The sequence below is a fragment of the Mytilus galloprovincialis genome, chromosome 13 (assembly GCF_965363235.1).
Source record: "Mytilus galloprovincialis chromosome 13, xbMytGall1.hap1.1, whole genome shotgun sequence".
Lineage (NCBI taxonomy): Eukaryota > Metazoa > Mollusca > Bivalvia > Mytilida > Mytilidae > Mytilus > Mytilus galloprovincialis.
Window position 1 is genome coordinate 16319810 of NC_134850.1, and position 61607 is coordinate 16381416.

General features: G+C 31.9%; 3 protein-coding genes across 5 annotated transcripts; 1 reads left to right on the forward strand and 2 right to left on the reverse strand.

Moving 5' to 3' along the window:
• The first annotated feature begins 7177 nt into the window (after window positions 1–7177).
• On the forward strand, window positions 7178–14790 carry LOC143056407 (sialin-like). Its single transcript, XM_076229497.1, has 10 exons — window positions 7178–7373; window positions 7843–8076; window positions 8682–8769; window positions 9443–9538; window positions 9746–9876; window positions 10924–11073; window positions 11435–11567; window positions 12157–12307; window positions 13961–14051; window positions 14602–14790. The coding sequence occupies exons 1-10, from the start codon at window positions 7284–7286 to the stop codon at window positions 14782–14784; spliced, it is 1347 nt and encodes a 448-aa protein (XP_076085612.1). The 5' UTR covers window positions 7178–7283; the 3' UTR covers window positions 14785–14790.
• A 17202-nt stretch (window positions 14791–31992) lies between these two features.
• LOC143057414 (profilin-like) lies at window positions 31993–32415 on the reverse strand. Its single transcript, XM_076230719.1, has one exon. The coding sequence runs from the start codon at window positions 32413–32415 to the stop codon at window positions 31993–31995; it is 423 nt and encodes a 140-aa protein (XP_076086834.1).
• An 11928-nt stretch (window positions 32416–44343) lies between these two features.
• LOC143057941 (uncharacterized) lies at window positions 44344–54661 on the reverse strand. 3 transcript variants are annotated; one of them, XM_076231403.1, is made up of 7 exons: window positions 54561–54661; window positions 52106–52209; window positions 51388–51607; window positions 50688–50840; window positions 48514–48718; window positions 47301–47330; window positions 44344–45371 (listed from the first exon to the last, which is right to left on the reverse strand). In XM_076231403.1, exons 2-7 carry the CDS (start codon window positions 52199–52201, stop codon window positions 45332–45334), a joined length of 744 nt encoding a protein of 247 aa, XP_076087518.1. In that variant the 5' UTR covers window positions 52202–52209; window positions 54561–54661; the 3' UTR covers window positions 44344–45331. The 3 variants fall into 3 exon arrangements, with proteins under 3 accessions (XP_076087518.1, XP_076087519.1, XP_076087520.1); XM_076231404.1 differs by lacking the exon at window positions 54561–54661 and adding an exon at window positions 54430–54451; XM_076231405.1 differs by lacking the exon at window positions 47301–47330.
• Window positions 54662–61607: the final 6946 nt, after the last annotated feature.

A 61607-nucleotide genomic window follows, 5' to 3' on the forward strand; every position in this document is an offset into this window, starting at 1 on the left:
GTGAATCTAAATATGTTGTGATGTAACACTATAGTTTCAAGTAAGAGTGGGGGTTGGTACATATTCAAACGTTAAAACTCGCTGAATTTGTTTGCATCTGTCCTAAGTCAGGAACCTGATGTTCAGTGGTTGTCGTTTGTTGATGTGGTTCATATTGTTTTCCTGTTTGAATGGTTTTACACTAGTCATTGTTGGGGTCGTGTATGACTTTAAATTCGTTTTCAGTCAAGGTGGTAAGCGGATGGTCGTAACTTAGTTACGACCATCCGAAAATGGGAGACAACTCTGGAGGTCAGTTTTCTTTTCCGATTTTCGTGCAGTAAAAGGTTCATTTGAGCTAAACCGCTTGACTCTTACATACTAATCGTGAGTGCGTTGATATTGAAACCAAATTTGTTACATAAAAACATTCCATTTTTCGTCAAATCGTCATTCAAAAATTCGAGCATGATGGTCGTAACTAAATCAACAAAAATGTTGAGGATGATTGTAACGTGAAATAGTGATGGTCGTAACTTTTTATTAAATAGGACTGAATAAAGCAAAGCAAGAGTTTTAGACGTGTTTTTTTTTATTATATGAATATATTATATGATATATCTATGACGGTTTTTGTACATACAACGTGCAATGAAGAATTTAGGTCCGTGTAACACTTATATTTTTATGAATTCAAAATTTTAAAAAGTTCAAATATTAGGTTTTTTTTAATTTTGATTAAGTTTTAAAATATAAAAATTTCATTTTTTTTCATGTATTGGACAGAATAATTAAGGCTTGTCAATAGTTTTAAACGTGTCCTTTATTATATGAATATATTATATGATATACAGTATATGTGAAGTTGTTTTCACCAAATTATAAAACCTAAAAAGGGTGAAGAGAGGGGGTACATGTACATGTTGTGCGAAACGGAAGATAATTTTATAATCTTATTTTATTAGCTGGTATTTATCCCACCAGCTGGAGGAAAGCTTTTATTGTTTTAATCCATAAGTCAGGAGATAAAGAAAACATATGCAATTGTACAGGTATTTCTATTTTAAACTGTCTATCAAAATTTTATAGCTCTATTTAAATAAAAGACTAATTAATAAAGCATTATGAATATATGTTCTCCAGTGATAAATTTGGATTTCATTCAAATCATAGAACGTCTGATAGCATATTCATTTTAAAAACTCTTGTCACCAAATACTTGGGAAAAAATAAGACAAAGCCTGTTTTGTAGATTTGCGTGATGCTTTTGACTCTGTTTGGCATAATGGCCTGTTGTATAAATTGATAAATGATGGTGTTAGTGTGAAGTTTCATACTATTTTGAAAAATATGTATAGTTTATCACAGTCCGCACTGAAGATTATTTCTGAACACTTTTTTTCCCCAATTATTTGAGGTGTAAGACAAGGGGACATTTTAAGTCCTACTTTTAAGCTGACCTGATAAAAAAAAACAAGTGAGCTATTCTCATCACTTGTCGTCCGTCGTCCATCGTCCGTCGTCGTCGTTAACTTTTTACATTAATAACTTCTTCTGGACAACCACTGAATGAAATGGAACCAAATATGGCACGAATGTTACTTATGAGGTGCTGACCAAGTGTTGTTACTTTGTAGCCGATCTATCTTTCAAGATGACCACCAGCGGTGGAGTTAGTTTAACATAGGACCCTATGGGAAATACATACAAATGGCTTCTGTTAGAGAACCATTGAATGGAATGAAAGCAAAGATAGCAATACTAAACCAAATTTGGTTTCAAACATTATCATAACTATCTGTTATGATTTTTATCTTTTTTTTTATATGATTTCCAAAAACAAAGAAGTGTCAGGTGAGCGACACAGGCTCTTGAGAGCCTCAATTTTTTGTTTAAATTGTTATATTACTGATTTGCATTCATTTTTTTTTGGTGAAACTGGCAACCCTCCAATTCTTGATACTCCAAGTATCAAAACTCTCAGTTACGAAGATGACTTAGTGTTACTGTCTGAGACACCAGGTGCTTCAAAACGCGTTAGACAAACTTAATAAATATTGCATTAAATGGCAGTTGAGTGTAAACTGTAAATACAAACAAGACCATATGACTATACAGAATATTAATAAAGCACCATTAATCTCCACCCCTCTTGTTCAATGATAAATTTTTGACTGAAGTTTAAGAAATTTCATGGGAATATTTTTAACTATAGAGGAATTTTACAAAAACTACTGAAGAGCTGTGTTAAAAAGGCATTAAAGTTTTATTTTTATTGAGAAAACAAACGTCCAATCTAAATTTTGTTCTCATTAATTTGTCATGTAAATTATTTGGATAATTTTCAGTCAGCTTTTAGGGTATCCAATAGAGCTCCTGAAATACTTTTTGTAATACTTTTGCATTAGCAGAAAAAGTATCACTTCAAGAAGGTTCATTCTAAATTTTGTAAAGCAGTATTAGCATTGAAAAAGACCGCCACTAACTGTGGAAGATCGGAATTAGGAGATTTACTTTGAACTCTTATATAAAAACTCAAACGCTCATGTTTTTTTATAGAATAAACTGTAATGATATATTAATCACCAGGTTAAAGAATCTCTACAAACAAACATAAATTTACATTCCACAGGAATTTATTCTTGGTACTTATTTGCAGATACAATTTTTAAAGATATGAAAATAAACCCAGGAAATTACTCTAATTTTAATGTACCTTTTAAACAATTAAAAAAACGTGTTAAAATGTAATATTAAAAAGGGTGTTTCAGAGTTATATGAACGTCTTATTGGCGCTCATACCAAATCTTCTTATATCTATTCAGAGTCAAAGCAACTCTTTAATAATTTAGGTAGTGTCCTTCAAAAGAGGCTGATAAAAATCTGTATATATAGACTTTTACATCAGGACCATAGCGTGTTGAAATTGTTTGCAGGTTCAGCTAAAAGCGATTTGAAAGTTTCTTTTTATAATTATGCCCTGTGATCCAAGGTTTTGGGGCATACTCTGTGATTATTACCCTGGCAATAGTTATATAACGAATACTAAAAAGTAGTTCGAATATCAAAAAGAAATATGCATACAAGATTTTCCAACATTTTAATTAAACACCCTAAAATTAAGATACTCTCAGTCTTTGCACTTGAAACAAACATAAAAAATTTAAAAAATGAATAAATAAGAAGTTTATCCAAACATTAGGCGCACTATTTTCTTCCTATCTCCTTTATCGACGGTCTTTGATAGAGAACACAAATACTGTTAAAACTGTCATTCTTATACGTTTACCATTCAGCAACAACATACACGCTAAAGAGGGCTTCGGTAGATAGCATTCAGACACATGCACCCATGCATGCACCTATGAATTCTAAGTTCCTCGTGTAGACGATATTCAATTCAACAGTGTTCTTTGTAAAGTTGCTAAATTGGCCTCCCACTGAGTCCCACATTATATTTACTTCCGATAACTACAAATTCAGTGATCATTATTCAATAAATGTATTATTGATCGATATGCTAAATACTAGAGATTAACATATTTAATAAGCGTGAGTTTTTTAAATAGTTAAAATATAAAGTGTTTATTTCAATTACCATTGAACTTTTATATATTCATTTAAGAGTTAAGTTATGTTGATCTGTTATATGCTTTGCTTCTAATAAACTTGGTCAACTTTTTAATATTAGTTGGACCGTACGCGTACGGTCCAAATACTCATACGGTCTGGAACATATACATTATATCAGGAGAGATTATTGTGTGGTTACCTTCTAATTTAGACACGTAGTCAAAGAGAGATAACTGACTATTTCTGAATGTAGATTGTTTTTGTCCATTTAAAATATAAGTTCTATAACCATAAAATGTTCTGTAACATAGTCAGATAACCGTTTGGTTTATATATATTTTAAATAGCAAAAACATGATGGATGTAATAAAAAATGCATAATTTTATGACGAAAAAATAGAATACCTTTTTTATTTTTCTCAAAAAACTAAAACACAAATTCCATTAAAGAAAAGATTTAATGTACAATGCGGAGTTGTTAAATATATGTAAAACGTAAATAATAACTGAATTACGTTAAAGCAACACTACAAGGTAGGGATAAAGCTGTGTTTCTTCCTGCCAATTTTTTTGGCATGTTTTTTATGTAAGAAATATAAACCTCCGGATATTTCTTGTATTTTTAAAAATATTACTACATGGAGATATAATAGTGGTTTTGCGTTTATAATGTTCCGAATATTTCAACATAGAAGTCACTGCATTTTGAAGCTTAACACTTGCATTGAATGTGGGTTGGGTATTTCATGCATTTTCAGGACGAGATCAAATTATCAATTAATGCAATAGGTAAGTCCTTTGGATTGAATGTTGGCTAAATTTGGACGTTCACTGGAAAATGGGGGCATATATTTGAAAGAGACATACATTATGCTTGCAATAGGCCATCTAAGAACCACACAAACAATAATTAAAGGTTGGTTTTTTTACGTTTACTTATCCACGAATGACGTTGTGTGCGAATTTGTCGATTTAATTTTCTTTTCTTTTTAATTTTGTTATTTAAAACTGATAATTGAATATTGATTACACAATTTAAAAAAATCATAAACAATGATATATTGTACAATTTGATTAGTCTTAATCTCGACAACGCTTAATTTCAATTTTTTTTTAACTACATCAATATGGCTTAAAAATTCAGCTAAGATTCAGCATTTTTATTTTAGCAAAATAACACGTGTTTTGAACGAAAATTTACCTCATCATGTATCATTTCGCCCTTTTTCGTCTTGCTTGATATTTTCAAACACTGACTCTTGCTTTGTCGATGTTCTATTGTTTAAACTAACCTTTATAATGCTTTAAGCTGGTTAAGTGGGGTACTTTCTTTGCTTTCTAAAGTCTTTTAAATTCCATTTACTGCCTATTTTTTTTAAAACATTACACTGATTTAAGTTTTGTCTTGAATAAAAATACATTAAATGTGATGACTTTCTATTTGGCATCCTGTCCCTTGTATTTTCTTTTTAAAAAGTATTAACTGCATTCGAAAGAGAGTCAAAAACAGGAAATAAAAGTAGATTTAGAAATAAAAGATGTGGTATGACGCCAATAAGACTACTGACAAGAGACCAAATGACACAGAAATTAACAGCTATATGTTTATTGTATGAAATAAAGCCTTTAACGATTAACCTTAGCGAATGCATATAGCTGTGTACGGCATCGCTAATTGTTCGTGTGATATTGTGGTAGCATGCAGGTATCGGTTCGGGATATCCTGAATTATCGATCCTCGGTCAGGTTTTACCAAAGACTTTAAAGTCCACCGCATCACGTAGAAAGTTTTGTTCTTTTTCATTATGGTTCAAAGTATGGTTCATTGTCATATTTCATGTTTTCCCCTCTCGTAGGCACAAAAAAAGTTGCATGTAGGTTGCCTTCCTGTGGATCAATCGCATTACGTAGAAAGTTTTGTTCTTTGTCATTATGGTTCAAAGTATGGTTCATTATCATATCTAATGTTTTCGATACTTGTAATACTTGCCGCTGAATGTTAATCATACATCAAGCTATCGTCGCAATTAAACATTATGCTACTATAAATTTAGATAATTGTTAGAACATTTTTATGAGATTTTATCAATTGATAATTTAGTGTTTGATTAATTATTACGACGGCATTGAATTTTGAATATAAATAATACTATCAGTATCAAACTTTACAAATTCGAATGTTTCACCAAGCATTTATATCCGTTGAATATTTCCAAATAGATAAAAACATCGCAATAATTTATGAATTTACAGTAAGTTATAAAACAGTCATGTTATATCATTGATTGTGTCATTTCGGGATGGAACAATTAATATATAGTTGTTTTTCTTAATTAGCAATAGACTAACAAAAAGATATTTATTCATAATATACGAATACAAGTGATAAAATTATTACTTAGAGGGAAATTAAAGCACTCTACCTACATCGTCTTGTCATGATACAAACAAACAAACTAAAGAGTATAAATAGATTTGTCAGAATCTAAGAGTCTCGGCCTTGGCATATATTTGAATAAATGAGGAACCCTACTTATACGATAAACTAACTTTTAAATTTATCACTATAATAATAACTTCTTGATAAAGAATGTCTTAACCTGTCGTGATTTTCAAATTGTGGGTATTATTGATAAAAATGTGGATTTCTTCAACAACGAAACAATGCATATGACCTTTTGACCCGCACTGTGTACGACATGCACTTAACATTTAGAAATGGAGAAAGAAGAGAAAACGTCTTCGCCGTTTATTGAAAGTAGTGAAATAAAAGAAAGAGGTAAGCATTATGTAATTATTTTCTTTGAGATTAACATCACTCGCTAATTATAGCTACATGTACATTTACGATGCAACTAATACATTATTTTTAGTAATTGATTCACATGCAACTAAAAATAATAAAATGAGAACGACATTTCAACGATTCTATGACAAAGTCAGAAAAATATCGGGCTTTGTATTCAAATGCAAGTCATTCATTGGAAAACTGTATGACCGATTAATCATGTTAATTATTTGACATTGTCCTAACCGTCCGCGGCCAAACGTTTACTAAATTAGTGGCAACTTTTGTATGAGTTGACAAGGATAAAGTCAGCCCGAATGCTTGACTGATGCTTTCTTTGGATAAGAAAAATAAAAGAATGCAAATAAGGACATGACATATGCCGCGTTTCAGGTCTTCCTCATAGAGTTGTTACACAGTTTCGTTCACGGTAAGATAAATTGGCTTTCTCCAAACGCACGACATCGAGTTTAACGTCCAAATTCTGATCGGAAGTAACTACGTATTTATAAGGGTTTTCAAATTGAACAGATTTGACTAACCGGTTATTCTGGAAATATTCCGAGCGATTAATCGGTTAACCTGTTCTTACGTTCGTATTTTAAACGTCTTCGGTACTTTACAAATGCATTTAAAATGTTCCTTTAATTCTCATTTACCGTACAACACCTTTTGTAAATATAAAAAAAAACGTAACAAATGATTTTAAGGAACTCAACATGTAATTCCCTGTTAAAAATCTGTACTTTGCTACGGTTTTTTTATAAACAATTTCAATGCTGCTACTGTAAATGTTATAAAATATACCATGATGATACTATTGTTATTTGTAGAAAACGTCCCATGTTGTTGTTCTCAAAGATGGATATTAGCTTACACTGCGTTTTTCGGTTTTTTACTTGTGTATGCTTTACGTGTCAACATAAGTGTGGGAATAGTGTGTATGGTCAGAATAAATGACACATCTGTGTCAAGTAGTCAGAATAATACAGATCTTACATGCGTACTTGAAACAACTAAAAGGGAATATGATGTAAGTGCAGTTAGTACTATTACTTTTACTATATTACATCACTGTATGCTCTTATTTGCGATACACAAAAAAACTGCCGTCGTTTTGTCTTTTGTCTATCGTATAGGATTTTGTATTTGATTTTTTTATCATTTAAATCATGTGGACAGATCAAACAACATAGGGTGTCTCGTTCCAAAACGTTGTTAAACGACTACTTACAAAATTGGCTGTAAACAGAAATGGAACATTGGGAAAAACATTAAGTCGAGTTCACTAGAGATTCAAAAAGAGTCGGAACAGAACAAAATATAAATTTGATTCTTTGTTTCCTTGTTTTATAATTGAGAAGGAATAACTTTCAGGTGCTGTAATGAAGCAAACGATTGGAATAGATCGTTAATAGAAGCTTACATCTATTACTTTTATTGATTAAAGTTGAAATATATATAAAATATTAACAGTTTATACACATTTATCTTTTTTTCAGCGAGCAGAGTTTGACTGGGATAAAAACTTAAGATCTACAATTCTAGCATCTTTTTTCTATGGCTATATTGTAACTCAAATTCCAGCAGGATGGTTTTCAGACAAATTTGGCGGGAAACGTGTATTCGGAGTTTCTATGGCAATATCAGGGTTAGCGACGGTTCTACTTCCTGTCTGCGCAAGAACGTCTGTAATACTTGTATATGTCATGAGAGTTATAGTGGGGCTCGGTACGGTATGTTATATCTTGTAAAATTTGTAAAACTTGAAACTTCGCAGTATATATGAAAAATGTTTTCACAAAAGTACAACTGATTTACAGGCAAATACTTATTTCGCACCATATATCAATGTTGATGCTTTACCAGCAAATAAGTTTAGATGTACTATTGAATAAAATTACCATACAAAGTTTTAGAAAACATAACAAAATTGATATATTGATGTTTATTTTGAAACAAGCATCTATCATGTCTTTTATTCGTTTGAATAATTTTGTTTTTATTCAAATCACAGATAATAAAAAAAAACTGACACACAAAAATCATAAGTCATAGAAAGTCAAACTACAGCTTTTGAATCAAAACTGTAGACTCGCCAGACTTTCTTGAAGTTTTGAGTTGTTTACGAGTTTCATTTGAACATTTATCTAACATGTCTATAAAATCTAACAGAACATTTTTATATAATTATGGCATTTACTTTAATTTCTACTTTTTTCTTCTTTTTTGGAAGGTAAGATAATCAGTGCATAGAATGATTTTTTTTAAATGACATTTTCGTAATTATAAAAAAAAAAGTTTTGAAAGCCATCAATCAATGTTATTTTTTATGATATAGGGTACTGTATTTCCCGCTCTTCAGTCAATGTGGGGACGATGGGCTCCACCTTTAGAGAGCAGTAAGCTGGTTTCAGTAGGATATATGGGTATGTTTGGCAATTTGTTAAAAGTATAATTAGCAGTGTTGTCTTAAGTCATCCTAACCATGATAGACACTAAACCCATGATGGAAAGAAATTTATGGAGTACAGCAACCAATATGAAAAGTAGGACGAAATTATTTTTTATTAGCAGACTACGTATTTGAGCTAGATTTTAGTAACTGCGAGCAATCTTTTACATACGGTAAAATTTGTTAAACTATTATTTTTTTCTGATACCAAAAATATCATTATTGACATTATATTCTTTTTATTACAGTGTATTTTTTTTCTGTTTTTGTTTTTGAACTGGTTTTTATTGTATGTTTTTTTTTACATATCTTTCTGTTACTTATGAAATAACTGTATTGTACTTTAAGCTTCGACATCATCAATTGGTGATTTGGTGGTCTCAAATTACGTTTACTAGCTATATATATATAGTATTGGCGACGCCTTAATTAAAGCGTTAGAAATATCTTATTTTTTACACATGCAGCTGTATATAAAATTATATTCGTTGGGACATTGGCCAGACTCTGTGGTCAACACATATACGTGATGTGAATATGTGAAAGTTAGGAATATGACAATAGATCTAAAATAAAAACGTAATCAGACGTGTTTTCTGTGCACTTACATAATGAATTTTTGTCAGAATTTTCTTATATTATTTCAGGAACTATGTTTGGTACAACTATTACTTTTGCTACTTCCGGTGTCCTATGCCAGTATGGATTCGACAATGGATGGGGTTCGATATTTTATCTTACAGGTGAAAATATTGTATGTTCATACATGTAGACGTTAAACGTGATGTGAACACACTTACTTTGAAGTTTCTATTTTTCAATCTGTTTTCCATCTGTTTTTTCATTGATATATTTAGTCGAGAGTTTTAAAGGGTCCAATGTTATGGCCTCCCCCTCCTAATTAACTTTGGAGTGCATATTTTTATTCAATACTTTTTCTTACATTGCAGGAGGATTAACATTTATTTGGGTGATAGCTTGGTTCCTTCTGACCGCTGATACTCCTGCAGAACATCCACGTATAACTGAAGCTGAGAAAAACTATATCGAGTCATCCATTGAATATGACACACACATACGGGTAACAGCAAATAGTAATATTCCATATCCTACTATTTCGAGTCATACCTTTAATTGCTTGTTTTATCGCTTTTATAAAAATGCCTTTTGGACTCATTTTTGTATACATACGAACGATGTAAGTTTCTGTCACGTTAATTTTGAAATAGCTGGTGATCCCTTTCCAAAAAATACGATTATCTAATTCCATATGCAGCCATATATTTTGCAGACTTTTACAAAAGTCTGAAAAATATATGGTTGCATATATTGCTGCATATACTGTCAGTTACCATTTTGAACATTTTTTATTATATTCTAGTACTGAGATCTCACACATACTAATTTTATCGTTATCTTTAATTAGTAAAGATAACCATAACACTTAAATATTTTATACATTTGATGGTCCTAAAACGCATTTCTGCATGGATTTATTTCATTAGGTACGCTCAAACTCCAAAAATAAAAATAAATCATATTTTAAACCTGAATACTTGTTATATAATCAAAACAGAAATAAAAAGTTCCAAATCTAAAGTGGACTGAATATTCATTTATTATAACAATAATTGTAGACATCTTGGCTTAATCATTTCAAATATGAGAAGACAATATCAAAGGGACAACCATAAACTATAAATAATCGAAGGAAAACAGACAAGACAACGGTCGGTAAAAAAGCGGATAAAACTACCAATTCCTCAAAACCAACGAATATCATCCATTACATAATTCACATCTTTAGACTTGTTTATAAGACAAAGATACCAACTTTCATATATAATTAGACTTGCTTGAGACAAAAATAATAGCATTTAACCTTATTAGACTTGCTTGAGACAAAAATAATAGCATTTAACCTTTTTAGACTTGCTTGAGACAAAAATAATAGCATTTAACCTTTTTAGACTTGCTGAAAATAATATTATGCTATATACTTTTTTGCTGTCTTTTTGCATTTAACGATTTTATAATTGAAATCTATACGTGTATTTTGAGTTGGCGCCTGTGAAAAAAAAATATGTTTCCTTTTGATTTTAATGTATTGTTTACATTTCTTTTCCAGTCTGGGAAGACTCCATGGAAGGAAATAATTAAGTCACGTGCATTGTTTGCCTGTGTAGTTGCCCACATGTGTAATAATTGGCAGCTATATACACTCCTGACAAGCTTACCTACCTTCATGAAAGCAGTGCTCAAATTTGATATAAAAAGCGTAGGTTATGTTTTGAATTCTTATTTCTTGCTTCCATCTCTCATTTCCTTTAATTAGTGTCTGAATGGATTTAACAGAATAGAGAATAAAAGGCGAAAAATGCAGAATAAATTTTGAACCCAATTAAATGGGTGTTTTAACATTTAAAAGAATTATATCTCCTTCATTATTTATAAAGTTTTATTCCCGGACAATTTTTCTATGAAACTCATAGTCATCACTTCCCGCAAAAGAAAACCCAAAGCAGTCGTTATCGTTGCAAGCCATGTGGTGTTAAAAAAAATTTGATAGCCGTCACACTTAATTTATTTCATTTAGTTAATAATGGAAATATAAAAATTTAATGTCTGTGTATTTGTAGAACGGTGCATTGTCTGCAGTGCCTTATATTTGCCAGGCATTTGGTGCATTTGCTGGTGGACAACTTGCTGATATGTTAAGATCCAGAGGAATATTGTCTACAACTGCAGCTAGACGTTTGTTTGAACTTATAGGTAAGAAAGTCTTATAACATTGATCTTATTGTGCAAGTTTCTTGAATCATAGAAATACAGTATGCTGAAAACAAATGACATTTGAAGCCAAACATACAACAAAATGACGAAAACCAAACCCATGAGGTCAATTTGTCTAATGGAGTTGTAAGCAAATTGCAAGTGCACATTATACACTGAAAATAAGATTCCAGCAATATTATAAGTTATCTGTATCACATAACATGTGCAGTATTGTACATGATTAAGTGCACAGTACATGGCAAATTTTGTAAATCATGCAGTTCAACTCAAAATCTATATCAGCCCTCGGATTTCGATTTCTCAATTTGATAAAGTATATCAAAAGAATATATAAAGGGTTAAAAAAAAAGATTAAATTCCAGCAGCGTTCAGTATGATTCAATGTCCGACATTCTTGTATTGTATCTAAAAGTTAAAAGTTGTGCATATAGTGTGAAGTTTAAATAATATTAGATTGGTTCCCTATCGCTTATCTGTTTAACTCTCACAGAGACGGTCAAGGTGACCCAGATACCCGTATTTTTTCAACGGAGAGAATCAGTTTAAAAAAACCTTCTTTTTTCAGCATTTTTTGGTACTGGTGGATGTCTCGTTATAACAGGATTTATAGCATGTGACGACCGACAGTATGCAGTTGTGTGTTTAGCATTAGCGGTGGGATTTTCCGGTCTTGTAAGAGCAGGACACATAGTGAATCATGTAGATTTTGCACCAAAGTAAGTTTATATAATTGAATTAATTTGTTAAAAAAAGTAAACGATACTCTTTATGCACTGTTGATTGTTGTCTTTGCAATTTATTTATTTCTCGAAGGACTCGGTTATTCATTGGCGATGTGGCACTACTGTCCTGTTTTTTTTTTTTTTTTCTTTTTGGAAATTCATGCTTTTCTTATTATAGTACTATCGTCTTCAAGTGACAACATTCTACATTTTTAAATGGCTTTTGGAATTCGCCTTCAAAACTCAAATAAGACGCAATCATGGTAAAGTAACGCTTTTAACTAAGTGATATTGGAAAACTGAGCTCATGTGTCCTTTTGTCAGATACAACCAAATTAATTTAAGATTGAAATAATTCAAGAAATAATGTGTGGATAAAACCGGCCGCATTTGGTAAATGTTTTGCTCATTGTTGAAGGTTGTATGGTTACCTTTAGATGATAATACCAACGTTGTTTGTACAATTGAGTTGTCTCGTAGGCGATCATTCCGCAAATCCTTAAAACTAAATAACTCAAGAAATCTTAAGTGGAATAAAATCGGCCGCAGGAAAAAACAGTAAACGAGGTCTAGCAAGACGATACAAACCGCCGTCATTTTTTAATATTGGCAAGTAGGTGTTCTTCTGGTAACAGAAGTAACAAAAGTTCCTCTAAGGAAAATTAGAGTGAACGAGGAGCACGACCCCACACTGACGCTAGGTCATAACTTGAATACCGCTTCCTCGGTACTCGGAGGATCAAATTCAAAACTGGTAACAGTGATGAACCGGCAGCTCTGGTAAACAAGAGAAATCCGTTTATAAAATACACAACTGGTTCCACAGGAGAATATTTCAACATATGGTCTAACGTAGAATTATAGGGTCATGACCCCCTGTCATCTTGCCAGATCCCGCCTCTGCACTAATACTGCGATAACTGTTTTATTAAAGATAATACTAACAAAAAATGAAAAATATCAAAATGCATTAAAAAGAAATCCTTTTTGGGAAACGTATACATCTTTATGTATACAGCTGAATTCTAGAAATTAAAGTTTTCTCCTTTCTTAGTAAACGTCCTCCATCAAGACATCAGCAGATTATAAGATACGTAAAAACTAGCACTGTCTGTTTGAAATCAGTATCAAGTATTTATATAAAAATGTTCCATCCTCAATTCAAACGCATTCTGAATAACGTGAAACTGCAATAACAGTTCACGATATAACTGGACACAACCACTGCAATATTATCTTATTCTAGACCAGTCGAAAAGTTTATCCTCTACAATAATTGCCATACTCCATTTAGTCCGAAAATCCATTGTTTCCAGCTGGATCCGTTTCCGGTCTTCCTAAACTCACTAGGCATATACCTGAAAAACAGCAGAAAAAATAATCCAAAATAGAAGATTGTCGGGGTAGGTGGATGGTATTGAACAAGCTTCCCGTTCAAACGTTAGAAAATTTGGAAGTGACGTCACAATACGCTAAAGTCAAGTGACAGACACGGTCAAAGTTCAGAATGCAAAAATAAAAGGGGGGACTCTAGAATAAATACGGAATTATAACTTTTATTAAACCTGTATTATCAGTAAACCGATAAACATTATTATATGCATTGCATATGAAAACTTTAGTTTAACGAGTCTTCATATTTTACAGGTATGCTGGGATTATGTTTGGTATAACAAATACTTTTGCCACAATTCCTGGTATGATAGCGCCTATTGTTGCGGGAGCTCTTACACCGAATGTATGTAGTATATAAACTTAAGTTTACAGAGTCATAGCGGCTGTAAAATGTTTATCCTGCAACTATCCGGCACATAACATGTTAGATTTTTTTTTGTACTGCTGTTGCATTGATGTTTACCCCATATTCCTTTTTATTATATACATGCACACATATATTAAGTTTATAATTATGTTGATTAATTCAACTATTGTTGTCTACTGGAATCCTGATTTTAGTTTTCTAGCACGCTTATAATAACAATAAACTGCTTTTCCGTACATTTTTTTTTATGCATCCTGATTATAATAACCAAAAACAGCTGTATTTGTAGAGTTAAGTATAAAACTTTTTTTTTTAATTGCAGAATAAAAAAGACGTACTTTATAACAAATCTTAAAAAGCCATGCCCAAGTCAACAATAAGGTCTTCTTCTTGAAGAAAAAATGTCCGACTGTAAGGTTTATTGAATTGTTGTATGTTGTTATGCATATGAATTAAAGAAGTAATCCGCCAATGAGATAATAACTCTCTAAAACATTTGCCATTAACCTGTATTATTGTTTTCCAGAATACTCAAGAAGAATGGAGAAACGTATTTTACGTGTGTGCAGGATTTACAGTATTTGGTGCCATCATATTCGCTACATTCGTTAGTGGTGAGGTTCAAGACTGGGCAAGGGATCACGATGACCCACCAAAAGAAGAGCAAATGCGCAGGGCTTCTTCGTTTGTTGTGCCAGTACCGAGCTGAAGTTGTGGTGAATATATATCTGTGAATGGAACATTCTTGTTGTAACTGTTTACTTGAAAATGTTACTAAAGAGGAACATGGTTACAGTGAACTAGCAGCAAGGCGTCGGGGTTTATTATGAATATTATCAAATTACCAAGTATTCACTAAAAGACCTGATTTTTTCACATATATTATCCTGTTTGTATTCTTCAGTTTGAAAGTTAATCGCATTTTATATTATTAATAAAATTGAAGCAACAGTTCAGTATTGATTATTTAATTTTTCTTGTTTCTTGTTCTGCAATGGCGTTCTTAATTTTTTTCGACTAATGAATGGTATCGTTCGCCTCTCTATGTTGTATGCACACCCTAGCTCAGATTTAAACTTTTGTTTATCAACAAACTTATTGGCATATTTTCATCTGAAGCATTTACTGAATAAAATAAATGTTTGACAATGAAAGAAGTTATTTTTTTACTTCTAAAACAGTACCAGGGTCTAGCAGCTCACTAATGGATTGTTCAATAAATAAAGCATGAGAATAAGAATAACATTTTGTTTTCCTTCAAAAATACAGAAGACAAGTTATAATTATATAACCATTAGAAACGCCATTAATAAAGAACACAACTGTTGGCTTTCAAAACGGTTTTCGAAAAAGGAATTGTGTCTTTAAACATGCATCACAAAAGCAAGAATTAATGGGTTGACCGCCATTTTTGTATTCATAATTTTAATCAAAACACTAACTGCTTGGACATGTTGGACACCTTTTTTCTACAGGATCCATGTTTCTGCTTTAAATCTATCCTTTTGGTGTCTTGTTTTCTTGTAAGCGGTTGTGTATTCTTTCAGACACCAAAGATACTTCCAAGTTCTATGAACTTAATTATTATTGCCGTTACTTGTTCCAGAAACGTCCTAAAATACTTATCAATCAAGTTATCTAATATAGTATGAACTGGTCTAAAAGTATAATGAACAGATAAGAAAACTGATGTATTCGCAGCAAAACTCAGGAAAAGGTAACAAAAAAAAATCCTGTTCAAACTGTTACATACTATGTACAACATGCATTACAGCGTTTTTTCTGTATCGATTTGTTACAAATTAAGCTAAATAGTAACAAATTAATGGTCTGTATGTAGTAATCATACATATTGGCTGTACATTGAAACATCACTAAGTCCCCTTTTATAATTGTATCCATTGTGACATAATTTATCATTGGACCAAAAGGCAAAAATAAAGGAGAAAATATAATATTTAAGCCTCTCACCTATAGAAATAATATTCGAGAACAGTTTTGAGTTCACAGTTTTCTTTGTATCATATTGATTATAACATACAAATTGTGGGGGCAATTTTTAAGTTTTTAACTAGAACCGAATCTTTACCAGAAAACAAATAGGTGATCATGCTATCAGTTTTCTGAGCACTTCGGTGTTGACATGAATATCAATTATATTTTATTTTTTGTAAAAATTCCAGTTTACAAAACGTTTATTTTTTTTAATAAGGATTTTGTTATCCCAGGCATAGCCGTATTTGGTATAACTTTATGTAATTTTGGGTCCTCAATGCTCTTCAACTTTGTACTTGTTTGGTTTTAGAACTATTTTGATCTAAGCGTCACTGATGAGTCTTATGTAAACGAAACGCGCGTCTGGCGTATTAAATTATTATCCTGGTACCTAAATTGATAACTTATTAATAATAAAATTAGTACAGTGATATACGTCATATTTGATTGCAATTATGATCTGAAAGTCACCAGAGGGCACACACTTTACCAGTATTTTATTCATTTTAGGTTTGTCACATATAAATAAAGGCAAAAGTAGTATACCGCCGTTCGAAAACTATCAGAATATAATAATGAATCATCGTATTACTTTTGTCTTTTTACAATAGTGATAGTTGTCTTGAAGACTGGTTCGATTCCATCGTATGGCTTAAGAAGCTATCCGCTAAAAAAAGTACTCGAATGCAAGGACAATGATTGGAAACGTAAACCGACGCCAAGTGATGACACAATTGTTCATGGTCGGTTGGATTAATAATTCATTAAGATATAATTTAATCATTTATTGAAACTAATAATTAGCATAATCTAACTAAACAAGAACAATCCAGACCAGTCAACTTTCCCGTTTTATGGGAGATATAAGAATTGTTGACCTGCTCCTTATACAATTTAATTATTAAGATTAAATACTTTATGCAAGGCATTCAGCAGAGGAAAAAACTACATTTAAGCATTAAAAATCATAACTGTTACAATTAAGTACACAACTGACATGGAATGTATGCATTAGAAACTCCCGGGCACTAGTGCCTTAACTTATCGCTAAAGTTAGTAGCTTGTGCGCACAAAGTTTGTAACTCGTGCACACGAGTTATTATTCGTTTTTTGCATGGTACTAAATGACTTTACTGTATAAGCATGATTATAGTTTGATCACAAATGGTGTTATCTGTTCTACTATTACAGCTGCAGGTTGTGCTTAAATATTATTTAGTTCGATGACAAGTTCCTTGATGTAACATTTATTAACTAAACATATAAATTAACTAGATTTGTAATAGCTAGCAATAACGGATGGCACCCTTCCCCATTGCCAGGCGAACGGGAGCCTTTTGGAAAATTCAAGTCAAAGAGTGCATCTACACATGCAAATTATAATTTTTGTAAAGTTTCATCAAGTTTGGAGCATTTTGAACTTTTTGACATTTTTGCTGTTTCCATGGTTACGGCGGCCATTTTGAAAATTCTAACTTCAAAATGCAACTCTGTCCATGCCAGTTTCTATTTCTGTAAAGTTTCATCCAGTTTGCAGCATTTTGAATTATTTTGGAAATTTTGGACATTTTTGCTGTTGCCATGGTTACAGTAGATAATTCCACAATTCTAAAAGCAGACATCTCATTGTCTCATATCATGTTATATATCAATACAGTTTAATTGATTTTGGTAAAATACTCTTTAAGAAAATGCTGATTTTATGCATTTTAACAAAGGGTCAATCGAAAACTTCCCCCCGTTTCCCTAATAACGGCGGCCATTTTGAACAATCAAAATATTGTCTTGACATTTAAGCATACAGCTGGGTAACGTTTTCATAAAGTTTCATTCAGTTGGTTCCTATAATGAAAGAGTTAGAATTTTTGATATTTTAGCTGTTTCCATGGTAATCACAGCCATTTTAAAATTTCCAAAGTCAAACTGCAACTCAGCACATGCATGACATGCCCGTTACCATTCCTGTGGAGTTTCTTCCAGTTCGGAACACTTTGATTTTTTTCGCATTTTTGCTGTTTCCATGGAAACGACAGCCAATTTGTACCATTCCATACAAGGTGCACAACTTCAGATGTTTTTCCTCATTATAGTAGAGTTCCATCAACATTGGTGCTTTGGATTTCAAGAACTGGCGTGGACACAATGTGTGGAAGAAAAATAATGAATGTAAGAAAAAGAAGAAACTCCGTTGAGGGTGCCATAACAATATACATTTTGATGAATTTCAATTAAAAACAATTTTGCATCTATTCTTACTAAAATGTTCTGTAAATATATTTTCAAAATATGTTTTGTGATTTTAATTTTAAAAGAAACACATAACTACAAGTTCAACGACTCCATATGCCTTATGATGGTAAGTACAGCTTGGTCTGCTCTGCCCAGTATGCCCAAATGTTCATCTTCGGAAAGAGAATGAGCAATGACAATAGCAGTCTTAGAACTTCCTAATGTCAATCTTCCGTGTCCTTTCTTTATAGTGTATACAATTTTCTTATCGTCTTCTTTTAAGAAGACATATTTACAATCTTCAGCTACCACACCACTTTCGATAAATTGGGAAAAATTCTTAGAAGCAAAACATTTTGCAATATTTGTTGCCTCAGCCTGACTTAATTTTAACGCTTTTGAATGACTATCTGTGCTCAATTTTTGTCCGTTTTCGATACCTATGATACATGCCTTATCAATGTGACTGTTCCCACATCCTGAATTTGACCTAGATATCAAATCATCAATATATTCATCCCACGACGCTGTTGTCATTCTCTATAAAATTATAGAACAGTTAGATGCTAGAAAGAAAAAAGTATTCAATATTATCAGACTGTAAATGCAAACAATACTTTCTAAAGATGATGCGTTCTTAATGCATCTCTGATTTACATCAATAAGGAATGATACAACTTAAACATTTATTGTTGTAATAAAATAAGTTGGTTTATCAATCGTTGACATAGAAGTTTTAAGGGAAGAGGCTTGGTTATTGAATTTTACAGATGCAATCACTAGTTGGTTGAATTTTATGCAGTATCTGTTTGACAGATGACGACGTAGAGTAATTAAAAATTTTGCCATTTTTACCTATCATGTCTGTTTGTTTTGTTCAAACATTGTTGTCGATAAAATGAAATTTTATGCGACTATCTTACAAGTGTGATGTTTAAATAGCTTACAAACCAGGTTTAACACACCATTTTCTACACAAGGAAATGCCTGTATCAAGTTAGGAATATGACAGTTGTTTTCAATTCGTTTGATGTGTTTGAGCTTTCGATTTTCCTATTGATAATGGACTTTCTAATTTGAACTTTCCTTGGATTTTACCGTTAACACCATATTGATAGAAGTAAGTTATCATTGGAAAACCTAAATGATAGCAATGAAACAATGTTTAAAAGAAAACTTGATAATAGACAATATAAAACATTAAAAAGTAAAAGACGCAGTAGGGCAAATAACTTATTATCATGATAACAACGTTAACAAAGTGCACCATGTATAGTATAAAATTGAAATATATACCATCTATTCAAGCAACCCTTTTTCTTGCAATCATTTTCTGCTCTCTATCAAACTATTTTAGCTGTGTTCGTTTTTGCGTTCTTAAAGTAATTAATTGATGGTTGTCTATAACACAGTTGTCTATCGTTTCGTATGCATTATTAGTACGGCGGCTTTGTGAAACATTGTGCACAACCTGCTACAAGCATGAAATTTGGCATAGACCTTCCTCAACTATTACTCTTTTATTTCAGATAGGGAGGCATTTGAAAAAAATGTTGCACTTCCGGTAAAATCCAAAATGGCCGATCTCATACTTAAATCAGCCCAATGTCGAAGGCTAGTATGTGAAAAGATGTTATAATCATGCTACTATCATAATATTTGGTACAAAACCTAGTTTTTACTACGTTTGGATATATAATATAGATTAGATGTCTTCAAGACCCATACATTCGGTAAAATCTAATATGGCGGACATTGTACTAAAATAAGCTTATTTTTTAGGGAGGGTAATTGAAATATGTTTAAACGTAGTGCCACTATCATTACATTGTGCAGGAACCTTTCTTTGGTGCTTCTCATGGATACATATTTCTTTAAAACCCTTACTTCCGGTTATATCCAAAATGGAGGACATAGACATAACAATTTCTTATTTATATATTCAACTTTTTTCAAAATGTAAAGAAAATGTTGTTTTTTGTGCTGGTCATTAAATTTTTGGCTAAGTTATCCTTAAAACCACTTACTCTATTCTGTTGTAAATAATTAAATACAAAGTTAACACTTCCAGTAAAAAAATCCAATCTGGCATAAATTTCAAAGATGAGTCCGCAGTCCATATCTTCGATGTAGAGTTTTGGATAAATTGATTAAAACAAAATAAAATCACTAAAGTACTAAAAAAAATTTAAAACTACTACTACTATTCGGCCAAAAATACATGTTTATTCATGATCACCACCACATGCACAGAAGGCAGTCTACGGGAGACCCGATTTTCCACATTATTAACGACCCCATCATCCTTTCTTACATCCACATGTACAAGCTCCTGACAAAATAAAGAGGCCTTAGAAAGAGTTTTTTAAAAGGGATCATATTTGTCCCTTCGACATCCATTAGCGCCTGGACTAGGTAGCTTAAGATCCAATTCCAGTCTCGTCCCCCTAAACATCTGCATTAGTATTTTGCACGTTTTACATCCTGGAAAAGACTAGACCAAGTTGAGGGAATAGCCTTAATTAGCCTTCCCTTTTGCGCAAAAAGTTATTTTCTTGCTTCATTAACCATGTTAACCCAATCTATTAAGTTTGTGCGATCTTACAGTAAAACCCCGGTGATTTAGGTTGATCGATCATCATTCTTTATGTTAAAGTCACATCTTCAAATGCCATCAATGTCTCCCACACAGTCTTTTTTTTTTCTTTTCAAGCAAAGAGAGAACTGTATCACATCGGGTAAAGACATGAATCACAATAAGTGTATGTGATCACTCTTTGCCTAATGCATTTGAAAGGTAAATGATAGATATTAATTCATCGTTTTTTGCCCTTCCAAATACAATTTAAAGTTTGTCTACCCCTATGTCACGGAAAAGCGAAACATAAAGACAGCATCATCAGTAAGACACTAACGACTGTTCGAATCATGACTCATTTAAGTTCGTTTTTCACTTCATCAGATACATGCACCATGGTTCTAGTGTCTGCCTCTTAATATGAACTTGGTAATAAACTTGAAATGCATCACATGGTGGAAAAGATAGAATATACTGAGCATTTGTTGCTACAACTACCATACGCATCCGATAGTTCATCCACTCGTGTTACAGTTTCAAGGTATTTTATTAAGGTAAGGATATAATACCCAATCAGCATACTCGTTAGGCCGCAAAAACATGTTTATTCACAATCAGAGAGCTGATTTTCCACATTTACAAAGACTGGTATTGTTTCTCACATCGATAATGTACAAGCTCCTGATAAGATGAAGAGGCCTCACTAAGAGTTGTCCAAAAGGGGATCATATTTGTACCTTCGCCATTCATAAGCGTCTGGACTAGTAAGCATAGGAACCAATTCCAAGCTTATTACTCATTCATACGCGCCATAATATATTGGACGCTTTACATGCTGAAAAAGACTAGAACGATTCGTGGGAATAGCCTCAATACGTCTTTTCTCTTCCAAAAACGCATGTTTTCTTGCTTTGCACTCATTCTAAATGCTAAAATCACATCTTCAAACGCCATCCATGTCACCAACGCAGTTCCTTTTGCAGCAAACGTGTAATCTCTCAATGCCTAGTGCATTTGAAAGGTCATGTATAGACATATATCTAAAGTTTTTCCCACTTCCAAATACAAACCAAAGTTCGTCTGCCCCTATGTCACGGAATAGCAAAACAGCAATGACATCAGTATCGACTGTTCAAGTCATGACTCAGTTAAGTTTGTGTTTCACTGCATCAGACACATCCATATTGATTCTAGTGTAAGTCTCTTCTGTAAACATGTTGCTAAACTTGATACATCATCAAGTGATTGATAACACTGAACATCCTGAACATTTGTTGCTACAACTACCTTTTCCCTATAATTTTATTGAGCAAGCTGCTGTGAATGAAAACTAAAACGTTCTTTCTTATTGTCGTCATCTCTCAGAAAACTTTGCCAATTTTGAGGAATTTGTTTTGACCCTGGATTCGTCTGTGTATTCCCTTTCCCCAAAATGTAGCTCTTGCGTCTAGTAGCAGCCTTCAAACTACCAGTATTGTCTATGTACGCATCCGAGACTACATCCACTATTGTTACAGTTTCAAGGTGTTTCCTAACAAATATGCTGATTGGGTATTATGTCTCTACCTTAATAAAATACCTTTAAACTGTAACAAGAGTGGATGAAATCTTGATGAGTATGGCTGTTGTAGCAACTAATGTTAAGGATGTTCAGTGTTATCCACCACGTGATGTATTTCAAGTTTAGCACCAAGTTCACATTAAGAGGCTGACACTAGAATCATGGTGCATCTGTCTGATGCAGTGTAACACGAACTATAACGAGTCATTATTCAAACAGTCGTTACTGATGATGCTGTCATTACTGTTTCGCTATTCCGTGACATAGGGGTAGACAAACTATGGATTGTGTTTGGGAAGGCAAAAAACTTTGGATTAATATCTATCAATGGCCTTTCAAATGTACTAGGCAATAAGTGTTCACACACACTTATTATGATCAATGCCTTTCCCGGTTGTGATACGGTTCTCTCTTTGCTTGAAAAGAAAAAAAAAGACTTCGTGGGAGACATTGATTGCATTTGAAGATGTTACTTTTACATAAAGAATGATGTTTGATCAACCTAAATCACCGGGGTTTACTGTAAGATCACACAAACTTATCAGATGGGGCTACATTGTAACACGGTTAACGAAGCAAGAAAATAACTATTTGCACAAAAGGGAAGGCTAATTGAGGCTATTTCCTCAACTTGGTCTAGTCTATTCCAGCATGTAAAACGTGCAATATACTAAGGCAGGTGTTTAGGGTGGCGAGCTTGGAATTGGCTCTTATGCTACCAAGTCAAGGCGTTAATGGATGGCAAAGGGACAAAGAGGATCCTTTTTAAAAAAACTCTTTCTGAGGCCTTATCATTTTGTCAGAAGCTTGTACATCGTGGATATAAGGAAGGATGTCGCGGTCGTTGTTCATGTGGAAAATCGGGTCTCCCGTGCAATGCTTTGTGTGCATGTGGTGGTGACTGTGAATAAACAGTATTTTTGGCCAAATAATAGTAATTTTAAAAATGTTTTAGTATTATAGAGATTTTATTTTGCTCTAATCAATCTAACCAAAACTCTACATCGAAGAAATGGATTGAGGACTTATCTTTGAAATTTACGCCATATTTTTTACCGGAAGTGTCAACTTTGTATTTAAACATTTACAACAGAATGTAATTAGGGGTTTTAAGGATAACGTCAAGCCAAAATTTAATGACCAGCACAAAAAGCAAAATTGTCTGTACATTTTGAAAAAAAGTTGAATATTTAAATAATGAATTGATATTTCTATGTCCGCCATTTTTGGATATTACCGGAAGTAGAGATTTTAAAGACAGATTTCTTATAAATTGTATCCATGAGAAGCACCAAAGAAAGGTTCCTGCACAATTTAATGATAGTAGCAATACGTTAAAACACATTTCAATTACCCTCCCTAAAAAATAAGCTTATTTTAGTACAATGTGCGCCATTTTGGATTTTACCGGAAGTAGGGGCTTTGAAGACATCTAATCTATATAATATATCAAACAGTAGTACATAACAAAGATTTGTACCAAATATTATGATAGTAGCATGATAATTACACCTTTTCAATTACTAGCCTTCGATATTGGGCTGATTTAAGTATGAAGTCGGTCATTTTGGATTTTACCGGAAGTGAGACATTTTTTTCAATTGCCTCCCTATCTGAAATAAAAGTGTAATAATTAAGGAAGGTGTATGCCAAATTTCATGCTTGTAGCAGGATGTGCACAATTCGTCTGAAATATGCTTGTAGCCGCCGGACTATATATAATTCCTCTAAAATAGCATGCATGCATAATAAAACATCGAATGCTAGGCACGAACAAATTGTTCTTCAAAGTAAAAGTAACAGATGCAAAAAAAAGCAGTTTTGAGTGTGTTTTAGTCGAAACAATAGAACATATTTTCTGAACGGATCCGTATATATTTAAACATATGTAAAAGTAATATGTTTATGTGCAAATATTTAGAATAAATGATAATAGTATATAAATTGTCTTTACTGTAGAATAAAATCAATTTTTTTACTTACGTTTACTTGGTTTTAAAGCTATACTAGTACCTATATGGTTATAAAGGTTTATCTATTGAAAAAGATAAACTTAAAACAATTGTGTTGCGTTGAAACTTAAGCACTTGTGTTATGTAATCTGATGGACATACACATTATCCATGTATGAGGTCTTAATTATAACATTTCAACATGCTTGTAGTCATTGATTTTCACAAGATATTCTTAAGTATACCCAATACAGTAAACGATTCGTCGAAATTGGGTTAAAGATTTCGTGATAAGTGTTTTGCCAAAAAATTCTTATTAAAAATATTAGGTCTTGTACGGTATTATTAACTTTAGAAAATTTAACTCATTTAAGATGAAGTATCGTTTCAAGCGTGGATACTGAAATCTTTAGAAGGTATTGTCTGCGTGAATTTCTTCGTACTGCTCATTAATTTATCCTTTTTTCATTCACAAGAAAGGGGGCTTTTCACTTTTCCAAGCGTAGTCTCGATTCGTCAATGCCTGTCAAGGTATCAACTGTACACAGAAAATAAACCATTGCTGAAAAATAATGGTGAAACATAACTAAATATGGCCGAGGAAGGTTGTCAGAGTAGCCACTTAGCTCTTTAGACAAATTAATTGGCACAAATGTTTGACATTTTTTTTCATCACTGATTATCTGTTACCGTGTAACCAACCCCCTGCCCTTGGTTAATTAAACCTCCATTTATTTTATTTTTTAAGACACAGTAAATATTTCTGTCTGTTTTTATTTGTACACGATACCTTTATAGTTGTAGAAAATTATTTAAAAGCACTTACCTGGCTTCATATATTATGTCTTTGGGCTTGACAATACTTCAGATTGAAATGTGCTGTTAAGAGAACTTTTAGTTCAAATTTTACTACTGTGACCATTGAAGCAATAGACCGGTTTCATTTCCACAAAAAACCTTATGAATCAAATGCGCCGTAATTTTATCATTTGAGAAGACCCCACTCATTTAGCCCGTCAGAGTCGGTGTCAACCATGAGTACCTAGACTTCCCGTAAATCTCTTTTGATCAAGCAAAACCCCGGATTCCAAAAAGAACATGCATCAGGGTTTTGTAATAATTATGAAATAGACCACAGTATGCTTATTTTGTAGATTCATGTTTTATTGCAAGGTTTATAAATCACATTTACTATATTTAAACAAATATAAACTTTCCTATTGTCATGTTATTACAGTTGAAATCCAAGCAATGGACAGTTTGAAACACGTAAATCATAATTATATACATCTGCGGATAACAAATGTGACATTGGTCTTAACACTGTTAGGTTACGAGAGGTATTTATTTGTAGAGAGAAAGCCCTACATATATACAGATTAAGATTGTTTGAAGAAAAGTTATGCATGTGTTTAGTTATTTAAATTATAAATTCCACTTTTTATTTCTGAAATTATTTTCTACTCTTGTCATTTAAATTGGGGTTTTTTCCCGTGTACCCAACAAGATGAATAATGAACTAGAAAACAACCATATGCACATAAACATGTACCTAGGCCTCGAATATGTATATGAATGTTGATTGTATATTGTATAATTTTAAATCAAAGTTTTTAGGGGAAGTTATAGTTTTGTAAACAGGAATGCTAGGATCATGTTTGGTATTATAACAAATACATTTGCTACAATTCCTGGTATAATACATGTTGCTCATGTTGTTGCAGATGCACTTACACTGAATGTAAGTAATCTATGTTTGTCCCACAAGGCTTATTAGATGATCTTTAACGTTTGTATTAGGTTTTGGACTTAAAGGTTCTCTCATGGTATACTGTTTATTTTTTGATGTAACAGAAATAACAAAATTATACGTAACAGTTCATTTAGGGGTACGATCAGACAGCTGTTAAAAAACATAGTAATTGCTTACAAAATCAAAATATGGCGTATTTGTTAACCTTATTTTAGCAGCAAACTCATGCCTGGCATAATGTTTGACTATTGGAAGAAATAACTGTTCGGTCGTCAAGCACACATCCATATATTCTTTAATGATGCATAAGAATTAAATTCAAGGGTCAAAAAATTATAACAATAGTTAGATGAGAGAATCTTAGGGTTAGTTTAATAATTCCGAATTAAGAATTAACAACTTTGAATGAGGCGTCAAGAAAATAAATGGAAAAAACTCGATTAATTAAAATAATAGTAATCAAAGGTACCAGGATTATAATTTAGTACGCCAGACGCGCGTTTTGTCTGCACAAGACTCATCAGTGACGCTCATATCAAAATATTTATACAGCCAAACGAGTACGAAGTTGACGAGCATTGAGGATCCAAAATTCCAAAACATTGTGCCAAACACGGCTAAGGTTATCTCTTCCTGGGATAATAAAATCCTTAGTTTTACGAAAAATTCAAAGTTTTGTTAACAGGAAATTTATAAGAATGACGACATTATTGATATTCATGTCAACACCGAAATGTTGACTAACAACACTGTGAAAACCCGTTGTGTCCGAATCACACCTCAGGACCCACATGAACCAGGATTTCGAAAGTTAAAGAGTAAAAAACCTATGGCAGTTGTTGAAAGGGACTGTTCAACACACCTAGCAGATTATTGAGGCATTGGAGTTCCAAAACGGATTGTGAAAAGGTTCTTAACACCACGTATGTCTACCAGACAATACACCCAGAACAAGATTTAAATAGATGAACGATAAACACTCAAGTGAAAAAAGAACATAAGTTAAATAGATTTTCAATTGTTTTAAAAAAGTCCTTTCCTAGGACAGCAATACAACAAAAATTACTTATGTATTGCAAGTACAATTTAGTGTACAGGAGGGAATTGATTACTAACAAATATATGTGCATACTCTTACGTCAATTCACAATACGATCTGTTAAAAAAGACATGACGCAATCCAAGTGTTACAAATTTATCATCAACAACGTAAAGGTCGCTTGAACTATCAAATAATTGTTGCTGCCTGGTTCATCCCTAAAGGGAACTGACGACAACTAAACTGGAATATGTGAACAGTCACATGATACGTTAGTTTGAAATCAAGGATACAATTCATGTAAGGGTAGAAAATGTTAAGTGAAAAGTTGATAAAGACCCAATTGTGTTAAAAAAAATGGAATTTATGTTTTGAAACATGACAAAGGATAGTTATATTGGTTTTCCATGTAATATTGCCTTATTCAATTTTTATTAAAGCTTTAGTAGTAATGATTTCATTAATGTCTAAAAATAAATAAAAGCATATGACATTTCCTACTTCAGAATTATATCTTTCTCACTAACGTATACTTGGTTTTAAACCAATACATATTTTGATATGAAGAACTATCTTTTGAAAAAGTTAAAACAAAGTGCGTTGCATAGCAACACGAGACTTACTATGTAATCCGATTGACATACAACCTATCCATGTATGTGGTATCTATCTTAATATTTAAACATTCCTGTAGCTATGGATTATCATAGGACACTCTTTCATCTAATTGTAAAGAGTAATCAGTGGGTTTTTTTCTAGAAATTGGAAATATACACGGAAATCTGAGATAGTATACGGATCGTCGAATTAGGTTGAGGGAATTCGTGAAAAGTGTTTTGAAAAATTGCTTATTCAAAATGTTAGGTCTTAAGGGTAATATTAACTCCGAAAAATTTAGCTTTTTCTCCGATTAAATATGTATATTGAAGACGGTATGGTCCTAGTAAATGCACGCCCCCCAGTTCATCCATTTGTACTAATGGTTATTTTTAATTTTCAGAAAGGGCGCTTTTCGTTTTCACAAGTGCATTCTTGATTCGTATATACCTGTTCGAGTAATAAATGTAAACATTACATAAACCATTGCTATGAAAATGTTGGTACGCCTGATGTCCTTTCTTTTCCAATAAGATAGATGAATTAAAACATATCTAAAACATTTATGTATTGCGTCACAGTATAAATACTTACTCTTTTCCATCCCGTGGATATTGTTGTATTGCATATGGATATGTTTTTGAATATCGTATATGATTTTGTTTATCGTTTTGTGCAAATATTTTTCCGTTGATTATCTCCTTTGATTCGTTTTACATGTTTGTCTTGTCAGGGCATTTTATAGGTTGCTAAGTGGTATGAATTTTGCCAACTGATTAAGTTGGTACGGTGACCTATAATTGCGAATAACTTAGTCTCTTTTGATTTTTTGTGAATAGTAGTCTCATGTCCAATTTTACCACATCTTCTTATTTTTTTTGTTAAACGATCAAAGACGATTTCCAAAACACAGAACTGTATCTAATTGTAATGCAATATTGTTTGTAACGTGCATTTTGATTGGATAACGTCACCAGTTTTCATGGCATCAATTCAAAAGCGATAGATATAGAGCGAGAGAGAAAGATATAGAGAAAAGAATAAGAATTAAATGCAAGAGTGAATGCAAGAAAAAAGACAGAGAAAAAAGTTTTTTTTTCCTTTCCAAAATAAATTCTTCTAAGGTACCTCAAGCCCAAAAGAAAAAAAATATAGTGGTAGTCTAGAACAGTATTGGTTCTACTACGTCTGAGCTATGAATCAACAGAGTCAATCAAGGAGGACGCTACTGCCTACCAGTATCTTTGAACGGATGGCACCCTGACCCTCAGTTACCTTCAATTAGGTAAGGGTGCAATTTACGTAAGGTCTTAACATAAACTTTGTATCTCAATGAAAATATGTACGAAGTGGTATTTGAAAAATTTATTTCTTGCATTTAATTTTTTTCTTCAAGAATATTTTACTAGTTTTCTTTTATTTTATGTTGATTATTCATCTCCCTATAATTTTTAATTTAATAAGTTTAATTGATTTTAAAACACTTTTAATTTTAATATTTCGAAAAAATTTAAATAAACATATTAAGGGGTGGTAACTTAAATGGTTGTTACTTATATATATCTGTTATTCAAATAAAAATAAAAAGTGTTTACCAATCTGACCACGTGTAGCCAGTATAAATGAATTATTCACATCTAACTTCGTACTTTATTTAGCCTTTTTAACATTTTTTATTCGAGCGTCACTGATGAGTATTTTGTAGACAAAATGGCGAAAATATAAAATTTCAATCTCGATATCTATGATAGGTTTAATTAATTGTATTACATGGATTTACTTAAATTATTTATTTTCTTATACAACTTCGTTACAAACCAAGCAATATATGAGATAAGATGTTTCACTTCAAACATTTTAGCATATACTTGAAATAGTTGAACATATCGTCTATATAAATATTCACATGTTAACTTACCCAATCAAACTTAGACAAAAATAATTCCACCATTGCAGTTATGCATATAATGGTCCAAGAATTGATTCAGTATATAGTGATGTTGAAGTATAACTTTGCACAACTTTTTGAGATTTTGGGTCATCAACACCTTTCAACTTTGTACTTGTTTGACTTTCTCACTATTTTGATCTGAGCGTCACTGATGAGTCTAAGTGAACGAAATGCGCGTCTGGCGTATTAAATTATAAGCCTGGTATCTTTGATAAAAAAAAAGGGACGAAAGATACCAGAGTAACAGTCAAACTCAAAATAAACTGACGACGCCATGGCTACAAATAAAAAAGACAAACTGACAAATAATAGTACAGAAGACACAACATTTAGAAAACTAAAGACTAAGCAACACGAACACCACCAAAAACGTGGGATGATCACAGGTGCTCCACATGAGACAACCGTCGTGTTGCTTATGTTGCTATTGAAAATGTTGTATCGACAAGGCACATTTGATGCATCCGCCAATTAAGGTTAAAAACTCTATTTTGGTTGAATCATGGATGAAAATCAATACTAGTATACTGTTTTTGAACATTATTAATGTATCATACGCTGTCTAATATTCAACATTAAGTTATATGAGGAGTAATAAAGTCAGACAAACGTTGTACCCACCAGCATGCATAATTTTACTTTAAAAAAGGACAAAATCAACTGTAATTTGAAGAAATCTACCCTAAATCTAGAAGAAAAGTACCTTCTTTCCGTGTGCACAAACAGTTTGATATTAAAGTTCAAGCTTGAAAATTGCACGAGGAGTAATCCGGGCATACCAATTTTACTACATGCCAAGTATTAAATAGAACATTTTTGAAATTGTTAAGTAAATCAAAATCCTGATATGAAAATATGCGCATCATTAGAAATTATTAATGCGCCCTCACAGAATATAAAAGTTCTAGCTTGAAATGTATAGAGAATTAAGCCTGACATATATGTATCCTGCATGCCTTATGTTACTAGAATGCCAAATGTCAGCAACATGCTAGTTACAATACCAAAGTTTTGTCTCTATTTAAGGCTCCCTTTTTTCAAACTGAAATAACCATCATTAAGAATGTTCTTACATGTACAAATATACTGCGAAGTCTGTAAACCAAAACAAAACGCAAAAGCTATGGGTCCCGATTTATCAAATAAAGGCAACAGTAGTATACCGCTGTTCGAAAGTTATAAATCGATTGAGAAAAAACAAATCCGGGTTAGAAACTCAAACCGAGGGAAACACATCAACTATAAGAGGAAAACAACGAAATAACAAAAACACTGACGTGCAACAAAAACCAAAAGACAATGCAAAACACACGGAAACGAACTAAGATATCAACTGCCATTTTCCTGACTTGGTACAGGACATTTTAAGAAAAAAGTGGTTAGTTGAACCTGTTTTTGTGGCTAGCCTAACCTCGCGCTTTTATGGGAATGTTTACTATAACACTAATAAGACACTAATATACCAAACATCAGTTGAATATTTACCGGCATAACCACAACATGTGGAGCAGGATCTGCTTACCCTTCCGGAGCACCTGAGATCACCCCTAGTTTTTTGGTGGGGTTCGTGTTGTTTATTCTTTAGTTTTCTATGTTGTGTCGTGTGTGCTGTTGTTTGTTTGTCTTTTTCATTTTTAGCCATGGCGTTGTCAGTTTGTTTTAGATTTATGAGTTTGACTGTCCCTTTGGTATCTTTCGTCCCTCTTTTATAAGTACACTGAACAATGTTTAATCTAAGGAATTTGTCCCGCCAAATTATAAATGTGCATGTAAAGTTATTGATAAAAGATTTTAATCCGCCAAAATATTTTGTATTCCTTATTCTATGAAAATCGCGAAATTTTATACCCACGAAAATACCCCGATATACGGTAGTTTTAAGCACTTTGTAGAATCTGTGTCCACACTTGCATAAGCTCAAAATATATGTTTTGTATAATGATATGTGAACTGAAATAAAACATGAAATTACTGCAATTCTCACGGATATCTATTTAAATATCTTTTTTTTTATTTATTTTAATTATTGCCCATAACTTCATTTATGGAATTAGACGGTATGAGTTACTTGTATGACGGCAAACATTGACAGGTTTTCTGGAATATTTTTATATCTATTTTTAGTGCAAAGTCAATAGAACGTGTTCAAATGAGATGTATTGCTTAAGGTAAAGCAACCAACAATTAATCAATCATTTGAATTAAAAGTACACTACAAAATCCACAAATGTATATAATACGTTTATAAAAAACACACAATTTCTACATGCCCATTGACTCGAGATAATCCGCTATAATATTGACAGCTTTATTCGTAATGCCATGCTGACCTCCTTCTATTGTATGAGCAATGACAATAGCAGTCTTAGAAGCTTGCAATGTCAATGCACCATTTGCCTTCAATTTAGCATAAACTATTTTACCATCCGCTTCTCTCAAAAATTGATATTTAAGACCTTCAGCAAAAACACCATTTGTCATAAATTGCGAAAAATCCGATTTTTTAAAGCAATTTGCGATAGAAGTTGCCTCGGTTTGATCTAATTTTAATGCACTTGCATGTGCATCAGTCGTCCATTTTCCTCCACCATCAAGCCCAATAATACATGCTCTATCGGCTTGGGCACTACCTTTTTCATCTTTTGACTGACCAATCAAATTGTCGAGATAACTATCCCACGACATAGTGAACTCTCAAAATTGTCCTTAAATATATAAAATATAATTCATAAACATTATGTCAAGTTATAAAAGCAGTGGTATTTTTTGTCTACATCGTTAGATTATAGTTCACTTCTTTTTGTAGTGCATGCACAATGATAAAGATAATGATGGCGGTTTAACGACTAGTGTCGCATTATTTTTTGGACAAATAATTTATCATCGTAGGAATATATTTAAATATTTATATCCAGTTTTTCTAAAAATTTAAATCATAGAAAATACTGAATCCGAGGAAAATTCAAAACGTAAAGTCCCTAAAAAAAATGGCAAAAATCAAAAGCAAAAACATATCGAACGACTGGACAGCAACTGTCATGTTCCTGACTTGGTACAGGCATGTTCTTATGTAGAAAATGGTAGATTAAACCTGGTTTTATAACGCTAAACCTCTCTCTTGTATGACAGTCGCATCAAATTCAATTATTTGACAACTATGTGTGATTAAAACAAAATTACATAATAGGAAAAAATGTAACAATAGGGGTACAGCAGTCAACACCGTGTCACAATCTTGAATCACAACAAAAACCAATAAATATACTGAGTGCCAATGAAAACGCAACACTTTTGTTTTTGAAAAAAATCTTAAAATTTTTATTTTATTTATATTAGAACTTTATATAGTTGGTTGAAAATGACTTGTAAGACAATTGTCGACGATTTTGTCATTTAAAGCTTGGCTAATGTCATGAATTTTCCCGCCCTTATTGTTAAGAAACTGCAATAAACATCTGAGTAAATGCCAGGACTTTCTGACAACCACCGACATGCAGTTGTGGGCATGATCCAATGAAGCCTTTCACGGCATACAATTACGAGAAGACTGAAGTTGTAGCGTCTACAATAACACCAATCATCCACAAATTCAACCAAAATGGATCATTAATGATAAGCCACATCCCGGGGTACAAATGCAAAGAAACGCTCAGCAAGACCGATACATTTGGTCTTTAACATATCCGATATCGACTCTGATGGCTGTACAAAGGTCACAAGAGTTCAATGGTGGTCACGGTAGAACCTTTGGAGCAGTTTCAGTAAAGCATCATTTGCGCAGAAACTATTAAAGAGCACCACTGTCTTTCCTTAGTGTTATCTAAACGGCCGTCTGGCGTAAACATTGAGTTCTGTAGACCAAAAATCATTCATTATGTACCAAATAACCGTCAGTGGTGGTAACATAGACATTTAGCACCCGCCTTGGCTAAAAGTCATGCTTTTCGTCGGATTTTAGTCCGATCGAGCAAATTTTGCATCAGATTTGACATGGTTTAGACGATGAAAACCACCACCAATATCATAAAGTTAGCTTGAGTTTTCTTTGCGGGACAAGTGGAGAAACATTCATCGGGATTACATTAAACGTCCGGGATGATCAATTCCACGGCGTTGTCGAGATTGCGCTGCACCACGGGGTTGGAACATTTTTTGTTAGGACTGTGAGTTGATGATTCGACATTGGATGTTTCGTTTACCTATTGCGCCTGAAATATGACAAGGAAACATTTTTGTTTGATATCGATCTATTGTAAAAATTGTTAATTTTCAAGAACAATTTATTTTGAAAGATTAGCATTTCTAATAGAAATTCAATTTTTGAAAAACCAAGTGTTGCGTTTTCATTTGCACTCAGTATATTTAACAAAGAAGCACAAAAAAACATATATCACATTTAACAACCATTTTCATTGCTTACTTTTTATTGTTTTTTATTTATATATGCCAAGTAAATCAACCCATAGAAGATCGAGAGATTTTAAGCAATGGGACCAAATCGTAATTTTAACATTAACTCTGGCGTAGAATCGCGTGTTTGACGTCAGAATGTAAACGTCACACAGGTAGAGATATGAAATATTTTTGTCGTTCAAAGTATGCAAACAATATCAAATAACAATAACACAATGGCGGGATGCTTAGAGTACAGGGACACGTCATATGTATCAACGAAACATAAATAGTCACACGGACAAGGCACACAAGTAAAAATGAAAAATATTACAAACAACACAATGACGGGAAGCCTAAGTACAGAGCCAGGTCAAAGGACAAACAGTAAAAGTAATATTAATAAAGACAAATAAAAGAACACTTTAACACGTTGTCAAGATGATTAACAGCGTCAGTACGAAGAATCTATACTTCAAGACCATCATGTTTTATTTGTGAAGTTGATATGGAATTTTTATCAACAAGGTCTTGTTTGGTACCTTTCGATGAACTTTTCTAGAAAAAGGAAGAGACGTTCTTTGGCATATCCCTGGTTCATCAACTTTCTGATCAGATACTGGTGACGTTTTACAAAGCCGGATTAGGAGCTGCAAGCTCTTGCATACCGAATAAGTTGGGAAATGTATATCCCATATACCGGTGAAGTTTGTATATAACTACTAAGGTGGGGGAAATTGATAACTTTAAAATCCAAATCGTCGCGTTTGTCATAGATTCTGGTACTGAGATGAATGAGTATGTCAAATTCGAGGTAAAAGTCTAAAAATGAGGCGGAAAAAGCTGTGTCTGTTGTTTCTTTAATTACTAGTCCTGGGGATATATAAATGGAACCCAGTCAGAAAAGTTCGGATTGTAAATGGAAAGAACATCATCAATACATGTATATCTGAACGTGAAATAAAGTAATCTGGCTTCTTCGATCTTCTTGTTTTAGACAAGTGTTTGAAGGAACTCCGATTAATATGAAAATAAGAAGAGGTCGGCAAGGAGAAGTGCGCAGTTCATTCCCATAGGAATGTCGACAATTTGTTGAAAAAGTCTACCTCCAAATTTAACAAAATGTTGTCGATTAGACACTCCAGCATACTGATCACTAGTTACTCTGTGTAGCGTGTTTTATCCTTCTGTTCGCTATTAACAAAATATGCCTTATTCATGGTATCCGGAAGTACTAAATTTATAGCGTATGCTACCATTTTTATGTTGAAAGGCATTGTGGATTATTTCATTTAAAATTATGAAAACAAATGGCCATGTGGATACTGTCGATATCATTTAAAGGCAACAGTAATATACCGCTGTTCGAATGTCATAAATCGATTTAGAAAAAACAAATCCGGGTAACAAACTAAAATTGAGGGTAACACATCAAATATATGATTGCCAATGAGACAATAATTCACCATAGATCAAATGACGTAGATGTTACCAATTTTAGGTCACTGTACAGTTATGAGGGTTGGGTACTAACAAACATGTAAAATACATGCTTTAACGTGAAATAAACATACAATATTCAATGAGACTAACCAGAGTTAAGTACAAAAAACTATACATTTCATCACTTCAATAATAAAAATTACTAAATAATTATACTTCAAAATTTCGTCTAAAATTACATAATTCAACAATATCGGTAGTAAAAAAACAATATCAACAAAACACCGAACAACAATTCAAATTCAAATCCATAGAGAGTTTACAACGTTCGTGTTACTTTTAATATTTAAGTTTTGTTTATTGGCTATGATTTTTTTCCCTTCTGTTTGTCTTTTTAAATATGTAAGGGATATAAGCCGATAACAGTCCATTCTGTAAAATATTGGACAGGTCTGAGGCCGCAGGCCGAAGACCTGTTCAATATTTTACAGAATGGACTGTTAGAGGCTTATATCTTACTTAAAACATTGTTTAACACGTCGATAAAAGTTAAAATAAAAGAAAAGCCAGCAAAGATTTATTTTCATCAAGTATGAAAATTGTTTTGTGAATAAACTTTCTTTACATTAAAATATATCCTACATGTTGGCCCCTTTAAACAATAACTAAACTTAATACAAATAGACAAAAAGAAAGTACAGCTGAAGGTAAACAACATGTATTGCTACATGAAGAATAACAGTAAGACACAGGGTATGTGTATCGTGATTTTTACGTGCGCAAGGACTACTCACATTTTCTGCTCATAGTGTCCGTGGATACCATTACATACGGTTTGTGTTTCAAAATGGATAAAGTGATGAAAGTATATTTTAAATGCAAAAACGAAGAAAAAGATGTCGTTGCATGTATTAGTGATTGTGTTGTTTCAAACTTTGGATTAAAATCAAATGTGTAATTGGAATCTATTCAGATACAGTATTCAGTGTGGATTACAAAGAGGATAAAGACAAAGCAGCTAACAATGGTTAGTTTTATATATATTATATTTCAAAATGTAGTCCTCCTCTTTTAGTTTCTTGTTTGTTCTTGGGTTTTATTTTTACCAAGTGAATGAAAAAAGAAAAAGAATAGGATATGAAAACAGGTTCTTGTTGAACCATATCGAGTGCACCGCAGTCGATTTTATTACAAATACATATTAATTAATCTGAACAAATGAAGAAATAGCAACATGCAATCAGTTATATTCTTTTATTGGATTTTTCAAGAGACTGTACCCAAACGGTACCACCTGAATACACCCCCCCCCCCCTTTTCTGTTTTTTTTTCTTTCTGCAAGGTCGTGTCGCTCTTTTTTTTTCGTTTATTTGTTTATTGAGTCCTTTGTGTTTTATAAATGTTACCGAAATATATTCTTGTCTCGATCTTCTTTTGAAAAAAAAATCTCTCATAAAACGATCACTGCAAAAAAGTGCGAATCGGAAACACGATTGGTTTGTTTGACAGATAAAATGCGGTAATGTGTTCCTTTATTCTACTTTCCATATTCATCGTGGTTCATGAGCGAAGTGTAGCATTATATTTATATTTAAGCAATAATATCAGACTTAAAAAAAACAATATTTCTTAATCAAATTAGAAACTTGAATATTATTAAAACAATTATAGTCCCCTAGTTCATGAAGGAAGTTCAAAATTCGCACTTTCTACACAGGATAAGGTTTAGTTTGTTCATGGCCCTTGTATTGTAGCATGATCTATCAAATTAAAAAATAATTACTTCATTGCTTTATTCATTTTTAATTGTAGTTGAAACTGATGTTAGGAAGAATAAGAGCAACACCAGAGGTCAATTTTGATAGTCTAAAGACGGATGAGGATAACTCTTTTGAAAAAAGAAATAAATTCATAAAATCCAAAGAACAAGACTTTCAACGAGCATAATCAACTTATTGAATTAGTCTTAAAAGAGACAACCCCAAAACACGAGAAAATGGCTGTGATATTAGTATTGGATGTGTTAAAAATCAATTTGAAAGTGATTTCTTTTCCTCAAGAAACCGTTTTGATGAGTGACAAAGTTATTGTATTGGAAAGTGACTTTAATAAAATGTTTTTATTTAACTGTCATTTGTTCTTTGGTTGTATTTAATGTTTACAAGATGAAAACAATTGGGGTATTAATAGGTTTTTTATTTGAGTGATTTAACTATCATTTACCTGTAAGAATCAGTTATGCTACCTTTAGCTGTCCAATATTTTTAAGAAAGAGGAGGGCTATTCTTAAAAATATTGGACAGCTAAAGGTGACATAATGGTTTCTTACAGGTAAATGATAGTCCAATCACTGAAATAAAGAACAGGTAAAACAATAGAATGACGTCACAACAATGTTTTAAAGAGTTATATGTGCTTCTTCGACTAATTATTATAATATCTGCAAAGTTACCGATATTGACGTACGAATGCTTAAATTATAGGAATACCTACCCACAATTAAAATGAATTCAATTCTGTCTCGCAAAATATTGATAATTTTACCTACCTTAGAATATAATCTATGTTGATCGGTTATTAGTTGACTTCTACATTTGAGAGCAATGTATATAACTTTTGAAACGCATCAAGTATTCGTTTCGGTTAAGTTGGTGTGTTTTAAATATGTTTTAAGTAGGTTTTTCAATACTTTCATTGAAATTCTTACGTATATTAAAAAGAAACTGATAGTTGATTTAATATGTTTAACGGTCCATTGCTTTCTTCTAAAGGCACGTTTGTCACGGGTATGACTGAAGTTTGATCGATATATGTCACATTAAAACATTCGTTCATCTCTTTTACAAACTGTACATCATCTTTTCATATATGTTTTTGGTTTTACATAAGATGTTGTATGATTGACAATCTTACCTCAGATAAGATTGTTATTGTTTTATCGATTCCGGATAATCGTCCTTATTGTAAAATGTATTTATTCTCCCCTTTTGATAATGATGTTTTCACTGGAGAGTGTCGGTTTGCATGACGGGTGATGTAAGGACGCTTGTCCGGTTTCTCTAGGTTTTGGAGTCAATACAAATTCTATCACTCCGGATTTTTTTCTATCCTGAGTAATTGTATCTTCATTGTGGATGTGTGGTATTTAAACATCGTAAATAACAAAAACGGTGCCAGTTTCTGCATCACATATTCGTTTCTGTTAAAAGTAAAATCACAAAATTACTGAACTTCGAGGAAAATTCAAAAAGGAAAGCCCCTCATCAAATGGCAAAATCAAAAGCCCAAACACATCAAACGAATGGATAACAACTGTCATATTCCTGACTTGGTACATACATTTTCTTATGTAGAAAATGGTGGATAAATCATGGTTTTAAAGCTAGCTAAACCGCTCACTTGTATGATAGTCGCATCAAATTCCATTATATCGACAACGATAATTGACAATTGAAAAATGCGTCGATGATTGATTGATTGATTGATTGATTGATTGATTGATTGATTGATTGATGTCCAGGGGGGAATAGTACGTGCACGTTCAGGACAATAACACCGCTTTTCGATGAAACAACATATATATATATATATGTAGATGTCGATGATAAAAAAAGTATCCATTCCATACGTCACGCAATGCAATCTGATATTGAACAAGGGCCATGATTATTCGTGTCGTTTGGTGGCTGTGTCATTTGTGGTATTCCTAATTTGATTCATATTTCAATTGTCATTTATTTTTCACACGTTACATTTTACTTTAAAAACAAGAGATGGAAGATACCAAAGGTACATTTAAAACTTATAAGTCAATGATGAATCGGCATGGCAAAATTCGAAAAATGACGAAAGAAGAACAAACCTGTACAAAAAGCCTCATAGAAAACTAATAAACAGCTGCGCCATGAGCGCATGATACGCCCGTCGTTTATGCAATAATCATAAAATTAATAGTTTCTGAGATACAGCGCGACATGTGAAAACACACCTTTTTTAACAAAAAACTCTTAAATAAAATTTTGAATCATCACCAAAAAGTTTACAGATCTTAAGATTAATATAACTATGAAGTGCGTAAAGTTTTAAGCAATAATCATAAATTGTTTTTGAGATACAGCGCAACAAGTGAAAACACACCTTACTTAATTACTCTTAAACAAAAGATTTTGAATCATCACCAAAAAATATACAGATCTTAAGATTAATATAACTAAGAAGTGTGTAAAGTTTTAAGCAATAATCATACATTGTTTTTGTGATACAGCACAACATGTGAAAACCCCCCTTTTAAAAAAAATCAACTCAATATCTCTAAAATAAGATTTTGAATCGTCACCAAAAAGTATACAGATCTTTAGATTAATATGACTGAGAAGTGTGTAAAGTTTTAATCAATTATCATTATTCGTTTTTGAGATACTCCGCGACATGGAGGGGGGGACACACCCCTGTTTTAGTTACAAAGTCCCGTAACTTAAAAAGTTTTAATCTTCCACCAAAAAGTATACAGATCGTTTGACCATCATAAGAAACAACTATATTAAGGTTCATGAAATTTTGATACGTCGTTCTCAAGTTACGGTGCGACATGTTAACACCGGACAGACGGACAAACGGAAGGACGGACGGACGGTTCGACGGACGCCGGACATTTGTATACCATAATACGTCCCGTCAAAATTTTGACGGGCGTATAAAAACTGAGCAACACGAAACCTACAAAACACAAGGTGTGATGTCAGGTGCTCCTGAATTAAAAGCGGTTTCAATACGGTACATAAAACGATCATACCTAACAACTACAGTAGGCACGATTTCTTGAACTGGCATATTTTAATATATAACGGGGCTAGCCTTAACTAAAAGTTTTAATAATTAAGGTTAAAATCCTCCATTTGATCCGTTTCAATGCAATAGCAAAAAGAAAAAGATTTATTTGGTGAAAAAATATTTTGTACACCCATATTGTAACATTAAAAGCTCTTTACTATCAAAATGTGTAATGTGTCCTTAATCAAATGTTCAAGCGAAATATCTAATCATCATGGATATTAGAAAGCCCATTAGATTTAATCTTGGGGGGGGGGGATAATTATCCTTAACATGAAACATTAGAGTACATATCCTTAACACGAGGCATGGGAATAAATATCCTTAACATGAGGCATGGGAATAAATATCTTTAACATGAAACATGGGTATAAATATTCTTAACGTAAAACAAGAGAATATAATATATCCTTAACATGAAATGCATATATGTTTATGTAATATGAATTTTATTAATCCTGCTTTAATGTGTACTAGCCAAACACATGATACACGCTGAGTCCTATTTTAACGACGTGCTAGTTCTCGAGGAAACAGTCCGCCGGAAGACATATCACCCTACCTGGAGACATTGTTCTAAATCCGAGATGAATTTACTCCAAAATGCCGCGTTCTTAGCGAAAAAGTAGCAAATATTAATTTATAAGTATTTGGTTAAACCTGTTGGGGTTCCAGAACCTAGCTATGACCTCTACAGTTGAAAAAAAAGAAGTTTACCTTTCTACTTTTCGAAGAATATCTTTTAACCTGGTATTACTTCATCTTTCCTACTTTTCTAGGAATAAACATCCTGCATAGCCAAAACGGAAGCAACTTTAGAAAGACTTTTGATTCTGTATGTGAGAAGTTCAAAGCTAAAAATCAAATATCAAAGACTATCACTAGTGGTTCTCCTAAATCTGTCCTAATCACAAAACATTGTTTGGTGCGCCACCACCGCAAGCACCTCGAGTTGAGACAAAACGAAGAAAGAACAAAGAACAACAAAATAAAGAATTATAAGAAAATATACAAAATATTAGTAGAAAACTTAAGACTGAAAACTAGCTAGATCCCAATCAAAAACTGGTGGTAAACTCAGTGCTCCGAAAGAGTAAGCATTCCAAATCCGCATGTGGCACACTTTTGTTATTCTTTTCTCGATCGATTTGAGTTTTCAAGATAATAGGCAACAATGAAAAAAGTTAGTACACTTTATCATTTAAGACAATAACACCTATAAAAAGTTGTCTGACAGTTTTGATGTTAATCATATTACATCTCAATATTTTGAAAATTTTTGCTGACTAGTATCTCAGATTTTCTATATGTCTAGCGAGTTTTGAGATAAAATACAACACTTGCATTTTTAACTATGTTGACTTCGTTTTTAGCTATGTCGGTCATTTGGTTGGCCAGCGGACCAATTGAACAATTTTTCAAACTAGATACCCGAAGTTTCAATAAAATGAATTCCAAATATCGGGGGGGGGGGGGGGGGGGGGGATGTAAAAATTGCTCTTATTCTCCACTTTCAATTGGCTTGCCATTCGAGGTTTCTTTTTTAGTTTTCAGCAATTATTATAAAAATGGACTTTTTAATGTCACTAATAAGTAAGGCTTTTAAAAACCTCCTGTTTTGAATTTTTCAACACATTTGTAATTTCCAGTCTTCAGTGGATTAATATGAGGTATGATGGGTTTGCTCATTGTTAAAGGTGTTACGATGACCAGGGTTGAGTTCAGTATCGTAGCAGCTACGTAGTGCTACGTAGATTTTGACTATTGAATGTGAAGCTATAGACTAGTTGAACGCAACCCAGGGTTGCGTTAAATATCGTAGCGTCTATGTAGTGCTACGTAGATGTATGACTATTGAACGAGTAGCTAGCCTAGCTGCTATGAATATTTATGTAGCAGCTAGGTTTAGCTACACGTTATTGATAAAAGCTTAAGAATACTCTTAAGATAAAAAAAATAATCTTACGACAGCCTTTGTGAAAATGACTTAAGATTTCTTTTACGATACTCGAAGACTAAATCTTAAGATTTATCTTAAGACTTTTTGTGAACAGGGCTGCAGAATGCTAAGAGAAAATGTCTGGGAGAGAACACTGATACTTGATCTGAAACTTGCTCTTGCATGACTTACTGACGGATAAATGTTATTCAGATAATTGAATAATAAACTGTTGACACAGAGATATATCTGGCCTGTACATTATTTTGACAGTAAAATTCAAATGTTGAAATTAAAATAGCAAAACAGAGATATGTCGCATGTATATATTGTTTGACAGTAAAATGTAAATGATTACATTAAATTTGCAATACTTTCATGACTTTAATGTGTACAATATGCAAAATACTCAATTTAGCCATAACTGATGAAACAGGGCAAAATAGTTTCTGAGATATAAGATATGCCATATGTATTACAATTGCATAATAAATGTTATAAGTTTATCAAAAACTGAACTATTAACAAACTTTAACATGTAAACTAAACTAAAAGTCTCAAGACGATGCTGATGGATGCCAAGAGATAAGAAAGTTCACTTGGCCCTTTGTACCAGGTAAGCTAAAAAAAAAAAGAGGACTTAATAAGAGCCATGAGTGTCCTTTCTCCTTTTTATGCACTACAGATGCATTAGGACAAGAGTGCACACGCTGAAATGTCTCGCCTTCTTTACTAATTATTGATATTATGTTGAGAGTTCTAAATAGAAAGCTAAAAGTCACATAAACTAAACATTAACCCAGAAAACTAAACATTGACCAACGAACCATGAAAATGAGGTCAATGTCAGATGAACCATGCTAAGCAGGCATGTACAGCTAACAATTCATCCCTACAACAAATGTAGTTGCCCTATTGCTTATAGTTTAGGAAATATAGTCCAAAACACAAAAACTTTAAACTGAGAAATGGACCGTGAAAATGAGGTCAAGGTCAAATCAAACCTGTGCGACTGATATATAGATCATAAAATATTTCCATACACCAAATATAGTTGACCTATTGCAGATAGTATTAGAAGAAAAGACCAAAACTCAAAAAATTAACTTTGACCACTGAACCATGAAAATGAGGTCAAGGTCAGATGACACCTGCCAGCTAGACACGTACACCTTACAATCATTCCATACACCAAATATAGTAGACCTATTGCATACAGTAATGAGTATAAGAAAAACAGACCAAAGCACAAAAACTTAACTATAACTACTGAACCATGAAAATGAGGTCAAGGTCAGATGACACCTGTTAGTTGGACATGTACACCTTAAAGTCCTTCCATACACTGAAAATACTAGACCTATTGCTTAAAGTATCTGAGATATGGACTTGACCACCAAAACTTAACATTGTTCACTGATCCATGAAATGAGGTCGAGGTCAAGTGAAAACTGTCTGACAGGCATGAGGAGCTTCCAAGGTGCGCACACACCAAATATAGTTATCATAGTACTTATAATAAAAGAGAATATAACATTACAAAAAATATTAACTTTTTTTTCAAGTAGTCACTGAACCATGAAAATGAGGTCAAGGACATTGGACATGTGACTGACAGAAACTTCATAACATGAGGCATCAATATACAAAGTATGAAGCATCCAGGTCTTCCACCTTCTAAAATATAAAGCTTGTAAGTAGTTAGCTAACGCTGCCGCCATAGCATTATCCCTATGTCGAGCTTTTTGCAACAAAAGTCGCAAGCTTGACAAAAAATGAACGGATAACACTGGCTCTTTATTTTTCGTGTAGTTCTCCGGAGTAAATCAGTAGATCAGAGTTCGGTGGTTTCAAGGGTATAATTCTGCAATTATACAGAAGACAAGCAAGGTACCTTCATTACAGAGAGCCAATCACTTAGATCACAAATTGACAGTTTGAAGTGTTGAATGTCAAAAGGATTTGAAACAAAATAGGAACATAACATTTGGCAAAACAAACACAAAAAGTAAAATATAAGTTTTTATTTGGCTAACAGACAATAACAAATCACATAATGCTATTCATTTTCTAATGGGATGCTATTCCATTTGATTACATAGCAACATAATACACATTTGTCCAACAAATATTCATGGACGGATAATTTGACAATAATATAATCTACATCACAGGGATATATTTCTTTAAAAGGTATAAGTATTTTACATTAACCTAAAACAGCACTATTTTACTGTAAAATAAAATCTTTGTTATCACATTTAACTTTTAAATATCACAGTCAACTGGCCATTATATATATCTAAGTTAACTTTAAGTTATGCAACAATATGAAAAGTAACCCATATTTGGTCACAATGTCAATCTTCAGCAAACTTTACAGTAATAAACAGATCTGATTCTAGGTTTTGAATATTTTCAAAGGTCATAGGTCCTTTAAAATAAGATGTCAGGTCACAAGGTCATCGGTCTGATTTTATTACTAACAGACTAACAACGTAAATACAAATGCATTTGTCTATTAACAGAGAACAATTAACAGCTAAAAATTAAACATTCATAAGCACATCACAGACTTTTCGACATAGTGAAATATATTTGTTAATATCAAATTTCTACTTTTAATAATTAATGGACACTAAATTACAGTAAAACCTGTCAATATGAAAACCTGTTTAAATTAAACTAAGACATCAAGATAATGAAACAATGATTATACCTGTATTAATTACATCTCTATAAACCAATCATCAGTCTGATTCAAACTTATTTTTCTGTCCAGCAGGATTTCATTATAAGTAGGGTTAACTGTAAATTATTCCTAATTGTCATTCTCTCATTCTCAAGTTCATTACATTTTAACATATACTCAACATACATAATGCTTAACATGTATCATCAGTATTTTGAGAATTCTCATACATTTTAATCTTGTCTCAAGACTGACTCGTGCACTAAAACAATTAACAGTGAATATAATCATCTAACTTCCGTTATTTAGACTTCTCCTTCTAGATACATCTTCCTTCGTTGTCGTCTGAAATAATATGAAATTGGTTTAATCACAAAAATTGAAAGATGTAAGAGAGTTGTATCATTCATCTTTCATTTGAATTGACAGGATAATCATTGATTGCTTTATAGTGTCCACTGGCAAGTATTTGATGTTTTTTTTCCAGAATAGAACAGGATAATAGTGGCTGATTATTTGGTACTGTAAATCAACTATTCACCTGACCTGATAAATGTACTGACCTTAATTGAATTTCATGAAGATTTAATAAATAATGTAGAATTTAATTGGTTGGTGCTTTTTATTTGAAAAAGAATTTGATGAGTAAATCTTTATTTTACTTTGACAAGCATTTTATTTGTTGTTTAACAGATTGTGTCCTGTTCTCAATAATAACATTTCAACTTAAAAAGGATTTATATGAACGGTTAGCCATTCATAGCAGGAGACTCACCCTGTCACTCTCAGATTTTCTCCTTTGAGAGTTCATGTGATTCCCTAAGTTTTTAATCCATGATTTATCTTTTCTTAAATTTAAAAAAATTTAACACAGGAAAACTATTATAGATACCGTTACATGTATAAGAGAATGGAAACCAATTTGCATGGTACATATATACAGACATACAGATAAGGGTAAAACCTTAACGCTCCCTCTTCTATGGTGGAGGCATAAAAAACGACCTATATGCCTCAATATATGTTTGGTATAATAAATTTTAAAATTTCTACAATGCAAAACACCTTGAAATCTAGCTACAACTTTGTAGTTTGTTTATGAATATTTATGACTATGTACTCCTTTTAAATTTAATTAATGTTCTGTGAAAACATATGCTTTTACAAAATCATAAAATTGAAATTGTTGTGTAATTTAAATCATCAATTTATTTACTGCAAATGATATTTTGCTTTACTGCTTCAGTGGCAACAAGAAAGATCTCCATTATATTTGGCATTAATAAAGTTTCATAAGAATTAATTATATTGATTGACAAAAATATCAATCACATGGTCTTTAAATGTTCATTTCACAATAAATCGCAACGTCTATGGATGCATGTGTTCCATCTGACATATTGATACAAAAGAAAAAAAGCTTTATTTTATTTTACCATAAGACTTAAATTCTTATTTCAAGCCTTATCAATTCAAGCTGACTTAATAATGCAGTATAGGTTTGACTTATTGTTGAAGGCCATACAGTGACCTATAATTGTGAATTTCTGTCAATTTTGTCTCTTGTGGAAAGTTGTCTCATTGGCAATCATACCACAGCTTCTGATTTTTACATTAAATATAAAATTACAGAAAAAAATACCTCATTTTTAAAATTTGTTAATGTTGTAACAAATACAACAATATGCAAATTTTTAGGAGGAAGCCTTAAAGACAAAGTACAAGTGTTTTTATCAATTTTCAGTTGTATATACATATGCAAATATGAAAAAAACAAGCAGTTTTGTGGAAATAAATGCGTATATTCAAAACAAAGTGCAATTTAAGCAATAAAATAAAGTGAACTTTGTGCCATTACCAGTGGCTAATCAAACATGTGGTAGATCTTTAAATCTATATTTTTGAGGTAAAACAACTTGTTAACAAGTAACATTACCTCACATTTACCTAACTTCTTCAGCAAAGAAAGAATAAAAACATGAACACACGAAGTGGTTTATGATCTGAAAAAAAGGGGCTTTAAAAGAATAATCAAATCCATCTCAGGTCAACTTTCCTAGTGGGAGGTTTCAACTTAATAATTTCTAAATGTATCAACAAAGAATATAAGAAAAGATATGGTTTGTTATAAATCATTGGAAAGAATTGAAATTTTCAAATTTTTAAATTCAATAATATTCTAGCGGGCATTTTCAAAATTCATTTCTAAGGTAATCATATATTGCATTGCTCAAAATAAAATACACACAAAGCTTGCTATTGTGCTGACTTTACCTGATAAACAATTCTGGTGTAAAAGGATCCCTATATGACATGATTATAAAAATATAATTAAATCTAGTAGGAGATACATGTACTGATACAAATTTTATAAAAAACAGTCACCTATGTAAGTTTTTTGCATTTAAAAAATTCCTTAGTATATATATATATGTGTATATTGAAAAGTAGAATGTAACTTTGTACATTTTTTATATATTATCTCCCTTGTTTTAATAGCTTTGAGTGCATATTAATGTACTCTTTGAGATCAAATAATATCCTTCTGTTTTCTGCATTAACAGGATATACTTCTAAAAAATACTTGAAACACATTTGTCACACTTAATAAAACATAAATGATCTGTAAAAAGAGCACTTTAAATTTAAAAAAAACACAATTTTATTCAGTATTTCGTTATATGAAATGTTTTGTATATTATATTGTTATAAATTTGTAATACAGTCAACTCTCATCATCTTCAAACTAAGAGGAAATTGATAAAATGTCTACTTAACCGATGTTTGACTCAAGATGAGCTGATGTTATTAATTATTAAAGGGAGATAACTTCAAGTTCCATAAGATAAAACTTGTATATACATGTATCTATAAAATCATGTTGTTCTGATCATTTTACACGTCTACACCAATAAAGAACATGTTTTTCATTCAGTCTCTCCTCATTCTCCTAAAAAGGAGGTCAATATCAAACATTCAAGAAAAGATCTCTCTCTTTCATCGTTATCTAATTTTAAATTAGAATTTTTTCTTAATATTCTTGTTAATACTAAAAACTGACTAATTATTGTTAACATTTAAAATAATTTATCTGCAAAAACAAAGATTTAACTACCAGAAATACATTCTGTCATATATCCTGCTTCAAAATTTCCCTCAGAGAGAAATTTCCTACTTTGAAGGTTAAAAGGTTAATACTTGATGCAGATAACAAAACTTCAATTGAATTTTTATGCTGCAGCTTGTTCCAAATAACCTCATTAATGTATAACTATAACTAACTAATTGTGACCATTCATAAAAGTAGAATTAGCATTTGACCATTAGACATTTCTGATGCATTTTTGGTAATAATAACTAAACTAATTTAAAAACAGTTGCATTTCTATAATAATACCTTTTAACATTTTATTTTTTTCTATTCATGTAATTTGGACATTTTAAAATAAAATGAAATGCATCCTCAATCTGTAACTTTTATACTTACGTTGTCATAATTGGCACTAATTTAGTTTTCAAGCCAATACTATCAGTATATTCTGAATACGCTGGATATTTTCCTTTCCTTTCTAACACTTCAGATTTATGTTGGTTCCGTAATGCCTCATATTCACCAATTGTTTTAGGTCTAATGTCTTGTAATATACCCGTTCTGTTTAGTGGAACTGTGGAACCAAACCATGTCTGGGAATCTGTAAAGGTTACAATCAAAGGTATTTGTGATCCAATGGAATTTGTGATTTAACGGCATTTTTGATTCAATGGTATTTGTGATCCAATGGAATATGAGTTTCAATGGTATTTGTGATTTAATGGTATTTGTGATTCAACTGTATTTGTGATCCAATGGAATATGAGATTCAATGGAATTTTGTGATTCAATGAAATTTGTGATTCAATAGTATTTGTGATTAAATGGTATTTCTGATCCAATGGAATTTGTGATTCAATGACATTTGTGATTCAATGTTATTTGTGATTAAATGATATTTGTGATCCAATGGAATTCATGAATCATGGCATTTGTGATTCAATGAAAATTATGATACACATATGTAAGAATTCTATGGTTGCAATAATATAGGTACTGTATAAGTCATTCATGTATTTATTACATTTTTCTTACACTTGCTCAGTCTAAATTTCATTAAGAGTTATTAATATAGTTACGATATGAAGATGTCCCACCCAATCCAGACTCTTATTTATGGTTTATTCGTTAAATTAATTCAAATTGTGTATTTTTCAAGGTAGTAAATTCAAAGATGAAGTGAACTTTATAGACATGAATAATAATGGGAATGTAAGAAGAAAAGAGGCATGCCGCAGCAACTCCCCATGACAGTCTTTTGGTAAATTTAACCAAGAATGGTGGGAAATCCTGTATTTTATGTGTGAAATCTGTATGTAAGAAGTTTACAGTTTTCTGCTGTTCAAACAAAAGTCATTAAATTCAAATATTCAAATCATAATGAATTTAAATAATATAAAACATGCACAAATGGATATAATCATTAATTTGTGTAGTGATTTCATAAATCTTTTTCTAAGTACTGATATAAATGTTGGCATGGTGGTTTTATGAAGTGTAAACTTAAAAGCATTATTACTTCATTCGATACGAAAAACTAACAAATGCATAACTGTAAATTAAAGCTTTGAAGCATTTTTATTGTGATTTAAAATACCTTCTCTGAAAGATCTTTCCTATAAAGATTGAGCAGACATAACTATTAAACATAAGAAATTAATCAGTTTAAAATACATTACTGAATATTATGCAATAGCATATAACTTCAGTGATTTTAAAAAGCATCTGTCTGAAAAAGCAGTGACCATATCATGCACTGTAATTGTGATTTTATGTAAATGTAATCATGCATTCAAATATATTGAGATATTAAATTTTTAGCTTAAATATTGTTTCTAATCATACCTGTTTAAATTTTCATTTATGCAACCATCTATAAACTGTGTATCAAAATGTTTCACAAATAAATAATTGAATACTTCCACGTTAGTGTGAACCATCCAACAAATAACCCCAAACATCTTAGTGAGCTATACATATTCAGTTAACTTTTCCTAACTTATTCTCTGTAAACTAGCTACCTCCTCCAACCTGTCTCATTTTCAGTTTTAAATGAATAGGTTATAATTTATGGTAAAGGACACTACCGGGTGTAAAAAGTGCCTTATTTTATCACACCACTTTGTTCTAATCTTTATAACAGCAGGTCAGCTGCATCATCAATTATAATCGAACAATATATAAGAGGGTTGTGATGGAGGTAAAAAAATCTATCCAAATGACATCAACAGTAATCTTAAATTTTAGTACATAAAGGTAAAATGTACCTGCCTTTTTAATCAACTTAAATTTTATAAATTATCATTTTTAAACGTAAAAGAATTAATGATAAAAAATGAAAAATACATACAGTAAAAATAAATGTCTGTTTAGGTTAAAAAAGAGTTACAAAATTTGAATATGTAGTTGAGAATTATTAATAATCTTATTTTTCTTTTACTTGATTATTTTAAAAGATTTTCTAAGCCTGAATAGAGATACAATCTGGACCAAATAATAATAACGAAAACTGTTATACATGACCCCAAAATGTTTGCCCTTTCAAATGACTTCAAGATAACAATAATTACTTGGATTCCTCATTAAATAGTACCCCTCCCCTGGTCGACCATGTTTCATGTGAACTGTTCCTGGTCTGTTGGTATTCTGTCGTCTGTATAGCTCTGTATTGACAAATCTATTAGGATCTTCTGGTCTGTTAAAATGTTGAACTGTCCTCACTCCTGAAAAACAAATGAACGACACTAATTTACTTTTTGAAACAAAACACAAGATTATATAAGTCACAAATATCAATGTCTTTTATCTGTCTGTCTGTAAATGTGTTCTTCAAAAACTTTTGATTTTAATTCTTTATCCAAGAATGATTTTATGTTTGGAGTGGATATGTATTGCATTGATGTGAACAGTTTGCATGGGTAGTCATTTTATCTTTTAGGATTCTCTGAATTTTCTTTATTCCCACAAAACATTTTATCAATAGTGTTTAACAAGGGGGTTCACAAACTTTGTACAATATCATTCTTGATAGTTCGATCTATACACTGTTACCCCAGGGCCGATTTCTTTCTTTCCATTTGATTATGTTGACAAAATTGATATGAGTTCAAGGTGAAATCTGAATATTGTCTCATCAACCTAACAAAATTAAAAAGATGGACAACGTTAAATGTTGTTTTTATTGTGCCAATCAAAATCTTTAATTGCCATTAATAAAGCATATTTTTTTTTGGCATAATGCAGTACTGCTTTTATAGATTGATTACTAACCAACTTTATCAGGTCCCCATCTTTGTGATGCCCCTAATATACTATTATTGTGGTCTTTAGCTGGATCTCTTTGCCACTGTGTGTCAATCCAGCAATGAGGTTGTGACAGGTGACCTCTAAACAAATGTTCATTGGTACATGTAGCATACCGGTCCAAAGTCCATCCTTTATCTGGATATGCCTTCTCAGGTTTACTGGTCATGAAAAATGCTGATGGATCCTACAAAAAAAAATATTACTTTAAAACTTCTGGTCAATTTTGATTCATACAAAAATATATCAGCAATAGTCAAAGAATAAAGAGGGTAGTAATGCGTCAAACAGTCATTTCGGCTACCGTTAGTGTCAAATTGGTTAAAAATTTTACCAACATTCATCAAAATATCCTTATCATAATTCTTGCAAATAATTATTGTTGCCGTCATGTTTACATGTACATGTACCTTTTATCTTTTGGTGGTTTTTTTTTTTTTTTTTGCCAAGGCATTGTCAGTTTATTTCTATTTTTAGTTTGAATGTCCCCTTTGCATCAGTTGTCTCTATTTTTAAAATACCTTACAAATCTTTTTACTGGGAATTACAAAAATTTGTTAATCCATAAATTTGAGAGTAGTTGTTTTAATTTTTTTTTGGTAGTCATTTATAATCCTGGTACCTTTGATAACTATTGTAACATATACTGTATATATATATATCATATTCAATATAATGGTTATACCTTTTTTAGATTACCGATCTGTGTATCTGTTAGTGTTGTGTAAGGATCTCTTGCTGTTCTAGGCTTTTTAGTAATCATATCGATTTCTGTTGCCATGGTTAAATCTGAAAATATGAACATTTGATTACATCAATTATGTTTTTCTTCTTTTATCCAAATTACACAACAAAAATGTAAATTGTATCTAGAAGAATAAAATAAAATGTTGGATGTCTATCAATGACTTAAATAATAGCAACTCAAAAGCACAATAAAAGATAGCCATGTAACATGATACATGTAGGTCTTGTGATCCTTACATTTTTTTTTACATTTGTGAACTGCAAATTGTAAAAAATATCACAGAAGGACTACGATTCTGCAGCTACATGTAAACAAAAGCTTATTGTAAAATTAAAAGGCATTTTATAATACATGTAGATATAGAAATCTTTTTGATCTTGTGACTTGTCAGTGAAATAAGAAACAAATTCAGAAGGTTGCAGCTGAACTATACATGTTTTCATGGTTTCACTAAAGAGATTATTTTTTAATTCTAGTCTTTTTTGCATGTTTAGCATGTGGTTAAATCGACACCTGGTCATATCAGCAACAAGTTTAGTCAATTTCTGCACCTACATGTAGTTAAATCTGGACCTGTTTAATTCTGCACCTGAGGTAGTTATATATCGGCACCCATGGTTTATATGATGTTTTGCTCAATCATCTATTGATTATAATACTTTCTTTAATTGATAGTCCAATTTTATATTTCCTATTGTGTATTCTAACGTTCTTACTGCCTTTATCTACATATGATTTTTTAAAGATGTAGAAAATGTACATACATTGTACATCATTGTACATTTTATTTCATTAAAATCATAATTTGTACATTTTGAAAAAACTATATATATACATATAAAAACAAAAATATGTTCCAAATACCAATGAATTGTATGGAACTATCCAAAATTTTGTCCATGTAGTGACCACAACCAAAATAAGGAATGAAAAAGGAAGAAATAGAAAAAGTTGACGAAATGACTTTAAATAGATGCCATTTCGACTGGATGCTGATATCACTTTTATGGCAGCAAATTCAATTAGTAATCAGTATTCTAATGTCTTCATTGGTAGGGTTGGCATGAATGTACTTCTGCAGGATAAAAGGGCAGACAGGTGTTAGACATCTCAAATTTGCTTGGTGAATTATTACTATTACTATTAGAGAGTGGTAAAGGGGGTACTGAACATATTACGCGACCAAACAAGTTGGCCATATGTTTTATGTTTAAATTTCCAAACAAAAAAAACAATATTATACAAAAGATTCCGTTAATATAACAATTCTTGAATTAATTAATTTCTTAAAGATTCTTCCAGTAACTGTTCTCAAGGGGTTTCAAAGGCTATGTTGGGAACATCGTAGTGAACTTTTCAAGTCATTTGAATAGACGTATTTACACTTTAAGGAAAATTTGTCCGCCATCATGTACACAGGTTCCCGTAAACTTTGACATCACAATTCAAAACGTTTGACATCACAATTTCAAAGTGATTGTTGTTTGACATCAGAAAGTTATTTTGAGAAGATCTATTAAAGTTTATTCGGAGGCAAAAGTCAGCTAAATACCAATAATGTAAATACATTTATACAGGTCAGGAATAACCACCAATTGGTGGATTATACCTCAATTGACGTATAACCCACCAATTGAGGTATATTGGTATAGACCAATTGACGTATAATGCAATTTTTTTGTAATAAAATGCTAGTGTGCAATAGGAGCATGATTTTGCAGCTTGCAACCTATTTTATGACCCTTATTGAGTCCTCTGAAAGTTTCAGTTTTGTCATAGCCTGCTGCATCTCTTGAGAATGCATGTGTACAGCAATTCTTTTGTTGAAACATTTGTACTATTGACCATGATTGACTTTTAATAATGAAAGTCAAGTATTAACAAAGAGCTCCATTCACCTGTGGAGTTGTACTCATAATCGCATGACTGCAAACAGTAATGATGTCCATTGACAGATGATTACAGGTAAATTTGCCAATCAAGAATTGACAAGATAACAATGTAAGAAACTGCAAATACAATTATTGATTAAATGCAATATGTTATATCACTATACTAAACTAGGAATGTTTGACAAGTTTTCATACCATAATATGGTTTTAAGAAAACAATGCTCCATTTTGATAGAATAATTTCTTTTGAAAAACAAAGAATTATACACCAATTGGTCTATACCATTATACGTCAATTGGTTGATTATACGTCAATTGAGGTATAATCCACCAATTGGTGGTTATTCCTGACCTGTTATACGCGGGCACCTGTTAAGAGTTTGAAAGAGAGGTATGCTGGGTATGTCTTCTCTGTGAAGTTCTTTAAAATAACTGAGAATGGTATAATTTCATATGTGAAGATTGATGGAGCATTGAACAGGGTTTTGGCGAAGTTTTACCTGTTTGTTGACAGTCAATAGGAAAGCTAAGAAAAAACGAGAGACCGGAAGTACACCGTTGCTACAACCATTCTCTGCGGTCTCTTGACAACACTTACTGAAGTTATTTTAAGAATATCAAGCCACTGATAATATTTAGATATTTATTGTTAATCAAGTTATCAAAGTAAAGTATTTTCTTATTTTATTCTCAGATGATTCTTAAATAACCAGGAAAATTCACCCCGTTTCTGTAAAATGAAACTACCTAAAAGACATACTACAATTCTGAACTCGGATCATACATTTCTATTATATACAATCAATGAATTAATAAATTTGCGATGGACATAATATATTGACTGAATTATTCGCTATCTTTCTTATCCAATGAGGAGATATAGCTATATAGGAAAACAATGACATAAAACCTTATGTGTCGCACCGTATTATATGAATAACACAAAGCTGAGCGTGTGATATATAACTTGACGAAAGACAAACGTACTACAAATATAACTTGATCCTCTATTATGTGTATCGGTACTCCTTGCTTGTGTCAATTAAACAATAAATTACCGACCGCCGTTTATACTAATAACCTATCATAATAGCAATTATTGTTTGTGTACGTGTTTATTACCAAATTAGAATCATGCCAATAAAACCATAAATACAATTGCATATATAAAAGTCCGACAAAGTAGACAATATGTATCATCTGTTCCTGTTGAGTTGGTATTATTTATATTAGTTTTTTGCACTATCGTTTGTCTGTTTGTGTTTTTCCTTTTTTTTTAAGCCATGGCGTTGTCAGTTTATTTTCGACTTATGAGTTAAACTCGTATCTGTCTCCTCTCCTTAAATTGTAAATTCATAAACAATAATTAAGTTTCAAATAAATGAAATATTAATTGTTATTTTTTTAGTACTTTTTTCTGATATTTGACTGCAGTTCCCTCTTTTCATACAAAATAAATCACACAACCGAAGCACATTAAACAAATGAAATATGGAAATCAATTTAAAAATAGACCTTTAATTAGTACTCATGGTTTTTCCAAAATAGTCACGTTGTTTTACCTCATCTTCAAATATACAAGTTGTCGACTTAATCAATTAACAAGTTGAATTCATCATGTCGACTTCTTATTACTGTGTCATTCATGGGCAGCGCGACGGGTGCCGCATGTGGAGCGGGATCTGCTTGCCATTCCGGAGCGCCTGGGATCGCCCCTGGTTTTTGGTGGGGTTCGTGTTGTTTATTCTTTAGTTTTCTATGTTGTGTCGTGTGTGCTATTGTTTTTCTGTTTGTCTTTTTCATTTTTGGTCATGGAGTTGTCAGTTTGTTTTGGATTTATGAGCTTGACTGTCCCTTTGGTATCTTTCGTCCCTCTTTCATTTATATTAGCAAGTCGACATTGTAATGCAATTATTTCTTCATCATTCCGACAAGTTGACTCCACATGATGATTAGATTCCAGCTTATAACACACAACATAACTAATAATTCCGACTTATTAGCAACAAAATAACTTTACAAGGGGCGTACCACATGCGCTTCTATAGAAAACAGACCAAGCCACACAAAGCGAGAATTGAGACATCAATGCAGCATGAACGTGATAATTGTAAATGCCTCTTCTTCGTTCCCTTCTTTTCATCTTCGTTTTTGTTATTGTGACCTCGGTGTAACACCGAGGAGCTTGTCAAATATAGAGCGATATTATACATATCTTGTGGTATAATCGCCAATGAGACAGCGTAAACGATTTCAAATGATACCAGAATTTAGTTTGCTTTTCTTACAAAATCGGTCTATAACAAAACGTTCAATTGCAAAATCATTTTCAAATTATACTATATTTTCTAAATTGATATATAATCTTGCGTAATATACTATTTTATTAGAATAATTTTAATAAAAAAGTAAAGAAAAATTCATTCAAAGAAGAAATAATTAATACATTGTTACATAGATAATCAGGGGGAAGTAACCCAAGGCAGACCTCAGTGTTAGTAAAGAATTGATGAATACATCAGATTTATTCACACTTACTGGAATAGCAAAATTTTGTAAAAGTGTTATTAAAACCTTTTAATACATGTGCTTTATCATGTTATTATATTTTGTACTTCCTGTCAAATATCTGTATTAATTATATATACTATTATTGCACCTTTGTTAACCATGTTCTAATGTAAATATGTAAATATGTTCATACTTTTATAGTTTGTTAAAAAATGTTGTACTAACATACCCCATGTGGGGGCTTTAGTGAAATAAAATGTCTTATGTCTTATGTCTTATGTCTTATGTCATGAAACTCGATTTTATAAAGACCAAAACATTAGTTTAAACTGAGACATATAAAATATTCTGGTTAAACAATATTCGATGTTTCAAAATTGTACAAATTGCAATTAAAAAAAATCGATATTTCGGGAAAGATTTTGTTTTCGTCCTCCCCCTTTTTTTCCAAAATCCGTTTTTTTCTCCTATTAATCACTTGCTGGATAGTATAATACATGATGTCTATGTATTACATGTCTCTGATTTATATTTGCTATATACTATATAATACCATGGAAGTATTATATTGATATTAATACTTCCATGATAATACGAACATAAATATATTAGAAATAACTCGTATTTCAGTGCGATTGACTTTCAGTTCCATGCACCGACTACGTATCTTACACCACCTATTTTCCTACCGCGTGAATTCTAGGAGGAATCATAATTCTAATTAACATGTCGAATTCGTTAAATTTCCTTTGTGTCAGTGTGCGTGACTCGTTTGACGTTTCCGCTATTATTCCTCTTTTTATAAAGTCGCCGACTATATATGATATGACATATATATATATATATATGCGATATATAAGCCGGTACGAGATGAGATATCTTCTCTCTTATGAATATATATCAGAACAACAACAACAAAAATAGGTTTTGAAAAAAAGGAGCAGAGTCGGATTTAGACGGGGCCCAAGAGGCTCCCCTCTCCCCATTTTGTGGGGAAAATTTGGTTGATTATCGAGGAAATCCGTTACTACACCAGGACTGGAGCGGTCCCATCTTGCAGTAAGTTGGCTCCCACTTGCAAAAAAAAATCTTGATCCGCCACTGTGGAGGGCTTGAAATATTGTCCTGTCCAACAGAACCTATGAATGATGTGTTGTATCATAATTTTGAATGAAATATTAGTCAACAAAAGAAACGATACACAAGTTTAAACTCCTATTTATCATAAAATATAATAGGACAAAATGTAGGAGAAACTATTATATTATCCAATGAAAAACATTCATAAACAAAGCAAATGCATAAGATAAGATAAGATAAGATAAGAATTTTATTAATCTAATCAAGAACCCATAAAGGGCATCATTTTACAACACAATATGATTGGAAAAGGCAAAACAGAAAACTAATACCATACTATAACGTTATGGACAGGATCAGAGCCTATCACAACATGTGTTTTATATAACTATTATATTAAATCTTATAACAATAAAATATTATATTATTTCATATATTTTGTTTACATTTGGATCTTATTTCTAAAACTTTAATAATGTAATTTCCTAGGCACATGAGAGTTGGTAAATGCTCATTTGTGAACAGCCAGACTGTGATATTTCTTATCATTAGGTAGTTCTTTAAAATTAGTTCAAAAAGTGATAACTTTATCAAATAATAATTTCCTCTGTTCATCATATAATGGACAATTTACTGTAAAATGGGTCTCATCTTCAATAGAATTTGATCCATGTGATAAGCAGTGATGACATAGACGTTGAGTTCTCTCTATGTATTTTTTACTATATCTATCTTTCTCAATTCTAAGATCATGAGCACTTATTCTCATTTTACATATAGCTCTTCTTATACTAAAATCTTTAATTGATAAATAAGCCTCCTTTACAAAGTCAGTCTTGAGGTTGAAATAATTTTCTAATTTACTATTACCTTGTGATAAAGTTTCAGATCTTTTAACCAACCAAAATGTTTTAAAACTATTACAAAGTTTACCTTTTACAAATTTAATTAATTTATTGAGCTTTGTATCTAAATTTTGTATATCAAGTGATTGAAGTACATATTTCATAGATGGATACCAACAATTAATGTTTTCTGCATCTAAAAATTTATTACAAACATAAGCATCATAAAGTAACCCTTTGTCCAATCTGTTAAGTCTGTGTACACATTTTACCATAAATATAATGACAGAAAAATAAAGAGGAAATCTTGCAACCTCTGATAACACTGCTAAATGTGAGGCTTTCTTATATACACCAAGAATAAACTTTAAATATCTGAAATGTGATTTTTCCAAATAATCATTTATGTAGATTAATTCAAATAGATAATCACTTTTTTTCTTGCAAGCAGCAGAGTTAATTTTAAATGAACCCCAAATTTCACTACAATATAATGAAATTGGTTTTATTGTGTGATCATATGAATGAATTGCAGTATCAATACTTGGATTACAAGCTGACATGGATTTTTGTAATTAAAATTTTGCCTTTAAGGATTTTTTGAATAGCTCTTCTTTCCCCTGTTGAAAAAGACCACTAGAAGTAAAGACTATCCCTAAATATTTACATTTATTAACACATTCTATAGCCTCTTTATCTAAATAAAATGATTCCTTCTAAAATTTTCCAGGCTTTTTAAAAATTAAAACATTTGTTTTGGACAAGTTTACATCTAGACACCAGTCAATACAATAAGTATGCAATATATCAAGTCGGGTTTGCATATGATTAAAAGAATCGGACCAAATTGTAAAATAAGAAAATACCGAGTTATTGAACACAGGGGTCAAATTTATTATGCGAAAGGGATATGACGAAAGTCGGCACTTTATTCCGAAGCTGAGAATAATGTATTCAAATATATCGGCAAAGGCTTCAAAATTTTGAAGCAGACCATGTTTAAGTTAATTTTCAATTTTAAGTTCTTATATCGATTATCTATAATTTAATTGTATATATATAGCTATAAAGTCTTTAGAGAGAACGTTTTTAAGACGAAACGCGCGTCTGGCGTAAATATAAAATTTCCAATCTAATCAAAATATAGAATAGAATATTTTTATATAATCTCCGATGTAGTATAACGTCGGAGTAATCAGAGATATATATTTTAATTAGATTGATAAGTTTTAAATCCTGGTTAGAAGTGGACAAAGAACATAACTAATGGTTCGGTAGAAATAATTTATCCTCCAAAACCAACTGAGAAGGTGTGAATATCATATGATATCATGTTCTTTGCAATGCTCTACACTCAGATATTTCAGATACGAGTAGCGAATTTATGATTATTTTGTCAAAATGGCAAAATTGTTCTGTCATTAGATCAAAATTTACAATCAGATTTCGAGAAAATCTTGATTTAAAACAGTAAAATGAAACATATGAAGCAGACAAAATTCCTAATTGACTGATTTATGTGTTAAGATCAATCTATCTAATAGATAGATTGATCTTACCACATTGTCATATGCATCTCAATGATATTCCTCTTCTACAAATTGCCTAAACGAAACGTCTGTAACATATATAACTTTTACAACCAAGCAGTCGTCTAACAGTTTTTGGTGTAAATGGACATAAGGTAGATCTCATCGATCATTCTGCACGTTTCTGCTTCTGTATATCATGGCTTTAACGGTTTTCAAGAGAATATCCAAAAATTGCATTTTACTTCTTAAAGTGTTCTATTTTTTGCTATTTCGGCTATGTTGGTTCGAAGGTAGAGTCATCGGACATAAAAAAAAAATCAAAATAATGAGTATCGCGAAGTTTGATTTTTTTTGTCAAAAAAGTTTCATAAGAAACGATTTTTTTAAGAACTTACTGACGACGACGTACAGGGAAAGCTCAAAATGGTCGTTTTGGGATTGGTGAGCCGGAATGCCAGTGATTCTATTTTTATCAACATTATATATACACTCAATATCAACTCAGCTCAAATACACATTCCTGCAGCCATTGAAAATCTAAATGATATTTATTACAATTGTATAATGTGCAAAATCGTGAATATCATTCATTTAATAAAATATGTTTACACTTATATATATATATATACATAGACATCTACCATTATTTCCTTGTTTCTGTATTAAAATGCATATTTCCTCTCTCGTCTCCATTGTATCAAGATCAAGGAATAATCTCATCACTTTAATAAAGGAAATGAAAGGTTGACGCCTTCAACTTTCGTGTCTGCGCACTGACTTAGATTTGAAATAAAAGTGCATTTAATACACAAATATATTTGACTTCATGAACAGAACAAGGATCGAATTGAAGACATCGTCGTGGTTAGTTTAGTAAACACATGTACAGGCAAGTATATACTACTATTATTTCATGTTATTTCATATCTTATGTTCTTAATTTAATGCTTTGGTATGTTGAATATATGTATATATATTATTTTGCTTTGCTTAATTTAATGCTTTGGTGTGTTGAATATATGTATATTATGTTGCTTTGCTTTTTGTATTAAATGTACGTAAGCCTCTCAGTTATATCTGATGGGTGTCAACCCCGACGATATGGATAGATAACATCTGATTTAAACAGAATTAATAAATAAAAAAACTTTGTCCTAAAAAAGCCAATAAGTTTTGATATAAAACTGACGGAAACAGAAAAAGTGTCATTATCTCGAAGTTTCCAGATGCAGTGGTTCTTTCAGCAGATTGTTTTGTAGTTGTTGAATTGGAATGAAATCTTAATTGTGTCTATTTTTTTCTGTCATTTGATTGATAGGCATTCGCTACGAGATTTGAAATTTTTTTATTTAAAAGTGAAATAGTGAAATAATAATAGGCTTTCAGCAACCAGTTTGGTTCAATCATATCAAAAGTATCTAAGAAACATCGCTGATGAATTATTCACATGCAAGAGAATCATTAGACCCCATTAAAGCCGTGTTCATGTGACTTTCAATTTAATTCCTTGGCTAGAGATGGCCGGTTACTTATGAATTAGGCGTGCTCAGTTATATAAGAAAAAGAAAAAGAATGTCAA

Excerpts from the sequence above, each read along its gene's own strand:
- LOC143057941 (XM_076231403.1), bottom strand. The coding sequence starts at position 52,201 with ATGGCAACAGAAATCGATATGATTACTAAAAAGCCTAGAACAGCAAGA. Across the intron at positions 51,608-52,105 it reads AGATCGGTAATCTAAAAAAG|GATCCATCAGCATTTTTCAT; the intron begins GTATAACCATTA and ends TTTTTTTTGTAG. Across the intron at positions 48,719-50,687 it reads CTATTTAATGAGGAATCCAA|ATTCCCAGACATGGTTTGGT; the intron begins GTAATTATTGTT and ends TAACCTTTACAG.
- LOC143056407 (XM_076229497.1), top strand. The coding sequence starts at position 7,284 with ATGGTCAGAATAAATGACACATCTGTGTCAAGTAGTCAGAATAATACA. Across the intron at positions 8,077-8,681 it reads TTATAGTGGGGCTCGGTACG|GGTACTGTATTTCCCGCTCT; the intron begins GTATGTTATATC and ends TTTATGATATAG. Across the intron at positions 8,770-9,442 it reads GGTTTCAGTAGGATATATGG|GAACTATGTTTGGTACAACT; the intron begins GTATGTTTGGCA and ends ATATTATTTCAG.
- LOC143057414 (XM_076230719.1), bottom strand. The coding sequence starts at position 32,415 with ATGTCGTGGGATAGTTATCTCGACAATTTGATTGGTCAGTCAAAAGAT.